Source organism: Brachyhypopomus gauderio, chromosome 4 (genome assembly GCF_052324685.1).
Source record: "Brachyhypopomus gauderio isolate BG-103 chromosome 4, BGAUD_0.2, whole genome shotgun sequence".
NCBI lineage: Eukaryota > Metazoa > Chordata > Actinopteri > Gymnotiformes > Hypopomidae > Brachyhypopomus > Brachyhypopomus gauderio.
In genome coordinates, this window is record NC_135214.1 from 6674359 (window position 1) to 6735306 (window position 60948).

The window sequence follows — 60948 nt, forward strand, 5'->3', positions numbered from 1 at the left end:
ATAAAACAGCACACAAAGTGAGAGACATGTGGCACTGGGATTGCTGTAGACTTTATTGACTGATGTTGTGCTTGTCCTGTTGAGAATAACATTAAAAGTGATAATAAATAAAATGCATTAAATGTAAATTAGCACATAGCATTGACATCACAATGACATTACAACACAATGACATTACATTACATCACAATGGCAACATAAGAGCTTAATGCTTATCTTCTCTATAGAAAGAACATATTACTGATAAAACACAACTGTATGAATTGTAACATTAACCAAAGATTTAGCTTGCTCAAAAATATGCTTCTGAAGGCCAAGCCTACACCATCATTTTGAATCAGTGAACTCTCCGCCCCTGTATTCATCCAGGTGACACAGAGCCTCCAGGGGTGGACTCTCATTAAAGCGCGTCCCTCTAAGCCCCTTTTAAAAGCGGAGCGGGACAAGCTCACGTGGAGTAAATGGTGTAAAGTGGTGTGAGCTGCCGTGTTGATAGCTGGCGTTCCGCATGGCTCTCAGGACCTGCCATAGCCTCCAGGCCAGAGCTGAACTCAGAAGCCTCATTAGGGAACACAAGCCGCTGCCCGGGGCTTTGGTCAAATCAGACTCCTGCTACGAGGCTGCACTCCACCACCTTGACATGACACGGAGCCGGACACGCCGGAGGGGCCGCTAATCGCTCGGCTTAATTGAGCGCTATGCTGAGATGCAAATTGCCTCGTGCAATCAAGGCTCATTTAAGCGTCACACCATGTGCTCACGGGCCCATGATGTGACATTCGCTTTTTAATCCATTGTTTTCTGAATATTAACGTTGCTTTGAACACGGCCCCCCTGCACAGGGGGCTATTTTACGCGCTGCAGTTCAACTTGCTGTTCTTGCAGGCATCGCTTTTCTCTATTTTTGCACAAGTCTATGAATTTCAAGGTGGGTGGGTAGGTGGTATGGGGTGGGAGTGGTCCGGGATTGTTAATCCCTTCTCTCATTTCCTGTTCCTCCATAATTTCTCATCCTAATCCTAGTCCTAGACGTCAGAGAGGGTGCAGAGAGGGTTGAAGGAGATAATGAGTAGTAAGCCAGTTGCTCATTGAATCTCTAGCCTGGGGAAAAGCATTAATAATGAGACTTGTTTTTAATTACAATATGCCCACACAAACCACAGACACACTCACACACACACACACACTCACATACTAGCCTGGTTGCTTGATCAGTGGACAGGTAGAGATCAAGATAAAGTTAGTTTCATAAAATCTAGCTGTAGACACAAGGTAGCTTGAGTGTGAATGACTGACAGAGGTGATTAGAGGTGTTCCACCTCTCCATTCTATCAAAATTCTGCCGAGGCTTTTTCACAAAACACTAGGATACATATTTGTTTTTTTGATCCATGCTTTCATTTGAACATTGTAGTGCCCCCATTAGGCCAATTGGTATAATTTTCAGTTTATAAAACATTTTGTATGTTTGCATGTATTTTAAATTCCGCATATGTCTATGAATAAAACTATAGGACCATTTTGTCATAAATTACTGTATTGAAAATGTGTGGTAATGAAAGGGGGCTCAGAGCAGTGCAGAAACTGCAGGGGGAGAGAGAGGGAGGAAGAAAGAGAGAGGGAAGGAGAGGGAGGATGGAGATGGGAGAGAGGGAGGGAGAGGGGGAGGAGAGGGGGAGGAGGGAGAGGGATAAGGGCCTTGTTTTGTAAGAGGACTCCTGTGTGTGTGTGTTAGCCTGGCTATCACAGTGTCACTCAGTTAATCTGTTCAGCATACTGTGTCACACATAACACACAGCTTCCCAAGACAAACAGACAGACAAACCGATGCATACACACACACACACATACATACACACACACACACACACACACACACACACACACACACACACACGGACATACACATAGTGACATGTATACACAGTATCAGGTGTGTTAAGTCCTCATTCAGTGAAACTGGCTAGGCTACAATTATCCAAAGCCACATGGAGTGAATCTCCTTCTCATGTTAGCTCTTCATGGTCTGACCACTTGTTTGTGTAATAATATTTAACCAGACCACTCAGACTCTTTACCTGGATGAGCTCAACTAAATTTAAACATTATTCTTTCCTTATTATGAAACATCTGTTTATTTCTCCATCCCTCTCTCTACCCGACTCTCTTTGTCCCTCACTCTCCCCATCTCTCTCTCTCCATCCCTCACTCTCTCTGTCTCTCTCTCTGACTAACTCCAGGACCCTGATAACTTCATGTACCCACACTGCCCTCGTAACTGAAGAACTGAAGTTATCCATCTTGTTCAGGGGAAGAATGAACAGCACTGCTTAATCTAACAGATCCTTATAACACTCTCTGTGATTGGCCATTTCACCCAACAAGAAACACTCTAATTAGACCTGTCAGATGATTATGTTTTAATCATGATTATATGTGGTCAATTGCATATTTAATTACATGTTGAAATTCCAAGAAAATCATGGCTGATAGTGTTAAACTCAAGAATAGACTCAATACCTAATAATATTCACCACACATAAATGATCAATTACATTTACTTAAAATTAAGGTAGTGGAGTAATTTAATACTCTGTTACAAATCTGTACTCTTAATAGAAAATTTGAATTGGCACTATGCAGTTGTTCGAGTTCTTTTATTCATAGCAAGACTGGACTATGAAAATATACCTGAACACGGCAAACCAACACATGGAAAATGGGATTTAAATAGCGCGGATAGCGCACAGTGAACATTGAACATACGGATGTGCAGACTCAGACAAAGACGTGCACGGGACACTAAACACACATAGGTAAACTGAACAAGACCCAGGTGATGACGAGATGAGCCATAGGTGAGACAGATGAACACACACATAGAACCACACTCAGGGAAATACACATATGGACATAACCAGACGTAGACTACACCAACCCACGGCCAAGAGGGGCGGGGCTGTAACGTGACATTAAGAGATAAAAAGCATTATCCTTTCACCTTAATATTGTGTGTTAACATGATTTAGGCTGTTTTTTAAATAATAATTTGAAGAGCTCTGTAAAACAGGCATGTTCTGAAAAACAGATCACTAGAGTTCACAGGTGACTGAAAAGCTGCTCTGGTTTCTTGCTTCCCCTGACCCTGATCAAGTTCAGATGCTCAGATATTATTAAGCATTAAAAAGACAGGTCACACGAGGTCAAGAGTCATCTAGGTAAGGGCTGATCTGAGCTATTGTATGTTGTGATGGTCGGGTGGGTGGGGGGTCTGAGGGGGAAACTGAACTCCAGAGTTCTAATTTGATCTGTGTTGGTTTTGATCCTGGTGCAGCTTACAGAAGGCTTGTGAGGGCACTACTACAAGAGTGCTGAACACTGACCTTAATTGCAAGACGGACAGCTCAGATAAACTCATATCAAACATGGCTGCCGTAACCGTAGACGCAGTGTAATTAGCGAACTCCAGGGAGAGCGATAAGGCATCCAACACTGCAAATCAACGAGGAAAGGAACCTGTCCACAGTAGTTATTCATTTATAAGGGCATTGAAATGAATTCCTCAAAATCAGACACACACACACACACACACACACACACACACACACACACACACACACACACACACACATCCTTCAACTGGCTCGACTCCTCGTCTATTGTCTGACTCCACCAGGCATCAGTGAGTGGGTTTTCACATTTTTTCCCTCTTCACGCCCGCGCACACGTTCAGTGTAACACACTCACTCTGCCGCTGGCCTCACATGTCTGAGTATTCCTGTGGCGTGGCTACCTGGACCCACTTCCTGGCCTGTCTGTTGGCCAGTAAGCCTAGCCTGCAGTGCAGACACTGGGCCTCTGGGGGGTGGGGGTGGAGGAAGGAGGTGGGGGTGGAGGGCAGTGGGTTGGAGCCCTATCCCATAACTGGGCTCATTGAGGGGGGGTTGGAAAGTGGAGCTCACAGCTGGGACAGGCCGGGCAGGGATCACTTACAGACCGCAGGGCGGGGAGCAGGATCATGACCATGGCCCCCAGTACCTACAGCCCCCAACACACAACTTCAACACTCTCAGGTTCAGTCTGCCGCGATAGAGCAGATAATCTGCCTGTCGTGGAACCATCTGGAAAAGCAAGATGCTAGTCTCTTTAATGTAAATCCACCTGCCTGCACAGCAGACGCGTCTGACGCAGAGCACAGGTACACGAACGAACACAAACACGTTTATATAAGACGGCGATCATTCAGAAACAGTGGGCATTACTCTGCAGCTCTGTGGACAGGAAGGTGACTTCCTGCCATCCAGCCCAGACATCTCGTCACCTCTTCTCTTTCAGGAACCTACGCCGCTGCTGTGCTGACAGTTTTATGGGCTCTCCTCTGTGCGACACAATCATGATCATGTGATCACACTGGAAGTGACACCTTCAGTAACATCACTGAGTCACCAGAATCAGGTGGAGCAAAGAAACAGGCTTACAGGCTGCTATGCAATGTGCACTCCAGTACCAGGTCAATAGAGACAATGCTATATAATAATAATAATAATAATAATAATAATAATAATAATTTCATTTCTGCTAAATTAAACAACGTAACACCCTATAGACGGGCCTTCTATTTGTTTGAGAGGCATGCAGAAGATCTTTGTAGAGATGAGAAGGTTGTAAGACCTTGTAATGGAGCCATGTGTGTGTGAGTGTGTTCTTCCCCAGGTTCTCCCGGTGCCTGTGAGTGCGGGCTGTTTGTAACTGAGCCTTGAACTGCTCCTAACTTGCAGCTGTCCATCCTGCTCGCTCTGGAAGGCTTTCCTTTCTTCCCACTTGTCAGGGGCAAGCAGCAAACTTTCATCCCAGATCTGGTGACTGTGGAAAGGACAGAGGGGAGGAAACCAGTAAGGTGTGGTCAGCCAGGAACATGTGCCCAGAGCATCAGGTCTCCCCAGAGACACCTGCTAAAGCACTCCTCCCTCCCTCCCTCCCTCCCTCCCTCCTTCCCTCTCTCCATGGTTCCCCCTGAGGGCTGAGCACACTCCTACCTGACCACATCCCTTTCCTCATTTGAACCCACCTCTTCTCTGTGAATGCCAGGGGCCTCTGCGTCTGTCTCAGAGGTCTGCGTGGCGGCACGCTCTGCCTTGGGGAAAGCCATGGTACTTTGATGGTGGTGTTTGACTGGCTAGGAGAAAGTCATCGGACATCGGTGACATGGTGCCTCTCGTCTGCTCCTGTCTGGCTGTCACGTCATGCTCTAAAGCCGTGCACACCTCGCACGGCTGGTGTTACGAAAAGCTCGGCATCCCCTTGTGTGAAATGGAGAAGTGTGACTTCTGGACCACAGCCGGTCAGATGGGAAAAATACGTTTAACGTTGTTAACATTGTTAGAGAAATCTCACTTGGGTCCCTTATAGGGGTTCATTACCTTTTCACGGGGTGAACAGAAATCGATGGAAGAGGCAATCTTTGTGTTTCTCATTAGCAGTTGATTAGTAGGAAACTTAATCAGCACTAGTCAACACCCTTCCTCATTGATCCTGATAACAATCTGGCCAGATGCCTAACGAGCCACTTCATTAACCGTCACCCTGCTTTGATCGCCATGTCCGTTAACGATTTGACGGAGTGATTGATGTATTGATTGACTGGGTATAGTGGCATGGGAAAGGAGTCTTGGCAGGGTTCTCAGTGTCCAACGGGCCAAAGCAGTGAGAGGGTCTGTGTCTCCGCTACCGGACCTGTTCTCCGGAGACAAGACGCTGGGGCTGTCAGCTCACATGAGGGAGGTCTGCTCCAGATCCGATTCTTAATAAAGCTCTCTCATTCAGAAAGTGGTGCCGTGCTCCGAGGAATTCTCCGTCCTCTTTTCTTACAGGCAGCTTGGGCTTCTCTTTTCTAAGGCAGGCAAAAAAAAAGCAAAAATCAAAAAAAAAAAAGAAAGAAACTGTAACGGAGAAGCAGCAGGGGGAACAGCAGGGGGCGATCTTCCCAATGGATGTCACAGACTTTAACGAGCAGATTCAGCCCATCTCAAAAGACACAGAGCACAGCAGGGTGAACAAAGATGGCCTTTGTGTGTGTGTGTGTGTGTGTGTGTGTGGTTGGGTGGGTGGGTAAGTGAATTTTGTGTGCATGTGTGGGTGTGTATGCATGTGTGGGCACGTGTGTGTGTGTGTGTGTGTGTGTGTGCGTGTGTACGTACCCTTTACAAGTCTGGAGGAGTGAGAATTTCACCTGGCTTTTCTCCAGGGGTCCCAGCAGGTGGCTGTCTGGAGTGTTTGAGCAGAGAGATGCTTGCACCAACTCACAAGACTGGTCTCTTACTCTACTAAAATGATCTTATATGGAAAAACTAAGAAACAAATAAAGGACCTGTCTGTCAGTGCTGACACTAAACTGGCACTGAGATATGTGTCTTTCATCCCAACATCTTGTCACAGGCACAGAATATGCAGGGAATAAAGTAGGAAGCATACGTGAGTCTCCAGATGAAGAATTTAATTAATCGAAAATCATATTGAACATAAATGTGCTCCCACAGGAACTAAAGAAAGGCAACGTAACATCATCAGAGACCAACAATCATTATAGCGGCAGACAAGGTTTAATACAGAGATAATACAGCGTAACTGTGGCGTATGAGAAACCATACATGCCACCTGAGTGGAGCATGGCGTGTAACCATAGCAGCAGAAAACTAAACATAAACAAAAGGCCATGTGGAGCATCGTTGATGTCTGATAGAGGCTGCTGGGGGGACACCATCACAGTACCCCTGACCCGAGCGGAGACAGGCGTGCCCACCCCAAACCTACAACTACAGCGCCTGATGAACGTGATAGAAAAACTAGAAAAGGGCGGCATGTGGTGGCACGTCTGGGTCACGGCACCACGGCGACCCTGTCTCCTCCTCCTCCTCCTTGGTGGTCTGCATCCATGTGACAGTTGTGTTGGCATAGTAACCATGGTAGCTAACCTCACGCAGATGGAACTCAAATCCAACACTATAACCTTTTTTGGGGAGAGCGCAGAAAACCTGGTGAACATCGTGGATGTGCTGGTCCAGGAACAGTGAGTAGACCAGGAAGTCATCGAGGTAAAAAATGGCGGATCTACACGAGTACCCCTGGGGAACCTTGTTAATGACGACACTGTGGCTCGGCCCATATAGGAGCACCAGGGACTCACAGTGGCCGGACGTGGTGATGAACGTTCTCGTCACCTTCTCTGATCCTCATCAGATTGCTGGGAGTCAGTATTGGGGCTTTAAATAGAGGGAGATCTGAGAGGCGGGTCCACAGGACAGACACACTGAGCCTGACAGAAGGATGATCACATGATTATCATGTGCCAATCCTGACAGATCATACAGCCTTGTGCCACAGTCCTCAACCAGTTTCCCTGCTGCTCCAGAGTCCACCAAGGCTGAGAGAGAGAGAGAGAGACACAGACAGACAGACAGAGAGAGAGAGACAGACAGACAGAGAGAGACACAGACAGACAGAGAGAGACACAGGCAGACAGAGAGCGCTTCTTATATGCCAGACCACAGATGAGCGAAAAAATGAAAAGATAGCAGAAGGAACATTGCTCACTTTATGGCATTTATTGTTCTCCACAGCAGGAGGACAAAACAGGTGGTTATGGAGCTTGTGTTTGGTGCTGCCAGGAGTGTGGTCTCCTTTCTTTGGGTGACAGACACCCACCTGCATGGGATCAGCCTGAGACAGGATCTCCCATGCTGGTAGGGTGGATGTGGAGGTGACATACGCTGAAGGGAAAGGTGTGTCTCTTCCAGGAGGCGGTCGAATGGATGGCGTGGTCAAAGATCTCGTTCAGCAGTGGCCGCTCCCCCTGCAGGTGAACTCTGCCTGTGTGGCAGCCGCCGCGGTGTGGAAGTCGAAGGCCTGCTCAGCTGCTGAGCCGGGATCCCTGCTGGAGACACAGCGGGGCGCGAACGCGGTGGGGCGCGAGCTCAGCAGGGCGCGAGCGCGGCCTCCACCCCGCCTCGGATGCTGAAAGACAGCTTTCATCGGCCCAACAAAGGCAGGGTAGTCACGCCTCTGTGCCGAGTGGGTGGTCACCAGCGTGTTGCTCCAGGCCTTAGCTCTCCCCGCACACTGGCTGATGATCAATCCCTCCACGGCATGATCCAGCATGAGAGGCTGATAAGCAAAATACACACAATGTTCTAAAAAACCCTGAAACCCTCCAGATCTGTGCCATATACCTCAGGAGTGGTGATGTGGGAAGGCACGGATCCAATAGTGGAGGGGTAGGCAGGCCTACCAGCCCCTCCGGAGGGTCCCACAGAGAGCGCAGCTATCCAGCCTGTCCACGTTGGTATGGAAGTGGTGTGTTTCCAGTCACTGGTGGACCAGTGTTTGCTGCTGCCCCAGAGCTGCTGCTGAGGGCACCTCACTAACTGCACTATATACTCTGGGCTTCACATTCGGTGACATGGTGTACATACACAGCAAAGCGTGAATGAATGTAACAGAACTGCTTTTTAAAAAACACAGAACAAAAGCAGAAACGGAGCAGCGTGATAAAAGGCCGACGAGCAGCTCGGCAGACGGCTGTGGAGGCCCAGACGCAGAGCGCTGGAGACACACACCTGTGGGACTGGAATAAGGGGAATGGGCAGGGGCAGGTGATTACTAATAAACAGATTACTGGGAACAGGGGAGTGGTTTAGGAACAGGGGAGTGGTTTAGGAACAGGGGAGTGGTTTAGGAACAGGGGAGTGGTTTAGGAGTAGGGGAGTGGTTTAGGAACAGGGGAGTGGTTTGGGAACAGGGGAGTGGTTTAGGAACAGGGGAGTGGTTTAGGAACAGGGGAGTGGTTTAGGAGTAGGGGAGTGGTTTAGGAACAGGGGAGTGGTTTAGGAACAGGGGAGTGGTTTAGGAGTAGGGGAGTGGTTTGGGAACAGGGGAGTGGTTTGGGAGTAGGGGAGTGAGTGGTGAATGAATAGAGGAGTGGTTTGGGAACAGATGAGTGGTGAATGAATAGAGGAGTGGTTTGGGAACAGATGAGTGGTGAATGAATAGAGGAGTGGTTTGGGAACAGATGAGTGGTGTATGAACAGAGGAGTGGTTTGGGAAAGGGGAGTGGTTTATGAATAGGGGAGTGGATTGGGAATAGGGAAATGGTTTGGGAATAAGGGGGTAATTTATGAATAGGGGAGTGGTTTGGTAACAGGAGTGGTTTGGGAATAGGGGAATGGATTAGGAATAGTGGAGTGGTTTTTAATAATAAGGAAGTGGTTTGGGAATAGGGGAGTGGTTTAGGAATAGGGGAGTGGTTTAGGAACAGAGGAGTGGTTTGGGAATAAGGGAGTGGTTTAGGAACAGGGGAGTAGATTTGAAGTGTGACTGTTGGTTCTTTGACTGATGCCATAACACCCTAGCCACACCCCCTGATGTGGGCTTTCACAGAGCTCTTAATGACTGAATGGGCCAGACTTACACCCTTAAATCTTAATGTAAGCTTTCACCAGAAGACTGAAGGCTGTGTCAGGGAGCAGCCACTGTATAGTAAAGCCTGTGGTTTAGGAATGGAATGGAACTTCTAACAAATGTATACTACTGTGCTAAGTCAAATGTCCACATGCGTTTGGCCACCTCATGTATAATATATTACAGAGTGAGACATTATCTTACTGACTGCATTCAACACTGGAATAGCATAGAGGAAATAACTAGATGATGGGGTTAACCTTAATTTTAATACCTTAAGAATTGGATTATAGGGTTTACCTTAATCTTAATACCTTAAGAACTGGATGATACGGTTTACCTTAATCTTAATACCTTAAGAACTGGATGATAGTGTTTAGCTTAATCTTAATATTTTAAGTGTTTATTGCAGCCTTAATCTGGGTGCTTGTCCTTGTCCATTGTTACTACAGCATGTACATGATTTTAAGTCTTTGGGAAGTGGGTTTGGAGTTTTATTTGCCATGATTCATTGCTACTTTTAAGTACAGACTTTGACAGCTTTAAAAGGAGTAGGATGAATTTCTGTAGAATTACTGTGTGATAACGCTTGTGCTAAAAACAGTGCTATGGGATTTTCATTTGTTCAAGAGCCCTGTCAGACCAAAGAGCTGAACCTCACCACCCATGAGTGGCTACAGAATACACTGTCCAAGGTTTAGCAGATCAATGGCTGTTGGTTTATTATATGCTTGTAAGAGACGGTGAGAGCGAGGAAAGAGGAAGAAAAAGTGGTGTGTGTGTGTGTGTGTGTGTGTGTAAATATGTGTGTGCTTGTGTCTTACAGACTAACGGAAAAAGAAATGTTCTACTCTGTCGAGTGCCGTGATCAGACCTTGAGCAGCCGAAGTGGAGAGTCTGCCGTCTTTTGTTTTGGGCGAAAGCGGAGACGGATTCAGTGCTGCCTTTTGTCTGCAGGCCCAGGCCAGGAGAAACGGCCTTCATCGTGAACAAAGACAGGAGTAATCAAAGCAAGACAATACAAAGAGATGAACAAGGTTGAGAAACAGAGCACTGGAAAACTGAGTATTAGGATTTAGCTGTGGAATATAGTTTGTTTCGTTGATGCTTATTCTTCGATGCTGAGGCAAGGGTATAAATAATGAAATAAAGACCAATGCTGAGAAGAGGTTACGGCCAGGCCAGCCCGTTCTTACCTACCGCTGTTATTAGGCACGGTCTCATTTAGTACCCCCTAATGGTGGAGATGTTTGCAAACTTTACTGTGTTTTTTGCATTAGTGTAAGTTGCATCGCCTTCCACGAGAGCGATCGTGGAAAATGTCGCGTCCTGCAAGATGAGCTGATATTCACCACATATTCACGTGTTAAATGGCAGGGCGTGCAAGCGTCAGGGCACGTGAACATAATTTCTTAAGAAATATTTAGAGGACCTTTGAGGGCCCTCTCAATATACTGATCACATGACAGTGTTTCCTTTTTTGGAAATGGATTATTCATACTGATCTGAGGTCTGCTTGCTTACTCTCTCTCTCTCTCTCTCCCTCCCCGCACGCACGCGTGGAGTGTCGAGTGTATTCATATTATCAGTGTTTATCTACTAAACCCTGTCAGTCATGTAGAGTTCTTATCTAACATATTATTTCAAGTTCGCACTGAATTCTCCTTCTTTATACGAGTACGTGATTTACAGCGCAGATGTTTGTTTCACGGTGGCGCTGGCGCTGTATGCCAAGGCAGCGCAACTGCTGCAGATAAGCAGAAATTCCAGATGTAAATGAATCCTCGCACCTGTACTGTCCAATTACCACTCAAGTTTCAGGATCCGTGGCTCTCTGGAATAACAGAATCACAGATGAAATGGCAAAATTACCCGCGTGCTCGGCAGGAAATTGTAAAATGGGAAATCTGTCTGGTGAAAGTATTCAATTACAGCGCTCCCTTTCTGTTCTCGGCCACATTTCTGAAACATGGTAATTTCCGCTTTCTCACCGCCTCTCACGCGGAGAACGGAGGCCACACCAATCATGGATTATTATTACACAGAAATGAATGAAATGCACTCCAGTTCATGGCTGTACTCGGAAAGATTTCCCCTCGACTCTTCCCCCGATGCTATGCTGAACGGCTTCAGCTCATGATGACGTTAAGAAGCACCAGAGGATTCCTCGCAGAAGAGACCAGCACCGGTTCTCCACGCCCGCCCAGCAAAGTACGGAACAAAATCTCGGATTTAAGAAAGGCGGAACACGGAACCGTCCAGCAGCGACAGAACCGCCCTCTGTTGCTCTTTATGAGCGAGTTCTCCCCTCTCCGCCTCTCCGCTCGCCATCTCTGCTGGCGGGACACGCCGGGCCTCTGGTACCACGTCCTTATTGACGCTGCCTGCTCGCCTCGATAAGAGCAGGCGGGAAAATCAATCACCTCCATTAGACGCTGAGAGAGGGACAAGAGGGTAGCCCTTGGCATGGACCCCTTCTCACGCGGCCTTTCTGTCTGGAACTGTCCTCTCTTCTTTCTTCTACTGAAGCTCTTTTTACTGTTTTTTCTCCCCGTGTTTTGGTTTGTTCTCTTATATGTTTGTATTCTGAGTTTGTCTTAATATCGCTGAACACCCCCCTCCCTCCAAATGTTTTACCCCACGCACAGGAATCAACACTGAGGCGTGCGCGAGCGTCTGAATGTGTGCGGGTGCGCGCGAACGCGCGCGAGTGTGTGCCCGTGAACACGTGCGAGTGCGATTGTGCATTGTGCGCGTCTTTCTGAGCTGCTGAATGTGTCTGTAAATTTCTTGAATTTGATTCCGTGTCAGGGTTCATGTAGTCAATATATCTTCACCTCGAGAAACACAGATGTCATTGTATTTTACAACACGGCATGAATAGGACACAGACTCACCTGATGGAATTTCTGGGCAATTTGCTCAATCAAGCCTGAGGTTAATGACGGTGAAGTTGTCCATTCACCCAGAGTGCTGTCACCTATTAATAAGAGGGAATGGAATCTGTGCTACACGGGTAGTGATCACCAATGCAACTCTTAAGTTTAATAGCGCTCTGCTAGCTATGCATAACCTGCTAAATACCGATTCAAGGCCTACCGACATCACCCCAACCCGAGTCGTTTATTGCTTGTTCTGCTCTGCTTCTTCAGAGGGACTGTACTTGACTCGGGCTCTAGTAAAATATTTTAAAATAAGATTGTACACAGAATCTTGATGGAATACTATTACTTGATCCATAAGGGTTTTTACATCCAAACCAATGAGTGAGAAAACACACACACACACACACACACAAATAATAATAGTCAAATATATTAAAAAATGATTAAATTCAGCAATAAGAGGCAATCTAAGAGTGGGCTTTCACAGTTGAACTGGAACCCACCCACACTCCATTTAACAAGTTCATCACCAAGATCATTATCTGATAGTCTTACAGACTACAATGTCACATTCATGCAGTGCTCATGAATATAATATATAATAGTAAATAATAGCACAGTGGTTTTTGGAGCTGTCTCATATTTATTCTGATCAACAAAAGTCAAGTTGTCTTTAAATGTCCTTACAAATTTTGTCAAGTACATGTTTAAGAACCTGGTACTGGTAGAAGAAAGAAAACTAATGTTTCTAGAGTAATGTGTGAGAGTTTGTGCATACCTGTCTAGGAAGAGAGAGAGATAAAGAGAGAGAGAGAGTTACAATAGTCACAATATAACAACACAGATCAAACACCAACCTCTGTTTACCTGGGCAAACCTGCCTGGATTGCTGTTGTTGTAAACTTGAAGTCTTGCTGGAAACACATGTTGTGAGTCAACGGCTTTCAGCTCAGTGCAGCCAAGATCAGCTTCTCTGCATGAAGTTGTAGCTCTCTCTCTCTCTCTCTCTCTCTCTCTCTCTCTCTCTCTCTCTCTCTAGTGGTACAGAATCACAATAGTAAGGGTTTGAGTTCTTGGCACTCATGTCCCTTGTGTTTCCTTCACTTTCTGTTTTTCCACTCTGTTTCCCACACTTCCTTCAGCTCGGGTGGAATAGCACTGTGGTCTGCCAGACGCTGGTTCCCCACCATCTCCTCAGGGTTCCTCTGCCAGACGCTGGTTCCCCACCATCTCCTCAGGGCTCCTCTGCCAGACGCTGGTTCCTCAACATCTCCTCAGGGTTCCTCTGCCAGATGCTGGTTCCTCAATATCTCCTCAGGGCTCCTCTGCCAGACGCTGGTTCCTCAACATCTCATCAGGGTTCCTCTGCCAGATGCTGGTTCCTCAATATCTCCTCAAGGCTCCTCTCACTCATTAATAATCTTTTCTATTACGTTATTATAACTGCCTTCATGTTTAATCCATATACTGGCTATACTAAGCTCAAGTTCAACAAACAAACTTGACAAACAAAAAAACTGGAACTACAGGTTTTGTTATAGAAATTAAAAATACATTATTATATATTATAAGCTTTAGATTTGAATTTGTATAATTTAGATAAAATATAAAAAATTCCAAACTTTATATGGCATAAAGTTTACCAGATGCTAAATATATACATTACTATACTATACTATATACATTTATTGCACATAATCTATAAATCACATTGTGATTTTCTACTACCAACTTGATATAATCTAAATTCTCTAAATGATTTATTTTAAATTCTATAGTGGAAATGTCTGTTGTCATCTTCTTCATCTATCAACCAGCACCATGAAGAGTGTGATCAGTTCACAGGACAATTGTGCCATCTACTGGTTGAAACGTTGGAGTCCTAATCATACAAGAATAAAGTATTTAAACATTTTGCATTCTATTTTGTTATTATTGTTTGGTACTGTTTTTGTTTGTTTGCTTCTTCTCCGACGTCTTCGTCAGTGAGCTCTGCCTTGCTAGTGGGTCAAATTTGTTCAGCTTCGGAGGTCACGAGCAGGAAATCCTTCAGTTTAGTGACAAATTTCATTAATTCAATATGTTGATGAAGATAACGGTTTAAGTGTGTACCAGTTACAACTAAAAGTGCAGTATTTGCTATAGGATATTCCTGTGAAGTATGAAAGTATTTTTAAAGACATAATTAAAAGACATTTCATTTACATTCGTGATTTAAGGTCAAGACTGGGGATTTTTTATAACAATCTTTGACACTCATTATTATGCTTTGTCGATGTAAACCGTAAAGCACACTGGTATTGTTTGACATTTTTAACCTACAGAAGTGAAAACTGAATCTCTTAGTAATCTCATGTAGATGAAACAAACTGTGCATGTAAAGTGATAACACTAGAGGGCAGCAAAGTGCTATTTCGGCTCTTATTGCGACCCAGGCAATTAAAATAAACACAAGCTTACATTTTAATACACAGTATGTACTGTAACCACGAGGGTTTACTAAGTAAAGGGGCATTAAGAGTGTTTTTATGTGTTTTGATCATAAATATCCCATCGTTTGCACTAAACTGCTATGTCATGAATAAATTACGATAACACCACGCAGATTTAAATAGTACTGAGTTGAATACTTATTTAAATTCCGTGATCTAGTAGTCAAACAAAATGATACGTGACTATGACTTGCATTAACTTTTCCATCTAAGACATTTCAAATAATCTTTATAGTTTTAAGAACCTCATTAAAAGTAACATTTGCTGTAACAACAGCTATATCAATTAGGCTGCAGTCTAAATTGTCTATTGGTTGTACATTATTAATTGTACATTAGTTTGGCAGTTAAACAGATGATATAGATATGATGTATTCATATATAATTCATGACATATTCATTTTGACGATGTCGACCAAACTTGCTTTTCAGTCAGAGTCCCTTTCTCTATCTATCCGCATCGTCAACAGCGCTGCTTAATGTTAATTACTATGCAGCATGGCAAAAGCGTCCACAGAAACCGAATTATATTATCGCGTATACTCGACACTGCGACAAGTGTAACGCGAGTAATGCGCCGCCAGATGGCGCTGTGAGAGTAGTGGCAGGCAGGGAGAAGTGACCTGGCGCGGAGGAGGCGCTGGAGGAGGAGTCTGAGGAGAGGTTACAGTGGAAGCCGAGCAGGCGACCAGCAATGGAGAGCGCGGACGGTATGGTGGACGGGATCGTTCAGGGGCCACGGGAGCGTGTTGTTGATGTCCAGAGACGCAGTTTGCACGACAGTTCCAATAGTGATTTTTGAAGCGCGCGTGGAAGATTAGGCGGACGACGCGCCCGACCTTCGGAACCGACGGCACGTTGGTTCGGACGGATTTGCAAATAGAAAAAGGGAGAATAGGTGAGCACTAATTTTCGTTTTCAGTGTAGTATTCAAATCAGCTGACTACAATTGCTAGCTTGCACGTAATGGAACTCCGTTAAGAATGGTCACACTTGAACGTTTTGCTGGTCAGTGTTGTTATTGTGTGAATAATCTAAAGGGTTAACTGACATTTGCTGTAATTCTTATTGTATCCATGTAAATCCCGTTCGCTGCAATGCTTCATTATGGCTTACTTTGTTATTAAGAACACTCTTACTCGCCCGATTCATTTGACAAGTTAACCCCATTGGCCTTTGTGCTGTCTGGCAGTTAGATTAAGGTTGGCTACTGTCCTCAACTTTTGCTGTAGTTGCCTTTACTGTCGCTAATGTAAGTTTTTCCCTCTGAAAATTTGTTGCAATGTGTCGTTGGCCGACACGAGTTCTGCGACGCGCGCGCTCGTCCCGCGAGCTCCGCGCGAGCCTTGGACGTCAGAGTCGTGTCCTCGCGCCAGTTCATCGCCTAGTGGGCGTCAAAACAATGTGGCAGAGTAGCTGATCTTTTGGAATGTGTTTTGGTCCAGCAAGGAAGGGGGACCGTGATTTATGGGGTCTAGGTGACTGGTTGTTTATGGAGGGGAGGTAAGATTCGGTGTCCTGGGGTACACCTGTGAACCCAGTGAACCCACCTATGAACCTTAGCCTGTGAGGGGGGAGGGGGGGGGGGTCTTTTCGAGGCTTTCCGGTTACTTGTTTTTGGCTTTACAGCTTTGGAGATGTATCCTTACACATGTGTTTCGATGTCTTTTGAACTTGTAATAGTTTTCCCACACCCAGGTCATGGGACTGTGACGGACAGGGTCACCTAAAACACCCTGATCAATCACACGGGACTGGGTTTCCTCAAAAGCATCATAACTCAAAGGTCGGCATGAAGTGCAAGAGTGAGGACAACACTGAACACTCTCTCACACATTTACAAGTACCTTAACACTATGATGTTTTTGGAAAACTGAACCCTGATCACCTGTTTGAAAAACAAATGGCAGTCTCTGTTCTGTGGGAGGGGGGGTGTAGGAAGTCCTGTTATGAAGTGGGTTTGTTGGACACCTTCAACTCTGCAGTGCAGTGACCTTTTCCTGATCGATCCTGATCCATTTAGTGACATCCACTTGTGTTGATGTCTGAGTTCACCAGGGAGTTGTTCATGTTTACACCATAACAACACACGACCTGTGTGCATAAGATCACAGAGGCCCAGAGGCCGGATGACGTTTGCTAAGCCTCATTGAGCCAGAGACGTTGTTTAACGTAGCTGCATGGGACTGTGTGGGGTGGGTTGTTGTGTGGGGTGGGGGTTATGTAGCCGAATAGGACAGGGGGTGGTTTTGACGTAGCTGCGTGGGACCAGGTGCAGTTTGACACATTTTCAAGTTATGGTTCTAATTATGCAACACAGAACCTCTTTACATTGTAGCCTCGTACCCAAACAGCAATTGCTCTTAATAACATCACCGAGTTGCAAGTTTAGGCACAGAGGAGATCATTTATTTTGTCTTCCACTCTGTTTTCAACTCTCAGCTCTGTTGTTATTGTGAAGCCCACTTGCTTCTTGGGCACTGTGCACCCTGTGGATGTGGTAGTGGAGGAAGACTTGAGTGTGTGTGTGTGTGTGTGTGTGTGTGTGTGGAGGAACGGGACATTACAGGGCCATGGCGGGGAGCTGAGAGTATGACCTTCCCACCTCCGTCCAGACCATCCACGGCACACACCTGATGCCCACCAATACACAACACACCTGATGCCCACCAATACACAACACACCTGATGCCCACCAATACACAACACACCTGATGCCCACCAATACACAACACACCTGATGCCCACCAATACACAACACACCTGATGCCCACCAATACACAACACACCTGATGCCCACCAATACACAACACACCTGATGCCCACCAATACACAACACACCTGATGCCCACCAATACACAACACACCTGATGCCCACCACAGCCTTCACAAATTCCACCTTTGCTCACCAGGCACAGAATGGGATTCCAGTGTGTTTGTGTGTCTGTGTCACTACTGTCAGAACCAGGAGCTCGTTCCCTCTCTCCTGGAGGGCACACACACACACACACACACACACACACACACACACACACACACACTCTTCTCTCCTGTAGGGGTGCGCGTCAGGAGCAGCTTCCCGGCGTGCACCTGCCTGCTCAGGTGCTGTGAGTGTGTGTTGGTGGAGGAGGAGAGAGAGCAGGAAGAGTGGGAGAACATAGGGTGGAGTGAGGGCAGTGCGTGTGTGTGTGTGTGTGTGTGTGTGTGTGTGTGCGTGTGTGTGTGCGTGAGCGAGATGGAGAGCGAGAGAAAACCTCAGACAGTGGCATCAAGATTTGGTCAATATCATTCCTTGTGGAGGGAGAGAGACTGTGTGTGTTTGAGAGTGAGCGCATGTTTGTGTGGGTGTTTGTGTGTCTGTTTCATTCTGTGTTTGTGTGACGTGTGGAAGTGAGGATGCTTACAGCATAGCAGAGCAGGTTGACTAGTGGTGTGCAGGAGAAAGGTGTGTGGGGGGTTTCCCTTCTGACAGCCCTCATTTGGCACCAGTGTGCTGTTAATGAGCTGCAGGGATCAGTATTAACCCCCCCTCCTCCTGCACGTACAGATGGACCAGTCCATAGCACACAGACAACAATAAGAGACTGGAAAGGAGAATGAGACTTCTTCCGTCTCTGTGCGCCTGTCTCTACCCTTGCAACACACACAGCCTTAAACCCGCTTACATAGTAAGACTTTCGGGTATGTGCAAATTGCTGAAGATTAAATGTTGCAGCTGAACAAAACAAACACAAACAACCTGATATCTTTATTATATTGGTGGGTGTTTACACTTTATTAGACTGGTGGGAGTCTGTTTACACTTTAAAACAGTATAATGGTTGATTGACAGAAGTGTGGCATTCATTGTTCTACTCAGTGAAAAGGTCCATATAGGAAAGACTCTCTTAATGCCCAGTAAGAATATGGAAAAGTGTAATTGGGCATGTCTCACTGTGTTGGTGCTGGTGGTAACGAGCTTTGTAATGAGATTAATTTGCTAATTGCTGAGGTTGCTAATTAAATAAATGCTTGCTGATAAAATGGAAATTAATTACAGTGGGCTTAATTCTGTCTCAGACATCACCTGTTCCTGAGCCTGGTAACACACACTGTAGTTTGAGGAAGAGGTGCGTGCGCGCGTGCGTTAGTGCGTGTGTGTACTCTGGTTCATGGTTCACTCTCCTAACAGTGAGCAGTAATGATTGAGCCTTGTCTAACTGTCTCTTCTTTCCATCTCTGTCAGGTTCTCAGTATGAGTCGAGATGGATGGAGAAAGAAAGCTAGTGAAGACGATGGTTGGGGAGGAAGGGTGAGAACACACCACTTTACAGCTTTACCCAAGCTGTTTTTCCTTTATGCTTTAAGGGCACCTGACAAGAAGTGTGCTGGTGTGTGCTGGTGTGTGCTGGTGTGTGCTGGTGTGTGCTGGTGTGTGCTGGTGTGTGCTGGTGTGTGCTGGAGTGTGCTGGTGTGTGCTGGTGTGTCTCTGTTTTCACTAAAGAGCAGCAGTAGTGCTGACTGCAAACATAATGGACCAACATTTCCCAGAATCTGCACCGCTCCCTTTAATGCTTAAGCAGCCGTGAATCTGGTACTGTGATAATTGCGTGTAAGAATGCTACATTGAGCCTAAATTGCCTTTAGATGTACTGTATCCATGAAGTAATGGCGGCCCTAATTAGGTCCATGGGAATTTTGGGAATTTGGGGTTAGCTGGCATGGCCGAGGCCCGCTACCTTACTGCACGGGCTTCTCCCTCCTTTGTCTGTTTTATTGGTTGAGGCTCGATTCCTAAGTCCCAGCGTTCAGTCCGTTGCCACGGAGACAGAGTCGCCGTGCCAGCAGGCTCGCGCATCCAGTCTCACGGAGCGACCGGGTCACAATCGGACTTGCCGTTGGCCGTCGGCTGTATTGCGGCCCCACGACACGCTGCCGGTCCTCTTCCGCCGGCCCGGTCCAGCAGCTACGCTCTGTGCTGCTGTCCCCGTCCTGCGGCGTGTGCCTGCGCTAGCGGAGAGGCGGTCGGCTTTGGTTTCTCTGGATGACGGTGTGTGTTGTGTGGCCACAGGGAGGCTACATGGCTGCTAAGGTCTCCAAGCTGGAGCAGCAGTTTGAGAAGGAAGCTCCCGTAGAGCAGGAGAAGCGCGGCGCCTTCTCCGGAATCTTCCACGGAGTGGCCATCTACGTGAATGGATACACAGGTCAGAGAGACCTTCACTTAATGACTTTAGTTATGAAGCATGTTCTTGTTTGAGAAGTCTTTAGTGATATGTGTGTGTGATCAGTGCAGTGATGAATGGTCTGTTTGAAAATCACATATTTTTGTGTGTGTGTGTATTTGTGCGTTGTGTGTGTGTGTGTGTGTGTGTGTGTGTGTGTGTGTGTGTGTGTGTGTGTGTGTGTAGAACCCAGTGCAGATGAACTACGGAAGCTGATGATGCTGCATGGGGGACACTTTCACTTGTATTACTCGCGCTCCAGAACCACACACGTCATCGCCACCAACCTGCCCAACTGCAAAATACAGGAGCTAAAAGGGGTGAAAGTAATTCGGCCAGACTGGATCACTGACAGGTGAGTGGTGGGGGATGTGGGGTTTGATCAGACTGGGTGAGTGGTGGGGGATGTGGGGTTTGATCAGACTGGGTAAGTGGTGGGGGATGTGGGGTTTGATCAGACTGGATCACTGACGGGTGAATGGTGGGGGATGTGGGGTTTGATCAGACTGGATCACTGACGGGTGAGTGGTGGGGAATGTGGAGTTTGATCAGACTGGATCACTGATGAGTGAGTGGTTAGGGAATGTGGGGTTTGATCACACCGGATCACTGACCGGTGAAAGGTTAGGGAATGTGGAGTTTGATCAGACTGGATCACTGACGAGTGAGTGGTTGAAGAATGTGGGGTTTGATCAGGCTGGATCACTGACAGGTGAATGGTTAGGGAATGTGGAGTTTGATCAGACTGGATCACTGACGGGTGAGTGGTGGGGGATGTGGGGTTTGATCAGACTGGATCACTGACGGGTGAGTGGTGGGGAATGTCTGATTTGATCAGACTGGATCACTGATGTGTGAGTGGTTAGGGAATGTGGGGTTTGATCACACCGGATCACTGACCGGTGAAAGGTTAGGGAATGTGGAGTTTGATCAGACTGGATCACTGACGAGTGATTGGTTGAAGAATGTGGGGTTTGATCAGAATGGATCACTGACAGGTGAATGGTTAGGGAATGTGGAGTTTGATCAGACTGGATCACTGATGGGTGAGTGGTGGGGGATGTGGGGTTTGATCAGACTGGGTAAGTGGTGGGGGATGTGGGGTTTGATCAGACTGGGTTAGTGGTGGGGGATGTGGGGTTTGATAAGACTGGATCACTGACGGGTGAGTGGTGGGGGATGTGGGGTTTGATTAGACTGGATCACTGATGGGTGAGTGGTTAGAGAATGTGGGGTTTGATCAGACTGGATCACTGACAGGTGAATTGTGGGGAATGTGGGGTTTGATCAGACCAGATCACTGACGGGTGAATGGTTAGGGAATGTGGAATTTTATCAGACTGGATCACTGACGAGTGAGTGGTTAGAGAATGTGGGGTTTGATCATACTGGATCACTGACGGGTGAATGGTGGGGGATGTCTTGTTTGATCAGACTGGATCACTGACGGGTGAGTGGTGGGGGATGTGGGTTTTGATCAGACTGGATCACTGATGGGTGAGTGGTGGGGGATGTGGGGTTTGATCAGACTGGATCACTGACGGGTGAGGTTCGGGGGATGTCTGGTTTGATCAGACTGGATCACTGACAGGTGAGGTTCGGGGGATGTCTGGTTTGATCAGACTGGATCACTGACAGGTGAGTGGTGGGGGATGTGGGGTTTGATCAGACTGGATCACTGATGGGTGATTGGAGGGGGATGTCTGGTTTGATCAGACTGGATCACTGACGGGTGAGTGGTTAGAGAATGTGGGGTTTGATCATACTGGATCACTGACGGGTGAGTGGTGGGGGATGTCTGGTTGGATCAGACTGGATCACTGACGGGTGAGTGGTGGGGGATGTGGGGTTTGATCAGACTGGATCACTGACGGGTGAGGTTTGGGGGATGTCTGGTTTGATCAGACTGGATCACTGACGGGTGAGTGGTGGGGGATGTAGGGTTTGATCAGACTGGATCACTGACGGGTGAGTGGTGGGGGATATGGGGTTTGATCAGACTGGATCACTGACGGGTGATTGGAGGGGGATGTCTGGTTTGATCAGACTGGATCACTGACGGGTGAGTGGTGGGGGATGTGGGGTTTGATCAGACTGGATCACTGACGGGTGAGTGGTGGGGGATGTGGGGTTTGATCAGACTGGATCACTGATGGGTGAGTGGTGGGGGATGTCTGATTTGATCAGACTGGATCACTGATGGGTGAGTGGTGGGGGATGTGGGGTTTGATCATACTGGATCACTGACGGGTGAGTGGTGGGGGATGTCTGGTTTGATCAGACTGGATCACTGACGGGTGAGTGGTGGGGGATGTCTGGTTTGATCAGACTGGATCACTGACGGGTGAGTGGTGGGGGATGTGGGGTTTGATCAGACTGGATCACTGACGGGTGAGTGGTGGGGGATGTCTGGTTTGATCAGACTGGATCACTGACGGGTGAGGTTTGGGGGATGTCTGGTTTGATCAGACTGGATTACTGACGGGTGAGTGGTGGGGGATGTAGGGTTTGATCAGACTGGATCACTGACTGGTGAGTGGTGGGGGATGTGGGGTTTGATCAGAGTGGATCACTGACGGGTTATTGGAGGGGGATGTCTGGTTTGATCAGACTGGATCACTGACGGGTGAGTGGTGGGGGATGTGGGGTTTGATCAGACTGGATCACTGACGGGTGATTGGTGGGGGATGTGGAGTTTGATCAGACTGGATCGCTGACTGGTGAGTGGTGGGGGATGTCTGGTTTGATCAGACTGGATCACTGACAGGTGAATGGTTAGGGAATGTGGAGTTTGATCAGACTGGATCACTGATGGGTGAGTGGTGGGGGATGTGGGGTTTGATCAGACTGGGTAAGTGGTGGGGGATGTGGGGTTTGATCAGACTGGGTTAGTGGTGGGGGATGTGGGGTTTGATAAGACTGGATCACTGACGGGTGAGTGGTGGGGGATGTGGGGTTTGATTAGACTGGATCACTGATGGGTGAGTGGTTAGAGAATGGATCACTGATGGGTGAGTGGTGGGGGATGTGGGGTTTGATCAGACTGGATCACTGACGGGTGAGTGGTGGGGGATATGGGGTTTGATCAGACTGGATCACTGACGGGTGATTGGAGGGGGATGTCTGGTTTGATCAGACTGGATCACTGACGGGTGAGTGGTGGGGGATGTGGGGTTTGATCAGACTGGATCACTGACGGGTGAGTGGTGGGGGATGTGGGGTTTGATCAGACTGGATCACTGATGGGTGAGTGGTGGGGGATGTCTGATTTGATCAGACTGGATCACTGACGGGTGAGTGGTGGGGGATGTGGGGTTTGATCATACTGGATCACTGACGGGTGAGTGGTGGGGGATGTCTGGTTTGATCAGACTTGATCACTGACGGGTGAGTGGTGGGGGATGTGGGGTTTGATCAGACTGGATCACTGACGGGTGAGTGGTGGGGGATGTGGGGTTTGATCAGACTGGATCACTGACGGGTGATTGGAGGGGGATGTCTGGTTTGATCAGACTGGATCACTGACTGGTGAGTGGTGGGGGATGTGGAGTTTGATCAGACTGGATCACTGACGGGTGAGTGGTGGGGGATGTCTGGTTTGATCAGACTGGATCACTGATGGGTGAGTGGTGGGGGATGTGGGGTTTGATCAGACTGGATCACTGACGGGTGAGTGGTGGGGGATGTGGGGTTTGATCAGACTGGATCACTGACGGGTGATTGGAGGGGGATGTCTGGTTTGATCAGACTGGATCATTGACGGGTGAGTGGTGGGGGATGTCTGGTTTGATAAGACTGGATCATTGACGGGTGAGTGGAGGGGGATGTCTGGTTTGATAAGACTGGATCACTGACGGGTGAGTGGAGGGGGATGTGGGGTTTGATGAGGCGGTGATAAGTCTGAGTCTACAGCTATGTCTACACCTGTGTCTTGTTCAGCATCAAGGCCGGGAAGCGGCTCTCGTATGTTCAGTATCAGCTCTACACTAAGCAGAAGGGCCTGAACTTCACCGCTGTGCGGCCTGACCGAGATACGTCTGCATGTGGAGCACCCGACCCCCAGCCGGATTCGCCCCCTCTGGCCGGCGTCCAATTGGCACACGGCACCAAGCTGTCACCCGGCCCCTCCCACTCTCACCCGGCCCTTGCTGACTCTGGGGGAGGCCCCTCCAGCCAATGCCGGCTGAATACCCGACTGTGAGTCTGCCGCCCGCGTTCTCCTCAGACCCCTGCCTCGTTGTCTTTGCTGCATATCTTCATTTCTGACATTTCCTTCCTGGCTTGCTTTTCTCTGCACTAGGAACGGCTCCTACGCAGGTTGCTCTGAGCGTGAAGGCCCCAGTGTTAATGGCGACGGCGACGCTGGTCACGGTTTGCCCGTCTTTACACTGAGAGGGTCGAAGGACTTCCGGGAGACTAATGGTTACACTCGCCCTCCAAATGGTACCTTAACACCTTTAGACTGTGTTCCTCATTTGGAACGTGCGCTCCTAAGGTCCGAGTCCAGATGTCCCCGGGTGGAGGTGGGGGAGGTGGAGACATCCTGCAGCCTTCCTACTCCCCCATGCACAGCTGGAGCCCCTGAGCCTCCCAGCCCCCGAGATGTCACTCACCACGGAGAAGTCTCCTCCATCCACCCAGAGACTGCTTCAGCAACCATCACAGCCAAGCAGGAAAACGTGGCCAGTTCAGATGAGCCCCTCCCCATGACTCCAATTGGCCGGCCCAGACTGAATGGAAGTCACCATAGCACATGTAGCTCCACCTTAAACGAGTCCAGTTATCAAACAAGCAAGTCATCAGCACAGACCCCTGAGACTGGGGTCATTTCTGAATTTTTTGCTCATTCACGGCTCCATCATATCTCCACATGGAGGAACGAGTTCTCGGAGTATGTGAACTCTCTGCAGAGCCGGTGTCGGGCAGCTGGGGGCGCTGTGTTTTCTGGAAAAGAGAAGCTGAAGAAGCTAAGAGCCAATCACTGTGCAGGTAAGGTCACAACAACTGTTAACCCTGCATTTATTTTCTTGTTTAACCAGTTCTAATGTGGCTTATCTTTTGTAAAAAGGTTTAATGTGCGTTTGAGCATGGTACTGTGCTATAGTCCTGTGATCAGCAGGTTGAATATTTAGTGAGGAAATGATTTTGGTCGTTTCTCAGGTGTTTCAACCCTGCTTCCTCCTCACACACACAAGCCCTGCATTCTGCACGTGGACATGGACTGCTTCTTTGTGTCAGTCGGGATTAGACACCGGCCTGATCTAAAAGGTGATCTTCTATCGCCCGAGTGCTCACGAGAGCTGGAGGTTGACACAGTGAACACATGCTGTGTTTATAGTGGGAAAGCTCAGGCTGTCATTGGTAAAATGTTCATGGTATCCTTTTCTCTTTGTAACTTCCAGGGAAGCCAGTTGCCGTGACGAGCAACCGTGGGCGTGGTGTTGTGGCTCAGCGACCTGGTGCCAACCCCCAGCTAGAATTTCAGTACTACCAGATGAAAAGGAACCAGCACAGAGCAGGTGACTGCAGTGTTCAGTATAGCATTAGATCACATGACTGCAGGGTTCAGTACAGCTGCACATCACATGACTGCAGGGTTCAGTACAGCTGCACATCACATGACTGCAGTGTTCAGTATAGCATTAGATCACATGACTGCAGGGTTCAGTATAGCTGCACATCACATGACTGCAGGGTTCAGTACAGCTGCACATCACATGACTGCACCGTTCAGTACAGCATTAGATCTTGTGCCACAGAATAAGTGGCTTCTTTTGCATTTCTTAAAGTTGTTTCAGGTAGAGACAGACAGGGTCTTTGCATGTCATCATACAGTATATCACAGGAGTCGACAACCTTTGAGACATGGAGTACCAACTTCAACATTTCTAGTCAATGAGTGTGCCACTATCAACAAATAAAATTGGACGGGGGGAATTTTAAATGATTATTATTTTTTGCTGATGCTGGTCCAGCGTGGTGCGTGCCAGTGATTATGCCTCGGAGTGCCAGCAGTGGCCCGTGTGCCATAGGTTGCCGACCCCTGGTATATCATCATATACTTTTCAAGTGGCACCTTTTGCTTTGTTAGACTTTAAGATGATTTAAGAAATGTAAATATTTCTGATTTAACAGAGAAAGTTCAAACTGATTGATGTGACTTCTATGATATACACTATATTGCCAAAAGTATTCACTCACCTTCCTTGACTCACGTATGAGTTTAAGTGACATCCCCTTACTAATTCATAGGGTTCTATATGATGATGTTCAACCAGCTCGAACAGCTTCAACTCCTTTGGGAAGGTTGTCCACAACGTTTAGGTGTGTTTATGGGGATTTTTTACCATTCTTCCAGCAGAAGTGCATATGTGAGGTCATATACTGATGTTGGATATGAAGGCCTGGATCTCAGTCTCCGCTCTAATTCATCCCAAAGGTGTTCTATCAGTGCACTGGTGCACAGTCATGTTGGAAGAGGAAGTGGCCAACTCCAAACTGTTCCCACAAAGTTGGGAGAATGGAATTGTACAAAATGTCTTGGTATGCTGAAGCATTCAGAGTTCCTTTTACTGGAACTAAGGGGCCAAGCCCAGCTCCTGAAAACCAACCCCACACCATAATTAATCACTCCAGAGAACGTACCTCCACTGCTCTAGAGTCCAGTGGTAACGTGTTTTACACCACTGCATCCGATGCATTGCATTGCACTTGGTGATGTATGGTTTGGATGCAGCTGCTCAACCATGGAAACCCATTTCATGAAGCTTTCTGCACACTGTTCCTGAGCTAATCTGAAGGCCACATGAAGTTTGCGTGTCTGTAGTGATTGACGCTGCAGAAAGTTGGCGACCTCTTCGCACTATACGCTTCAGCATCCACTGACCCGCTCCGTCAGTTTATGTGGCCCTACCACTTTGTGGCTGAGTTACTGTCGTTCCAAAACAATTCAATTTTCTTATAATAAAGTTGACTGGAATATTTAAGTGAGGAAATTTCATGACTGTGTTTGCACAGGAGGCTTCCTCTCACAGCTCCATGCTGGAATTCACTGAGCTCCTGAGAGTGACCTATTCTTTCATCTGTTTGTACAAATGTGCATTCTTATGTGCTTAATTTTATACACTTGTGGCCATGGAAGTGATTGGAACGCCTGATTCCCATAATTTGGATGGGTGAGCGAATACTTTTGGCAATAAAGTGTATGTGTAGCCATGTAAAGTGTCTGTAAACTGTTTGCCTCTCAGGTAGGGGCAGTGAGGATGTTGAGATGAACCCTTCTCCAGAGGTGGAGGAGGGCGGCAGGGTGGAGGAGGGCGGCCGGGTGGAGCAGGACCAGGTGGCTCTCTCCATGGCTGAGATTGCCTCCTGCAGCTACGAGGCCAGGTACTCGGACCCCCGCCTGCATTTCAAACAGCTCTGAGCAAATGCTGGTGTGTGTACTACACGCGGCCTGTACTAAAGCACGTGCTGTGTGTCTCCAACGCGTGCGTCTCCGTTTGCAGGCAGGCAGGCGTGAGGAACGGGATGTTCTTTGGCCAGGCCAAGCAGCTGTGTCCTGACCTGCAGTCGGTGCCCTATGACTTCCACGCGTACAAGGAGGTCGCGATGTCCATGTACCAGACCCTGGCCAGGTAGTCTCCGTGGACACGGCTCGTGCTGACCTCTGACCTGTTCGTAACATCTGTGCGCAGCACGGTGTAACGGATCTCCTCGCTTTGCAGTTATACGTACGGCATCGAGGCTCTGAGCTGCGACGAGGCGTTGGTGGACGCCACTGCTCTCCTGGCGGACCTGGGCGTCTCCCCTGGCGAGCTGGCCACCGCCATCCGCGCCGACGTGAAGGAGAGGACCGGCTGCTCAGCATCCATTGGCATTGGTTAGACTTGTCTCTTTATGCTAATGAATATTCAAATGCTGTGTCCATTTCACTTTGGTTTACTGCCCAAACTTCAACAAACTATTGTTTGTTGTGTTCGATGCAGATAACGTTGTTTAACAGACTTTCTCTGTGCTCTCTCTGTGGGTCGTGGTCTTGGGTCCTCCACCGAGTTCCCTTAGTTCTGTTCCGTGTCTCCCTTGTCAGGCTCCAACATCCTCCTGGCTAGGATGGCGACCCGCAAGGCCAAACCCAACGGGCAGCATTTCCTCAGGCCGGAGGAGGTGGACGACTTCATCAGGGAGCAGCCGGTCACCAGCCTGCCAGGTAGACCCCGAGCAGTCGAAAGATGCACAGCTACCTTCTCCCCTTGTGTGTGTGTGTGTGTAGCGTTTCGAGGCTCAGTGTAACGTCTGTGCACGTGGGTGTGTGCGTGCGTGCAGGTGTGGGGCGGTCTATGAGCGGGAAGCTGTCCTCTCTGGGCGTGAGCACGTGTGGAGACCTGCAGCAGGTGTCCATGGTGTGTCTGCAGAAGGAGTTTGGGCCACGCACAGGACAGACTCTCTTCCGCTTCTGCAGGGGGCTGGACGACCGGCCTGTTCGCAGTGAAAAGGAGAGGAAGTCTGTGTCTGCAGAGATGAACTACAACATCCGCTTCACACAGGTTGGAGACTGTGCGCGTTGGGCCTTCCACTTGTTTTCAGAATTTGAGACTCCGCTGTAGTTGACCAATTTATTATGTTCACAGTGCACTTTAATGAAATGAACACAAGTAAACTTTAATGAGGACTCTGTTCTCTCTGTGATCATCTTCAGCACTGAGATCTCAGACCACTTGCTGTTCACAGCTTTGTTAGCTTGGACCCAATCTGTGTATCATTCAGTTATGGGTACTGCTTCGAATGCCTGAAGAATGTTTCATTAGCAATTTAATTGCACATGTTCTTGTATGCTTTAGGTGGAGGAGGCAGAGACCTTCCTGACTAACCTGTCCATGGAGGTGCAGAAAAGACTGCAGGGGGCGGGGCTTAGAGGTCGTCGGGTTACACTGAAAGTGATGATGCGTAAAGCTGGTGCTCCAATGGAACCTGCCAAATATGGAGGGCATGGCATCTGTGACAACCTGGCCAGGTGACCTTGATGCAAACCCCTTGCACACTGGACCCTGCCGTTTGCTTTTAGCGTGACCTTGTGTATTTGTTTGTGACCTCCGAGCAGGTCTGTACTGCTGGCTCAGCCCACAGACAGCGGTCAGCTGATCTCTGCGGAGGTCATCAAGGTGTTCCGTGCCATGAAGCTGGCTGTGGCAGACATGAGAGGGGTGGGGCTTCAGGTGCAGCAGCTGGAGCGCTCGCACTCAGACACGGGTGCACCCCACTCCCGCTCCATCAGAGACCTGCTCACGGCACGCCGCACCACCCACAGCAGGGAACCGGGACGGACAGGTCAGGATGCTGTGTGTGGGAACGAGATGCATGTCTGGACTCTAAATGTTTCTAAATAAGACCTTAAACATGCTACATTCTGGTTTTTTTTTTTTGTCTTTTTTTACAGATGAACGTCCTAGAATGTCTTCCCATCAGGACGGGATTTCTTCTTCTGTAACTCCACTCACTTTTTCAAATTCAAAGCCTGGGACGAGTAAAGGGGAGCCTCCTCCAAGCCACACCCCTAGCCACACCCACTCGCCCAGCCATTCCTGTACCCGCCTCAACTTCAGCATAGAGGTCCCATCCCCTTCTCAGGTTAGAAAACACTGTAGTCCATCACGCTGACAGAGACGGGGACGTGTGCCGTCTCGGTGGCTCAGTGCTGTGGGGAGAGCTCACGTTAGCCCTGTTCCCTCCAGGTGGAGAGAGCTCACGTTAGCCCTGTTCCCTCCAGGTGGAGAGAGCTCACGTTAGCCCTGTTCCCTCCAGGTGGAGAGAGCTCACGTTAGCCCTGTTCCCTCCAGGTGGAGAGAGCTCACGTTAGCCCTGTTCTCTCCAGGTGGAGAGAGAGCTCACGTTAGCCCTGTTCCCTCCAGGTGGAGAGAGAGCTCACGTTAGCCCTGTTCCCTCCAGGTGGAGAGAGAGCTCACGTTAGCCCTGTTCCCTCCAGGTGGAGAGAGAGCTCACGTTAGCCCTGTTCCCTCCAGGTGGAGAGAGAGCTCACGTTAGCCCTGTTCCCTCCAGGTGGAGAGAGAGCTCACGTTAGCCCTGTTCCCTCCAGGTGGAGAGAGAGCTCACGTTAGCCCTGTTCCCTCCAGGTGGAGAGAGAGCTCACGTTAGCCCTGTTCCCTCCAGGTGGAGAGAGAGCTCACGTTAGCCCTGTTCCCTCCAGGTGGAGAGAGAGCTCACGTTAGCCCTGTTCCCTCCAGGTGGAGAGAGAGCTCACGTTAGCCCTGTTCCCTCCAGGTGGAGAGAGAGCTCACGTTAGCCCTGTTCCCTCCAGGTGGAGAGAGAGCTCACGTTAGCCCTGTTCCCTCCAGGTGGAGAGAGAGCTCACGTTAGCCCTGTTCCCTCCAGGTGGAGAGAGAGCTCACGTTAGCCCTGTTCCCTCCAGGTGGAGAGAGAGCTCACGTTAGCCCTGTTCCCTCCAGGTGGAGAGAGAGCTCACGTTAGCCCTGTTCCCTCCAGGTGGAGAGAGAGCTCACGTTAGCCCTGTTCCCTCCAGGTGGACCGCTCCGTGTTGGAAGCTTTGCCTGCAGAGCTGAGAGAACAGGTGGAGCGGTCATGGAGCCACAGAGAGGAGAAACCCAGTACGTCCACGCCCCACCCAACGTTTCCCAGCGCCCCGTCACTGCCTCCACCCCCCACCCTCCTCCTCCAACTCCCTGATCAGCCTGGGCAGCCGGGCAGCATGGGCATTGTTCTGGAGCTTCCTGACTTCTCCCAGGTACAGTGCAACTGACTCCCAGCAAGCAAAGCGCAAACATGTTGCAATAATATTGTATGCATAGTTTTGCAAGTAGCAATATGCAGGTTTATACAATTCAGAGTTTTTGCTTTGTTTTTTGGTGTGTTCTGTTCGTCCAGGTCGACCCGGAAGTGTTTGCGGCATTGCCCAGGGAGCTGCAGGAGGAACTGTGCTCTGCTTACAGACGCAGGGAGACGGCTCCGGCTCAGCGCACCGTGGGTAAGCCAAGCAGAGAAGCAGAAGGAGCTGACTGCATCACACGCCGGGAGAATCCCACTCACTCTCCGCCCCCTCCTGTGCCGCTAGCCGAGCAGAGGAACCCACTGCTTCTGCTCAAGCAGCCTGCAGCAGGAAAGGTGAAGCGCAGCTACAAGCGGAAGAACGGCAGTCCTGCCAAGAGAGGCACCAGCCCTTTAAAGCCCCTCCGCCCAGGGAACAGCCCTGCCAAAGCTGAGCCTCCCCCCCTCAAAGACACCGACAAGCCTCCCGGCTGCAAGGTAGCCCTCTGCTTAGGACTGCAAGGTTTTTGTTGCTGTGTTCTCTGTGTAACTGGAATCAAAAAATTCCACGTTTTATCTGCCAGTCCTGTGGTTGTAACGGTGTAAATTATTCCTGTGCTCATCTAAATATAATGAGCACATTAATACACAATATTAGCTTTAAAATTTTCTACTTTCGTGTAATCTATTCATAATCCTGTTAGCAGATTGAAAACGGGCCGTCTTCGTCATCCTCCCTGAGCAGCCAGGTGCCGGAGGTGCTGTCCAAGTTCACGCCGCGCCCCGTCCCGGCGCTGGCCGGAGCGTGTGAGCTCGGGGACGTTCGAGCGCTGCTGCGCGAGTGGGTCACCACCATCTCCGGTAACTCAAGGGCTTGTGCTTCAGTGCAGCACTTCCTTCTTCCTGTCCTGCTGGACCCCCCAACTACTTAGCGGTGTCCTGTTGAGTGGACTGTGGTGTTGCAGCAGGACGGGTCCAGAAAGATGCCGTGTTGCGGCTGGAGTTAGGAATGAGGGGTGCTAGTTTGAAATGGTCTGCTGTTTAATTAAAAGGCTGGGATGACTGCCGAGACTGTTCTTAATGTGGTGGGCGTGTGTCCTTCTAGAACCCATGGAAGAGGACATTCTTCAGGTTGTGAAGTACTGCACAGAACTAATCGAAGATAAAGACCTGGAGAAACTTGATCTGGTCATTAAATACATGAAGAGGTAGATCTATTTTCTGCTTTCTGAAATTGCTTGAAAAGCTCTTTTTCTTCACTTCACTCGGCCTAATTTAACTAATACTCCCAGAATATTGGAGGTTTGCGATTACATAATTAAAGGTCCGACTCATCTAAAGTTGTCGTATGTAATAATTGGCTAGCAGAACCACAACAAAATGTTTATTGTTTATTGCTGCTACCTTGCCCGTCATCAGCCCTGTGTAAAAGCTTCAGTTCAGGTGTTTCAGTTACTTTAACTTCAATTTGAATATAGCCTGTTAGCCATTGTGCACTTACGAAGAAGATTTCTGTAAATCTGGCCTTCTGCGCCTTAAGAAAATTTACCCTTTAAAAATTTCCACCACAATGAACTTTTGGGTCAGTGTGTAGATCAAAATTTTCTTCCTCCTTTCTATCCTGTTGTCCTAGGTTGATGCAGCAGTCAGTGGAGTCGGTGTGGAGCATGGCCTTTGACTTCATCCTGGACAACGTCCAGGTGGTGGTGCAACAGACTTATGGCAGCACCTTAAAAATCACGTAGGAGCATTTGTGTGGTGTGTTCTTGCCTCCATCACTGTGACATCAGCTGGATCCTGCCTTTTCACCCCGTCACACCTGACTTGCACACGCAGGAGGTCTGCAACCACGTTGTCTAGTCAGACAGTCCGGATTAATTTACCTGCTTCTAAAAGGCACTTATTCAACAGCGACTTCAGTCTCTGTCCTCCGCAGTAGTAGCATGACCACACATTTGTATCGGAAACGTGATCCAGTATAGCTTTAGTTTCAATCATATTAGAACCACACCTTTTCGTTTGAGCATTTACAGCCAATATGCAGGCAGATTTGCAAAGCTCTGGGAACCATTTGAACCAAAATTGCTCATAAATTAAAGTGTAAACACAACGATCATGATGTCAACATCCTGGTGACGTGCAGCTGTCCTTGCATCTGGAAAACGGAATTCCTCCCAGTCCGCCGTGATCCGAAGACGGCCCGGCTTTACGTTTCATCTCTGTTCTGTCTGGGATGTCCTAGCTCCTTACATACATCTCCCCAGGAAATCAAGGTTCTAGGCAGTTTGAGAACTTGAAATAAAACACATGTAGAGATTGTGTGGGCCATTGAAGAGCAGGTGCTGTCCTTATGGGGCCCGTTGTCACTCCTCATTTCACTATTACTCTGTACTAGGAGTGCCACTTTTGACCCACAATAATGGGGTGGGAAGGACAGACCTAGTAGCAAATAGGGGTGATCCAGAATTTTTTTTTACTTTGGGTCAGTCGTAAGGCTTTATGGTAAATCTGGGAGCCTAGCAGTTCATTTATAACTCAAGTGCCACATTTTGTAAGTACAGCACGTAGATTAGTAGAGTTATGATCTACATAGATGGCAATGTTTCTAAAGATTTGTGTGTGCAAAATGTTTACAAGAGTTTTTCCTATGTGATGTTTGTGAGGGAGAGAGCGTGAGAGATTAATAATATAATTGTAATCAAACCTTAGCCAAAGTCCTCTTCAGATTGCAAACCATTTTATAATGTATATGTACAATAACACCATACTTGTCAACCAATGTAGAATTATGGCAGATTTCAGACTGCAAACCAGTTTTAAAAAACTGCTTTGGTTATATAATAAGAATGCATTTTCACAAAATAATGCTGAGAATACAATGAATTTTATTAAGCTGCTCATGATACACCTGTTTTATTCTGTTAGAACGACGTGTAAGGGAAGGCCTGGGAATATATTTGGTCAGCAAAGTCTGTCTCAAATGACTGACCTGTGCCTGAAGACCTGAAGCTGTGACACCCTTTGTATGTTTTCTAAACTTGCTATTAAACTGCTCTTGTTCAGACTTTACGCCTGTTCCCTTTTTCACCAAATTTTAAAAGCAGTATATTAGCTATTAGAAATAAGAACGGACTGGGTGGGAAATATCTATGTGTGACGCGTTAAAAATACACGTTTGTATTGATTGCAGGGGAGTATATTTTATGTAGTTTGAGATAACAGGACAACATCCATAACAAAACTAAAGGACGCCCCGTCCACTCCTTCACTGGGCAGCAACGCTGTGTTCACTGAACCGCGCCGTCTGCGTCAGAGACCCGCCCTCAACACAGCCGCGCCGGTGAGTTCGATATATAAGTCTCTAGTCACCCGTTTAGCTCAGTTACACTTAAATATACATGTTACAAATACATTATATGTATTTAAATATATATTTAGTTCTGACTACGGGGCAGTTTGGTCTTTTTTTTTATCCAACGTATATGCGCGAGCTAGCAAACTAGCTAATACTGTAGTTTTGTTCTAGCTAACGCACGCGACGTGCCAGTTAGCTTAGCCGCGACGCTAAATAGCTAGCTAGCTGACTAACTAGCCAGGTCATTGGGTTGGGTGTAAAAAGCTTCGAGATGGACGTGTGTGTTTCTTCACTCAACAACACTCCAGTCAGGAACGATAAGCAGCGACTCTGGTGTGCGTTTAGACTGTGTGGCCACCGTCGCTCGCTAATGCTAAGCTAATGCTAGCTGGCTAACGCCGTGTTTGTGGCCCGGCTCGGTTAGCTTGGTGCTAGCTGGGCTAACACGTCAGTGTGTCCCGTCTCGTCACAGCTCGGTGTCTGCGCAGAGGCGAGGTCTTTTATTAGTAGTGCGTGTCTGGGTTTATGTGGGACCTTCCGAGCGGCAACATTTTGCATTTTGATAAATTCGCAGTTTCTCAGTAGTCTCGCTAGAAGTATAACACGACTACGTTGCGAGATTTCTGGTTTCCATGGACACGCCTAAAGCCTGCTTTATACCTCCGGACACGGACGAATTTCGTCCGTCCGTACCAAACGTACCCTCCGTAGGGGGCCACTATACCTCTTTCCGTTTCCAACGTTGTTATGATTTTTTTTAATACATCCTCTAGAGGGCAGTATAGTCAAATTTCCGGCACCAGCGCACCAGCAATCTCCTCCCAGCTGTTTTTGCATCGCTGTTTATCGCGATGACCTGGCACCGTAGCAGAATGTAGCCTCTAACCAACTCGCAAAGTTTCTCTTCTAACTCGAGCGTCATTTTTTAAAGTCCAGTACTCTTCTTCATTGATTTTCCCGAATTGGTGTACGCCCGATGCTTCTGACTCTCTACTGCCCCCTGATTTGCGGTTTATATTGCTCCGTTACTACGGATTCGTAAGCGCTCTGGCAACGGACCCACTGACGGATGAAACGACCTCCGGAACCGGACGAAAGGGTCCGTATCCGTAATTACCGTAGGGTGTGAATGGGCCTTAAGAGGGAGTACGGCGGGCGTGTCCGTAACTTCACTCGGCCTCATATAACTAATACTCCCAGAGTATTGGGGGTTTGCGATTAGATCATTAAGGTCCGACTCATCTAAAGTTGTGTCGTATTTAATAATAGGCTAGCAGAGACACAACAAAATGTTTATTGTTTATTGCTGCTACCTTGCCCGTCATCAGCCCTGTGTAAAAGCTTCAGTTCAGGTGTTTCAGTTACTTTAACTTACATTTGAATATAGTTACTATAACTTAAATGAATACAGCCTGTTTGCATACGAAGAAGGTTTCTGTAAATCTGGCATTCTGCGCCTTAAGAAAAGTTGTGTTGTTCTCTGCAACGTAACGATGTGTCTTCTTACGCTGCTCAGAAAGACAGACAGGATGGCCAGTCAGTCGATGGAGATGGTGGCGAAGGCGCTGGAGCAGCAGGTGCTGCACTCCGCACGCCTGGTGGAGGAGCAGCTGGACGCGGAGCTGGACAAGCTGGAGCGCCTGGACGAGGACGAGCTGGAGCGTCTCAAGGAGAGGAGGCTCGAGGCGCTCAAGAAAGCGCAGAAACAGAAGCAGGTGGGCGCGATGCGATCTTGAGAGGACATGCCGGTGGAGATGTGTGTGTCGTTGACTGTGTTGGGCCGGCCGTCTAGCAGTCGTGATCTGCTGAGGATGGTAGATTTACTGGCATGTGCCTGTTCTTAGGAATGGATCTCTAAAGGCCACGGTGAATACAGGGAGATCCCAAGTGAGAAAGACTTCTTTGCCGAGGTCAAAGAAAGCAAGAATGTCGTTTGCCATTTCTACAGGGATTCTACTTTCAGGTATGTAGGTTTTCCTTTGTGTGCTCCACAATTATATCTGTGATGTCATCTCAATGGCAGCAAAGTCAATCACTTCTGTCTTTTGACTTAGATGTAAAATTTTAGATAAACACTTGGCTGTCGTGGCAAAGAAGCATCTGGAGACAAAGTTCATCAAGCTGAATGTGGAGAAGGCTCCCTTCCTAACAGAGAGGCTTAGGATCAAAGTGATCCCCACCCTGGCACTGGTCAAAGACGGCAAAACGAAGGACTACATAGTGGGCTTCGCTGACCTAGGCAACACAGATGAGTTCACAACTGAAATGCTGCTGTGGCGGCTGGGCTGCTGTGGCATCATTAACTACAGGTCTGTACAGTTTCTGAAGAACACATCCGTGACACGAGTAGATACCTTGGCAAAAGTCTCAATACTTTCTGTTGTGTTCTTATAGTGGGAATCTTTTGGAGCCACCTACAATCGGGCAGAAATCGGGGACAAAGTTCACCAAGGTGGAGAAAAAGACGATCAGAGGGAAAGGTTATGACTCGGACTCTGAATCTGATGACGACTAGAGAACGCAAATCTTTCCCATTCTCTCAGGGCTTCCTACAAAAAGTACTAAGTCTTGTAGAACTAACTTGGTTTGTTTGCCTTTTTGTATGTTTTATTCAATTTTCATTCTTCATATTTAACACATTTGTGATCATTTTGCTTTGATAAAATGTCAATACCTGGGATTGCATAGTCCTATACATCAATTTTGTGGAAGCCTCTGTGGTCACAAAGACACTTGGATACATGAATTTCACTGTGATGTGGAGCAAGACTACTTCTGATGAGCATAATAGTGCAATAAATTCACCAATGCTTTACTGACAGGACTGAAATCCAGTCTTCTGTGTGCTAGTTCCTCTAGTGCTCTCCTCTGTCAGTATGGCTGTATGACTCAACCAGGCAAAACTGGCTAAATTCTGGCAAAGGCCTTCTGTCCTGCAGGAGCTTCTAATTGTACAAATATTTTCATTTCCCATGGGGCAATAATAGTGCCATCCTTAATGCAGTAGATGTAAATGGTACTGTATTGCCTCAAAATCAAAAGTATTTGCTAGGAAACCTGAGATCTTACATGTGCTTCCCAGGTTTGAATTAAGGGGAATATATGTTTTCCTATCAGGCCACTGAGAGGAGAAACATGGATTTGGCTTTGCTCTACATTAGTGTTGCGATCAAGAATTTTTTGAGCCTAAATCAAGTGCCAAGAAAACTAGCATTCTGCTAATCACATTGTGATCTGTGTAGCTGGAAAATCACATTTTCTTTTTCTATTAGTCAGCATTTGTCTATTTTATTCCTGTCCATATAAATTTGGATAACGTAGCAGGGAAAAGTTCACTCATTTTCTAAAATGTTTTGATGCTGTTCAATAAATTGTCAATCACAGCATTGTTGGTCTGCTATAAAGTGTACTTTTCAGTTGAGAGTGTTTTATGGTGTTTAGCCATTTAAAAACAAAGCATTTCTTCATTAACGATCCATTAACATGGCAAGTTGTAACTAAGTTAACTTGATATTTTTCAAGGAAATCACACAAACAGGATTCAAAATATTTATTAAACAGTAAATAGCATGAGCTATGACTCAACAGTTTTCTGTTCCACAGGCTTTTCCAGACGCCTCACCACAAGCTCTCCTTTACTATTTAAATATGAATCTGCCATTTCTCCTTCTGACGGTAGGCCATAAGGAAGCTTCAGGGGTTCAATCCTACACATAGGAAAATAGACTCAGCAGATTCACAAATAACATGTGATGATTCTGTGATCAGAAGCAAAGCACTTTGTAAGTCGCTCTGGATAAGAGCGTCTGCTAAATGCCGTAAATATAAATGTAAATAACACACATTATCCTTTTGAAAATGTTCCATTAAAACAGGTATAAGACACCACTGTCCTGCAACCTGTTTCAAGCTGAAAAAAGTAATTCAACTTAATTCAGCTCTGAAACATCTGAATATTTGACTAAAATGTTATTTGCTTTCATTCTCGGAGGGCCAGAAATGTCCTTGCTAGCAAGAATCAGACCATCTCTGAGCTGAGTCATGTGTGACAGCAGAGGGGGTAAGAGCAAACGTGCAGTGTTGTGGTCCTCCATCAACGGAAATAAAGATGCACACCTGGGATAACAGCTTGAGAAGGAAAAACTGAAATGAAACAGCTCACCTGACCAGATGTTTAATGATCTTTAGTTGGTTGTTCACGGACGGAGTGTTCTTGTGTACCCTGGGCTCATGTGCCTGTCAGACAGGAAAATAAACTTCACTGGATTGTCATCTAGCGATAATCAGAATCAGAAAAAGTTTTATTGCCATTGTCAATGAACAGGGTTCGCAGACTAGGAATTTGTTTCGGCATTAAGGTGCAACAAAAAACAATAATAAGGGAATATAAATAGAATGAATAAAGTGAATAAAAGATGAATAAAAATATAAAGGGCATAAAAATACAGGGGCAGAATGTGCAACAACAGTACTATGTACAGCAGTGCATGTGGATATGTGCATGTGTAATGCTACAGTCCTGAAGGGACTCGAGTAAAGGCACAAATGTACAATAATATAAACAGAAAGTTGCTGGAAATCAACTGGACTCCAGTGTTTGTACTTAAATATCATTACACACAGGTGCACTCAACCTTGAGTTCTGTTTACATCTCTGACTGGTGCGTTTTGGTTATGCTTACTGGAGTTTGTCTGCAGGTCCACCAAAAAAGGTACACTATTGTACAGTTACAGTATGCAAAATGGTACACTACTGTACAAAGGTACAATATGTAAAAGGTAAACTGAAATAAGTTGACAGCTTCAATTACATAAGAGATTGATTTTCTTCTTCCTGAAGACATGGTTCAGCTCACCTTCATTAATCCTAAACTCTTTATCACCTTCTTCTCCCAGTAAGGTCGCCTCATTGAGGTCTTCACCCGGGTCACTACGTGTAGTTTATGCGGCTGCTGTGGATCACCACCATACTTTTCGTGCTCCTTTGATCGCTCTTCGAATACCTGCATTGTAAACAGAGGTGCAATAGATGAGCATAATATGATCAGAATGCTAATGCTTTTGTTGACGAGACTTTTATTTGTCAGCTTTGTGTTCAGGTACAATGCCATCTAAACCTACTTTAATTAATGGGTCATGTGCATATGCGTGCTTTAATTACAGGCAGCACGTGTGTGTGTGTGTGTGTGTATACCCACGTTGTTCTTTATGTGTATGAGTAATTATTTTTAAACATACCTCTGGAGGAATGCGAGACTTTGTAAACTTGCTGCGACAAACTATGTACATTGGCCACGATGAAGCTTCAAACAGATTCTGCAAAAACAATTCATTAAAATCATTGCTGCTCTCTTCACCCGTCTCAACCAAATCCAACGTGATGTTACTGCGACCATGTAGTCAATAATAATCCAGGTTACAGTAACATACACATGCACCGATACCTTATGCAGAGCTGGAGCAGCCAACTGCAGAGCTCGACACAACCCAGTCATTTCAGCTGTTTGGATGTACAAATAAATGCCAAGGTTATTTGGCCAAAATGAAGTTAACGCGAGTTCTGCTCACAGGAAAACTTAAATTATATATATATCAGCACACTCCTATTCATAACCGTCACACAGATTTCTTCAACATTACTTAGTTATTTAAACTAAACAAAATGAAACGTTAAAGTTACAAGTTCGCTAACAAGCTAGCCACACGGACACATTTTGGCCCACGACAAGGAAGCGGAAGTTAGTCCTTCAAAAAAAAAACATCCGGAGTAGCTGACGAGTGACTTACTTTAGTTCCTGCATTTGTAACTTTTGTAAAATTTAAAATATATTTATCTTATTCAGATCTGTAATTGCCACTATGAAATATTATTAAATGATAATGTGCGTGCCAGTAATTTCTATATTGTAGTTAATTTACAAGGAAACGCGTTTTCTTTCTCCAGATATACTTATTTCGGTAAAGATGTAAGATTGCATGAGAAGTGGCTGTGGTTTCTATACCCTTTGCTATAACTAACGAACTAGGTGGACTGCGTAGACTCATTTCACATTATTTGTTATAGATAACGTACTTTAAAATGGTTTAATGTGATAAAACCACAGAATTAGCTAGTTATTGCCCTCACGAAGACCAATGTGTTTGTGTCCAGTGGAACTAGAGCAGTTTTTCTGGTTAGACGATTTAGCCCAGTTAGCTAGCTGGCTTACGTTAGTTACCCACGACAGCCATGGCTCAAAACTGCCTGCCTGGCATGGAATCATCTGCCATCTCCATCCTCAAGAGAGCCGTAGAGCTTGATCAGACTTCGCGGTTCCAGGAGTCTCTCGTGTGCTACCAGGAAGGCATTCAGTTACTGCTAGACGTGCTGAAAGGTAACACAAGAAGCTCTATTTAAACATAGTCATGTGCAAAAATCTTAGGCCAGCCAAGAAAATTAGATTAAAAACCTTTTATTAAAAGAAAGAAAGAAAACAAAACCTTCTGTTCCCCAGTCTAAGTGGTCTCTGAGTCTAAGACGTTTACACATTGCTGTATTAGGCTGATGGAATCCTGATATGAGTCGGTTCTGTATAATATTGTACTTCTAACTATTTGTCATGACCTTTCTCCAGCGGTAAAAGATGACTCAAAAAAGGTCCACTACAGAGAGAAGATTAAGGGTTATATGGATCGAGCAGAGCAGATTAAAGTGCATATGAACAAAATGAAAGAAGGTAAAAGAAATCTCAGCCATTGAGGTGTTTGACACAGAAAATGTCAGGGAAGCTATTCTTGCTATTCTGTAGTGTGTCCCATGCACCACATTGAACTGCTCATGCAACACTGAATAGACAACATTACCTTCACTGCTCATCTCACTGCTAGACACTCATACAATTTCCCCATGTTATTCTCTTCAATCAGAGGGCAAATACCACGAGCAAATAAAAATTGCTGGTAGTGCCACTGGTTTTAGCTATGACAGTCTGTTCAAGCCGTACATCAGAGAAGCGCTGACTGAGGTCTGGGTTGAGGACCCTTACATTCGCCATGTGCACCAGGTAAGGACCCACGGCTGAGCGTTCAACAGCAGGGTGGCTTCCCGATCTTTTAGCGCCTTGGATGTCAGCGGGCCTGTGTTGTTGTCTAGCGGCTGTACAACTTCCTGTGTGGTTGCTCTCCAGCTGTACAACTTCCTGCGTTTCTGTGAGATGCTGCTGAAGGCTAAATGTGGTGTTAAGAAGATTCACCTATTGACGTCCCAAGATGAAGTAAGTGCTTTACTTGCCTTTTCTTTCTTTTGCTTTGTTTTTGTTTTGTTTATGCTGTGTTGTTTGTTTGTTTGTTTTCTAGGAGGGCTCCTCCCAACAACAAAGTGCCTTAGCAGAAATACAGCAATCTTTGCAGAGTCAGAACGTTTTCCTGGACATTAAGTACTCATCTACCATTCATGATCGGGAAATCAGGTAATACTCACAACATGTAATGATGGTGTGGCTTTTCTTCTTTTTTTTTCAACTACTAACTACTAAGATCAAATAGATGTCCAAAGACACCAGAGACTAAATTGTAGACCTCCACAAGGCTGGAAAGGGCTACAGGGAAATCAACAAGCAGCTTGGTGAAAAAAGATCAACTGTTGGACCAATTATTAGAAAATCTCCCTGGGACTGGGGCTCCATGCGAGCTCTCACCTCATGGCGTAGCAATGATCCTAAGAAAGGCGAAGAATCAGTCCAGAACTACAAAGGAGGAGCTGAACTACATATGAGGAGCTGGCCAATGACCTGAAGAGAGTTGGCACCACTGCTTCTAAAGTTACTGTGGGTAATACACTAAGACGTCATAGTTTAAAGTCATTAAGTTTTAAGTTTGCCCATGACCATTTGGATGATCCAGAGAAGTCATAGGAGAATGTTTTGTGGTCAAGTGAGACCAAAATAGAACTTTTTGGTCTTAATTCACTTGCCGTGTTTGGAGGACAAAGAATGATGAGTACCATCCCAAAAACACCATCCCTACTGTGAAGCAAGCGGGTGGAAGCATCACTCTTTGGGAGGGTTTTTCTGCACATGGGACAGGACGACTGCACTGTATTAAGGAGAGGATGACCGGGGTCATGTACTGAGAGATTTTGGGGAACAACCTCCTTCCCTCAGTTGGAGCATTAAAGATGGGTCGTGGCTGGAGTTTTCAACATGACAATGACCCAAAGCACACAGCCATGATAACCAAGGAGTGGCTCCGTAAGAAGCATATCAAGGTTCTGGAGTGGCCTAGCCAGTCTCCAGACCTAAACCCTGTAGAAAGTCTTTGGAGGGAGCTCTGTGTGGAGGAATGGGCCAATGTCCCTGCTGCAGTGTGTGTGTGGTGAAAAACTACAGGAAATGTTTGACCTCTGTAATTGCAAACAAAGGCTACTGTACCAAATATTAACATTGATTTTCACAGGTGTTCAAATACTTAGTTTGCAGCAGTAACACACAAATTAATTATTTAAAAATCATTGTGATTTCCCAATTTCTTTTAGATTGTCTCTCACAGTGGACATGCACCTAAGATGAAAATTTCAGACCCCTCTATAATTTCCAAGTGGAAGAACTAGCAAAGTCGCAGGGTGTTCAAATAATTATTGTGTGTGTGTGTAAGTGTGTGTGTGTGTGTATAAACCAATCTAAAAACAGGCTTGTTCACTTTTCAGATTTGATAACGGCTGGATCATCAAGATTGGCAGAGGGCTTGATTATTTCATCAAACCTAGGGTAAAACAATCTCTCATTTCGGGGTTAGTGTGTAGATCGAGATATTCGTCAATCTAAACCCTACATCTTTATTGCTCTGTATGGTAACATAGAATAGTAGCTTAGTATATAGAACATAGATAATAGTATACTTATAATAAGATACTTGATCATTAAAGATCAACGAATGGTGTTCTCTGTCCCCAAAGGGCCGCTTCTCTATTGGCTACTGTGATTATGACCTCAGAGAGTGTCACGAGACCACTGTGGATGTTTTTCACACAAAGCATACGAAGGTGACGTGACATGAAGATGACATGAAGAAGGATCTCCACAGCTCTTTCATGACATCCTCTTATGCACAAGCTGCTCTTCACAAACTTAAAAGCTTTTCCTTGCAAGCACTTTAAACTACAGGAATTTCTGTTGTTTTGTAGTGCCTGTTGCTGGTCAACATATTGTAGTTTCAGCTTTATTTTTTTTATGTTATCATCCAAAGCTCTCTAGAGTCAAATATTTACTCTTCTGTAGGTCATTGTTTCAATGATCTATCCACATATATCAGTATCTTATGACTTTTTATGAAGCCTGTATGATTGGGCAAAATCTCATTGGATGGATATGGGGTAGTTTTCTGTCGAATAAAATGTTTGTTTTAGTTTGCTTTTATTAAAATAACTAAGCGAATGTCTGGGTCTTGTCTAGCAGTTGCAAATAACGTTTACATTTGCTCTGCACCTCTGCGCCATCTTGTGGACTTGGACGTTATCTGTTTATTACCGTGCCTGCCAGATTGGTTAAATGGTGATGCAAAACGTCACGCTGCCTTTTACGAGGAAACCAGCGGTTTGGTTTTATTGGCTGCATTTTATGTACTCGAGGCTCACACCGATCGAAAGATAAAGTGTCGCCAAAGGACTAACACGTAGATTTGGTATAGCAGTCCTCTTGTGTCGCCAAATGTGAGTAGTCTATAAATTTTGATCCACTTTTCCGGTGGTCTATATTTAGTATGTTTTTGTAATTTAATCTAGAGCAGGTTTATTTTTTCCCGATATTCTATTCTCTATAATTGTCTTTAAAATTACATGTCTAATCTGGAGGCGGCAAATTAATGGGTAACTTATTTGTACTGATTTTTGCGATAAGAAGTTTGATCTAAAAGTAATAATGACGTTGAGACTGACCACCAAATGATCGCACTCGGCGTTATCTCTTTATTTAGGCGCACAACGTGGAGAGTACACGTTACAGATCCATCTATTAAAGAGGGTTTCATATAGCTACAGCATCACTTCTGTACAAGTCTGTCTCGCACGGAAAACGTCTGTTTATGTAGAATAACCACAATAACGCTCTGCGGGAGATGATTAATCAATCTATAATCGGCCTTAATCTCAACATGTGCTCCTCATCTCTGTTCCTCATCACTAGCTCTTACTTAATCGTGTTTTAAGGGACAGAAGCAGAGGAGAATATCTCATGTAAAACCTGTCACAGTGTCACCAGTTACAATGAAATATACACGGGCAGGGAACACAAGGTTCTTTATTTTCTTTCTTACGATAAATGTGGTTATACAATTAACGCCATTTGTATTCGGTTACAAATGTAGGCCATTCAATTTTTAGTAGACTAACAACATTTCTAGCTTCAGATGTGCCGTCAGAGTAGCCTACTTAAAGTGTGTCACTATAATGAGAAGTACTGCTCCTTGTTAACTAAGCAGACTAAAATAGATCAGTGCCATCCGTGAGATTTCAATACTGTGGTGTGGAGTAAATGGCAGCTTGGATTAGTCTTGAAGACCAGACACATTATGTAGGGTAGCTGAAAGTCACCCAGATGTCATATTGACTTTTTGTCCAGTAGGAGGTGGAGAGGAGAGGGATTTGTGGACGACTCCTGATCCTGGCACAGATTTGGGCGCCGTATCTGGGGCAAAGCTGCTCTGAGCTTTTGTGCTGTGCTGGATCTGAAATGTTCCATTCAGAGCCAAATACCGGCAGACGAGGCTGGACACAGTGTGTGACTGACGGCTCGATGGGACTGTGAGGGCCGCTGGAATAACTCGGCCTGCTTTGCGTGTTCTGTATTTTATCATGATAAACTTGATCCCTTAGAAGAGCCTTTAGGGTGGTGTGACAAGGGTGGGTGGAGGGTAAGAGTGGGGTCTTCAGGATCCTTGGGTTTACATTTGTAGAAAGAATATTTGGGGAAGGCTTAGCTCAGAGAGCGGAAGACCAAAAATCTCACCCCAACAGAGCTGTCCACTGTACATGTAAAACAGGCTCCACTTACACCACCTAACCACTTAAAGTCCAGGCTTGTTATTCTGTTATCAATCATATTAATTATAATTATTTCATAATATAATATTTATAATAAAGTATATTAAGGTATATAGTAACTACATTAAAACACTACAAATTGAATATAGTGAGGAATGAGAGTCTGGAGACTTTGGCAGGTCTTTGTACTCTACGAGGTTAACTGTCCCTTGATTTGAGTACAAAATAATACTGCCTTATCACTCCTGTCAGAGCTATCACTTCCTGATTTATATTCACAGCTAGACAAAAAGACATTATAAATGTTGGACAAATGAACTAAGGTGTTTTACATAGACCTAGCTGTTACTTCTGTAAAAGCCCTGGTGAGTGGTATCGTACAGATTCTTTGCATAAAAACAGAGATTGGCTTGAATAGCGCAATGATATCATTCAGCTACCATAGCAGAAATATTTTTATCAGGCTCTCATCAGTAGATACAGGAGTTGCACTTTATCTGGGATTGGGACAGACCGTTGATGGTCCCGCCTTGCATCTTGTGCTGCTGGGATAAGCCCCTCCCTCCACCTGACCCTGAATTGGACTAAGCAGATTAGAAGATGGGTGAATGTATGCATGAATGCTTTTGTTATTTAAACAAAATCAGAACAATGACAAACACAAGCCAGATAACAGAATGTAGGCTAAATCAAAGTCAAAGCTAAACGTGGCCGAAGTTACTCTTGGCGTTTCAGCAAAAAGAATGCTGGAAGTAGCAATAAGTTGTTGTCTCTCAACACGGCTGCAGGTGCTAACCTTCATATCCTACATTCTTGGACGTTTCTTTATGCAGCCCAGCGTGCCCTTGGAGAAGTTGAGTGGTGTGTGTGTGTGTGTGTGTGTGTGTGTGTGTGTGTGTGTGTGTGTGTGTGGTGATGTTTAAGTGACGACATTTGCTACCCAGCCACCTACCTTCCGTTCTGCTTCCCGCAGACAACATCCGTTTAGCATTTGATAAGATGTTTAGGCACACTGGCCAGTGTCAGTCAGTAATGTAATAGTGTGAGTTATGTAATGTACTGTGGATCTGACACCCAGGCCTGTTTCAGACATTACCCATAGTGTTGAAACCATGACTCCATAACCACAACTCTCATCATCTTATTTTCCACCGTCTCTCATCTCAATAGTGATCTGGGATTGAAACTGTGTTTTAGTGTTTGGGCTGCGTCAAGGGCACAAAACCCACCTGAAGGTGAGAGGTCAACAGCCCAAGTCCAAGGCAGGTGGTGCAGATGAGAGAAGGTGGTTTAAGTGAGAGAAGTAGAGAAGTTTCCTCTCTGTTTTAGCCCATGTAATCAGTCGTACTTTAGTCTGGTACTTGGGGCAGTATTCTGTTTAAGTATGCAGAAATGCAGTAATTATGTATCATAATCCCTCATACCCCCTAATTCTGTTTGCTCTGTCTGGAATTATGAACTATGAACCTAATGTATAATATGAACTTGGTCCCCCTACCATGCCATCTTGAGGTTAATGGCATGAAGTCCATGTTTTTCAAAAAAAATTGACGAGTTCTCTTCAAAATCCTTTCATCACTTCATTCCTTTCATTACCGTGTAAGCTGTGCTCCATCTATACGGGATTCCAGGGTCCTCAGAGCCTCCAGACAGGAGTCACAGCAGTCTCACCTGACCTGTTAGCAGGCTGCTCTCTGGGGCGTGTGTCAGTGCATCAGACGCCACTCTGAACCTCACATCAGATTGTAAACACAAACACAAGGTTCTAATAAACCTGTCTCATCTCATCATAAATACCCAAATGGCATGAACACCACCCGTTTCCCCCAAATAATGACTTGAATTTACACACAAATGTTCAGGTGCACACACACAGGGTCCCTTAGTGTGAGTTCTCATGGTTGCTATCAAATGTGTTGTTATTATTAGATGTGTTGTGTTCAAGTGCCGAGTTACTTTTTTGTGAGAGAGCTGAAATATGGTATGTGCACATCTAAATGTAAAACATTATGTGAAAGAGCAGTTGGCATCCTGTTTGGGTGTTTATGGTAGAGACAAGGCAGGTTAACCACATCGCAGCTCTTAGCCTGTGTGACAACAGAGGAGTTCAGGACCTACACAGGTGGGTTGATGGACTTTGCATATTGTTATCAGTTATAGTAACTGATAAAGAATTTCAGCGCTGACTGGAAAAGCCTTAAATTTTAGCTCATAAGGTGAAGATGAGAGAGAGCACCTTCAGCTGAGAAAACACATCTACTAATGTGACCTTTCAGGACCCGTCCTGTGGAATGCATTAGGACCAGGGAGAGGTGAGTGTGACCAGTGGACGCTCTTTAACCAGTGCACTATTTACGATAACTGGCCACATGATTTTGTCCATTATATGATAAAGTATACCTTATTTCCAACACTTACAAAGTGAGACATGATTTTAGACTGCTTGGCTTGAGTTAATTGGAATACAGCCACAACATTATGGCCTAGATAGAAGGTGGAAATAACAGGAATGAGGAGGAACCTTTGAGCCATGTTTACTGACAGGAAAGCACTGCTTCCTTATCATTCCCCAAACATTTAACAGCACTGCAGCCTGCCAGACACCCCCGTCTGTGGTTTCCTTATTCTCTTCTCCACTTGTCTCCGTCTCACATCCTGACTTAGTCAACTCGCTAATTTCGTCCTGTTTTAATTTTATTCGCAGTGAAGAGGAGAGCGATGGAGGTGTGTGGGGACCAGGAGGGAGGGAGCAGTGACGACTTCACAGGTCAGAACGTCCCCAGAATGTGTGTCCTGATCCGCTCAGTATTAGATTTAATTAGAAACATAATGTTCTCACTGAGAAGATTCTACATGGTTTGTTTTTTGGGTCATTTATAACACATTGATGTATACATGATATATGTAATGTATTTTTTAGCCTTTTAAAATACAAAAACAGCTAGTTTTTATCACCATACATTCTAATGAGAAGCAGAGAACTCATTATAAAGGCTAATATGCTTAATGTCAGTTTTATGCTTGTGTTGTTATGCCTGTATCAATCACACAGTAACCTACTGGGTTACAGTCCAATGGAAATGCCAGCACTGCTAAGCGAATGGCAGACAAAACCCAAATACCACAATCTTTTATCATTTCACAGTATTGTCAAATGGTGTCTAAATATTCCTACAATGTTCTGGATTAGTATTTTGTCTAATGAAGTATATATTGTACAAAAATATTTATCATAATATAACCACAATTTGATGAGGAAACATATACAGTATACATGAGACTGAACTAATGATTATATTACACTGGTCCAAGTTTTTCTTTTATTTATGTACATACTGTCACGTTGAGGACCCCGGCCCCTCCCTTTTGGGCGTGTGTTTACGTTGTCCACGTGTATCGTCTGCGTCTGTGGATCTTCGTGGTTGTGGCTATGTCTTGTGATAATCCGTCTCACCTGTGGCTCGTCTCGTAATCACGTGGGGCTAATGTGGTTTGTCTATTTAATGTGCGCTCGCGCAGTGTCCTGTGCTCGTCGTTGTCTAAGTCTGCACGTTGTGTGTAGTTGTCTATGTGTTGCCCGTGCGCTTACTGCGCTACATTTGTGAGAAATAAACAGTGACCGTGAGAAATACCAGCGGACTCGTGTCTCGTCCGTCAGTCGCCTCCCGCGTCACACATACTGCAATATTCAAAATAATATTTAATTGTCATGTCTTAATTGACTGGATATCACACCAAACTGTATTTTGCAATATATTGCAGGACCAATCCAAGTTTATGCTTCTTAGCTTATAAACACAGAAAACAAGTAAAGAACAGGAATGATAGCTGTTGGTGTTTCCTTGGCGACACGGTTAGGGAGGAAGAGGCCAAAGCTGCAGACTCTGAGGTCAAAGCTGCCAGGGAGGATGAAGAGGAAAGGAAACGAAGGAGCGATGAAACACGCACAATCGGCCAGTGACATAACGCAAGGCATTCTGGACCTTGATGTTGACTTTCAGTGAGAATCAGCATTAGCTCTGCTATGTTTTATCTGAATGTGTACATCAATCGTTGAAGTTGAAATGAATTTATGACTATTTATTACATTTAAGTGCCATGATTTATAACCAAATCCATCTATTTCCTCATCGCAGTTCTCCCCAGGACATGCTGGGATCCAGGTCATGGTCACATGACAGTATATTCCTGGCTGACCAAACAGATCCTGATCCACTAAGGGATTTCTCCCATGAGAACATACATGGCAAAATTCGAACACTACAGGTGAGTGCACCTCAAATACTAAGAAAAAGCATTTTCCCCTCATGGAGACTACAGTGCAAAACATTACAAAGGTGTTTACTTTTTCATACATGGACAGATGAAACTGCAGCAGCAGAACCTTCATCTGGGCCCACCACCACTGGCGAGGCCCATTAAACGCACAGAAGAACCTGCACGAGAACCAGTAGCTGATGGATGTCTTCAAAGCCCACCTGAAATCTTAGGACTTACCAAGAACCCCTCATGCAAGGTGACTGTTTCACACACAGCCCTCCCAACTGCCCAAGCAGAAGCCACTTTCTAAAACCTCTACCACGACACGTCATGTGGGCACTGCGTTCTTCAGACAGCTCTCCTCTGTCTCCACTCCCATGCCTCCACAACATGTTGGATGAATGTCAACAGTCATGTGACTGAAACCTCCCAATTACCCTTGTAGTTTTTAATTCCTCCCAGGTAAAACATCTCACCAATATCGCCTGTTTTGCATCAGCTCTCCTATTTTTTTGAATCAATTGTAAGCCTACTTTTTCTTCTGCTTCTATTCCATTTATGGGCATTTAATTACAACTGCACACAAAAAAATCCATGCATAACCACTTCTTCCCTTGCCTCTGTAGTATCTTGCAACCAAAGCTAATATATTTCTCAGGTTTCATTTCTTCCATGCATATTAATTTGGTAACTCAATCCCCTGTGCAGCCTTTGGCCCAGTCGGTTTCACCTCGACCCCCAAGCCCCAGACGGGCTCCTCTCCCTCCCTCTGTTCCGTGTCCTGGGGTGGACTTCAGCACCCCCCCAAAATTCACCCCCTGCTTGGACAGCTCTGCTGCCCGCCATCGGATGTCAGTCAAGCCTCGGAATCAGAGAGCCAGTACTAAGGGCAGGAGGTTGCTCACCTCAGTGAGTCCTTTTTGTTTTTTGTGGAACTATTTGGCTTCATTACTTGACTTGGCAAGCATACTTGAAAGTACATGAATAATTTAATTCACTGGTTCAAAGTCCCATTTATTTGCACATAAGACTACAATCATTGTGCAATAATGTTTGAACTAACAGTTGTGATAGGAATCTGAAAGGCTTACTAACGCGGTTTTACTTGGGCAGGCTGGAAACAGACCTCACTCGGAGAGTATGAACAACGTGGAACAACTCCTCACAGAAGACAAGGGAGAGACTGCTGTTACCAAAGAAACAACATGGGATCACTCTTACTCCCCACAGATCATTCTTCCGGGGGAGGGGTTTACTGCTCCTCCAGTCAGAAACACTTGTCCAGCTTCATCTCGAAAACCACTGACAGGAAGTGGAGATGAGACGTTCGCCCATGCTAAGAGCCAACCTGAAGGAACCACCTCCCCCTCTACTCCCTTCCTCCCACAACCTATCACGAAGCAACAGACATCAGTCTGGGAAGCAGCAGCCACCCAGCAGCCTGAGTTCGCAGAGTCATCCAGTTCAGTTGTGGAGTCTAAACAGGCTCCGAAACAAGAGGAGGCAGTGACTGGTAAGCTTCGAGGTTCTTCTGTGGCATCCAGTGTAAAGGGATGTGAAGACCATAGAGAGGTTCAGTTTGGCTACAGACTGAAGAGTTTTCAAGATAGTGTTTCATCTACTGCACGCCTCATTACAATGGAGTCAGAGCACAGTCAGCTTCAAAGTGAAAACCCCTTTTACACAATAGCAAAGGGCAAAGATGTGCTACAGAAGGATGTAATACAGAAGGATGGGGTCCAGGACCTCTCGCATGAAAATCATGCTGGAGACCAGCATCAGGGTTTTACTGTTGGACTTGCATTAAGGCCGTCATCCCAGAGGGGAAATACAGCTCCCTTAGATGACAAAGCTGATGGCAGAAATCTACAGACAGTGCCACCCACTGGTCAGGTGGACAAACTGCCAAAGGAGTCCACAAACCAGCCAAGAACTGGGTCAGGTTCTCTGCGCTTAGCTGCCTCCCCATCGGAGAGGCACGAGAGGCAGAGAACTGCAAGCTTCACTGGAGTATTGGAGCAAACAGGCTCAAAAAGAGAATTCCCACCTCCACCCATTTATACGAAAACCTTCAAAACAAAGGATCATCTCACGAGCCAAAGGCCAAAAGGGAAAGAACCATGCACTAACCTTTCAGAGTCTTTGGGAAATGAGAAACCTGACAGTATACCAGTGATACCAATCAAGCCACGGGATCTCACACTAACCCTCTATGCTGGGCGAGAAAGAGGGGATGGTGAAGCATACGACGCCCAAGAAAAGAGTGTGGAGGTTACGGAGAGTGTGGAGAAGATGGATGGGGCAAAGAAGCACCCAAAAAGAAATGACGTTAATGAAGAAGGGAAAGAGGAAAAGGAAAAGAATGCATTTGGAGTGAAGCTACGCACTACTTCTCCTTCTCTAAAATGTCCCACAGTAAAGGCACAGTCAGAGCACACTGTGAAGCAGCAGAGGACTGATGTCAGCACAACGACCCCAGCTGGAGTGCCAGAGTGTCCTGCAGTCAGGGGTCACAAGGACAGCAGCGCTGGCACTGTAAGAGGAACCCTGGCTACCACAGTGTTTAAAAGGTCTCTCAGTCCCAATACTGAAGCCCTCATCTCCCCCGAGGCTTTGAGCCCTGTACCTCCGAGTGACAACAGAGACCACGACAGAACCATTAGAATGTCTGGTGAGCTCCACGGTCTGTTCTTTGATCCCCTTTCAAATGCATTGGACATTTTCACCGGACTGCACTATCCATCTGAAAACACTTACTAGAGAATAAGACATTAAGTTAAAGTTAAAGGTTATGAAATGGGAAGATACACCCTTCCTTAGTTACTCAAGGAAGCAATATGTGCAGTTCCTTTTGTACAAGTCAGAGCTTTTATAATCCTATTGGTCTCGCCACATCTACGTCCTTCAGATCACACAATAAACTATGACCCACACACACTGTTTACTATCTCACTGTTAGCTTAACAAATCAAACAGCAAATAGCATTGAATTATTGTTCAGTGAGGGAAGAAGTAAATGACCCCAATCTTGATAAAGACTTAATGTTTTATGTAAAGACTACATTTTCAGATCAAATTGGGTCATTTAAATTTAATATTTGCTGGAGATGTTTTGTTACCGAAAATAATTAAGTGATGAATGTTTCCAAACTATTTATTCTATTTCTAGTGCACTAATTTTATGTCTGCCGTTCTTTATAGATTTGGGGGCATCATCTTGTCTCACCTCTTCACCCACTAAGGAAATAAAGCTTGTACACTCTTGGGCCACTAAAGAGAACACACCAGTGCCCTTGACCCCTAAAGAGGGCACATCAGTGCCCTTCACCCCTAAAGATGGCACACCAGTGCCCTTAACCCCTAAAGAGGGCACACCAGTGCCTTTGACCCCTAAAGAGAGCACACCAGTGCCCATCACCCCTAAAGAGGGCACACCAGTGCCTTTGACCCCTAAAGAGAGCACACCAGTGCCCATCACCCCTAAAGAGGGCACACCAGTGCCCTGGTTCCCTAAAGCGGGCACACAAGTGTCCTCGTCCTCAAAGGAAGGCACATCATTTTGCATGCTAGAGAATACTCCTCTACCCACAGCTACTAAAGAGCCACGAGAGCCTTCCTCAGAGTTGTCCTGGATCAGTATGGCTCGAGAAAAGACCAGGAGCCTCCAGCAGCTCTTCACAAGCAGACTACCTGACTTTCCTGCCTTTCAGTCAACCATGCGACCAACAGGCATGGCATCTGCACCCCCACAAGCACAGACATCAACATCACAGTCCAGTGGAGGGTCTGGAAGGCCTACACATCAAGCATCACTTGCACCGCACTTTGTCAGGCCATCACAGGATATTTCTGCTCCACCATCAGCAATGCAAGTCCCTGGCAAAGCAACACATCCATCCATAACTCTGCCATCACCCATGGAACATTCCATCAGACCACCTCAGCCAACCACAGATGCAGTAGATCTATTGTTAAAGCAAACCGTTTCAACCACTGGTCAAACACAGCTCAGTATCAGGCCTGTCCAATCAGGCCAGCCCTCATCTGTTTCATCAACCACATATTCTACTACAAAACCAGTGCAGTCACTTCCCAGTCCGCCCCAAGCCTCCAGTCAGCTCAACCTTTGCTTAACTCAACCCACTAGCCTTCATCTTTCCCCGAACCCAAGTCTAGCACCCCGTCAGACCTCCGCAGCCCGTGCGTCCTCACAGACGAGGTGTCCGGTTGGTGGGGAAGGATCCTCCATGCTCCTAGAGAAAGCAGACCCGGCACTTTTGTCACAAGAAAAAGGTCCAGTGGAAGGGTTAGTGCAGCGGGGGGGGAGTGTGGGAAGCAGAACGTCCTTCAGCAAACAGACAGTGGGACCAACATCTGAGCTGTCCAAGGTGAAACTTGTTGCAGTTGTGTTCAATAGGAAATATACGTTGTTTTTGTTATTGGTGAAACCAATCTGAGCTCATTGTGGATTCATGTGCTTTTCAATGTTAATAGGTAGAGGAGCAGAAAGTGTCACAAGAGTATCGATTCTCTCCTCAGCCTCTGACTGCAATCAGAACCATGGCCAGTCATAGCAAGCTCACAGGTACAGGTGTAATGCATAATGTGTTTGTGTGTGCATCTGCAATCAACAAAATGCAAACACAAATATCTATTCATATATTTTGACTATATATCAACTTTATTATACTCATGTTTCTACCCCAGAATCTTCCCCTGGTCCCATGAGGCTGGACAGAGGGGACAAATGGCAGAAGACAACAGTTCCTCCACCTTCGTCATCACCACCTTCATCTTCCTCACCTCCCCAGTCTGTCAGAGATAGTGGACAACCTTCCTGGATGGACCTGGCAAAGAGGAAATCCCTTGCGTGGAGTGATAAGACAATGGACTGAGTCAGGAAGAGACTTTGGGGAGAGGATACAGGGCAGCAGTGCTCCAAGGGTCTGGAGAATGCTTAGAGATGGCTGAGGTGCACAGCATTAGTTTCTGTGTGTGGGGAGAGTGTGAATGAAAGTGAGACTCTGTGAGAGAGGATGAGAGTGAGACAGACTGGCACTAAGAAAGAATACAAGACAAAAAGCACCTTCCTCCCCACCCACCGGCACACAAACACAGTATCTTCCTCCTGTACATTAGGTTTTGTTGTTCTCAGGTTTACTAAATTATTAAAAACGTTATTGAATATTGATTTAATAGTAATTTAATTCAACTTTAAATTACATTAAAGTTCGTATCTATTTATAATTAATTAACATGCATTTAAGTGATATGAAATGTAATTATATATTAAGCTTAGACGAAGTATTCTGTATGAGTAAAATAAAAAAATTAAACAAATGAAAAAATAATCGCACATGCGTCTTATGAAAAAAAAAACACGTCTTAATACATAAACATCGAGATAGCATTCTCAAAACTAAAACGAGGTTTAATGTTTATGGTCGGGTATTTTTTCCGAGTTGTTTTCAAGTGTTTTCATGAGTTTGTTTTCAAGTGATCCACGTGGTGTCGTTGTTTTAAACTTCCGTACGTTTGTACGACGGCAACATTTACCTTGTCGACTGCTGTTGTATTCGTGGGGGATAGAAAATATGCTAGTGTGTGCATTACACCTAATGATGCTTTCGCTGGCATTATCATACACTGAAGCCTACACACTCAGAGGACCCGTATCTTGGGCTGTAAGAGATGATGTAGACGAGGAAATGAGTACTAATTCGGATGAGGCGATTGCTCCTGCGATGCTGGTGGTTAATGTGGGATTTTGGAAGCAGGTCTATCCTTCTTCTGTATACAGAGATGCTACAGAGAAGATGTCAGATCACAAGTCAGAGACGGATGACGTAGCTTCTCGGGTTTTTTCCTACCGAATGGAAGAAGTGAAAGCACCAGCCAGGTCGCGTGCGCCACACGAAGTCTCGGCTAGAACATCGAGGTATATTACACACTACAGTGACTGGGGTTATCTTGCCACTGTCTCCACACATACGCAGGTAGCGTCTCTGTTAACCGTCATCTGTTAACTGTCATTTGCAATTAATCTGCAATTAATGAAACACTTGTGCGTCATATGACATGGCTCTCAACTTTAGTTTTGTCTCTGCCCTAGATAAGAGGAATACCTTTTGGGAGTATCTTTTCTGTCAGTGATGGTCCCCTAGACAACAGCACTGGAGTAGAGGTCTGCACTCCCGCGGTAATCCCGCGGGTCCCGCGGGACCCGACAGAATATCTTGCGGCGCGGGACAGAATTTAATTGTTATTGGCGGGAGCGGGAGTTGAATTAGTCCAGGATGCGGGAGCGGGACCACATATACATGTAGAAAAATCCCGCAAATTAATAGTCTAGAAAATTATAATAATAACAACGCAATTATTTCCATGCATAAGGAACAGGACGAAAACAACTAATCATTCAGTAAGTAAGCAATAAACTAATTCAAAATATTGGCTAAGCAACTGATCACGTGAACATGAAGTGTGCGTCATTTTGTCATTTTGATACAGAAATGGCAGAGACTGTAGACCAGGGGTCGGCAACCTTTGAGACATGGAGTGCCAACTTTAACATGTCCAGTCAATGAGTGTGCCACTATGGCGGCGAGTTTAAATTGTTGACCGAGGAGGGGGGGGAGGTGTAAATCGACACAAAAAGTATTATATCGCGATCGATCGCCAAGTTTAAACGCCTCCGTTCGCGCGAGGTGTGCGTGCGGAGTCGCGCGCTACGGTCACTCGCGAAAGTATAATCCATTAATATAATAATTTATATTAAAATATATATTTTTGCTGATGCTGGTCCTGCGTGTCGCGTGCCAGTGACTATGCCTCGGTGTGCCAATGGTGGCACGCGTGCGGTTGCCGACCCCTGCTGTAGACGGTCAACCAGTTTCAGCTGTGGAAAATTCTATTAAAACAGGCGATTACACCACAATTAAGCCAACTACAGGAAAGTCTGATGTATGGAAGTCATATTCCATTGTAATGAATGGAGATGGAAATCGGCTTGTTGTGATACATGTCAGAAAGTGTTGGTGTACGTCACCTAACGGGATGTGTTTGGACTGTGATAAGAAATGGGACAGCGCGATCCATCGCTATATTGCTGTTTTAATAAATACATAAGAAAATTTCAAGTACTAAATCTAATTAATTCAATTCATATTAGGATTGCGGGCGGGGGCGACAGAAATGTGTATGTGGTGGGCGGGTGCGGGATTAAAACAAGCGATTTTTTGGCCGGTGCGGGCGGGAGCGGGATTAAAACAAGCGACTTTTTGGCGGGAGCGGGCGGGAGCGGGTCTAAAACAAGCGGGAGCGGGCGGGAGCGGGATTAAAAAAGCAGTCCCGCGCAGACCTCTACACTGGAGTCCCATATTTTTATGTTTCTCCTACTGTCCCTGCTGTATCGGATCTACAAAACTTCCCATTCGCCTCTCTTACGTTATCCGAAACGGGGAGAGTTCGGCAGGTGTGTTAACACTTCTTGTCATACTCTCACAAATGTATGTGTGTGATAGACATGGCAAAAGTGTCCACGTAACAGATGAATGTATTTTAACCCTCCCACCTTCCTATGGATTTAACAGAAACTAGGAACTTCCAATCTAACCTGCAAAGGGTGTAACCAATGCTGGGTACCAGCTGACACCATTGGTCAGTTACTTGAAGACTGAGGCCAACTGATCAAACGAGTTTAGTCAAAGATGCTCTTGCTGGTTTGGAACAAAAACCTTCATCCAAACTGGCCTCTGGGGGCTTAGAACAATGTAAACACATGTACAAGTGAAGTGAAGGTGGAGACACACGTTCAGAAAGTCAAATTCTTCCCCAGGATTTTGTTTCAACTGCCGCGCTTTGCTAATTAGTTAAGGACAGAAGGATGAATAATTGGTGTAACCAGCTGAGTGGTTAAAAATCTTTGAATCACTTATGTGTTGAGCTGTTTACATCTCTGAAAAAGGTGACCTCATTAGTTATATTACATTGCTTCTCTGTACTAAATTCTACAATGCACATAACCTTCCTGTTGTCTAGGAAACATGTCATTGACCCTGCTGACCCCAGGTGTGTCAGACTCACCTTAACAGGCATTATGGTAGAAGTAGGGCCAGAGGAACTGGCATTTGCGAAGGAGGCCATGTTTTCCAGGTAATTGTGAATGGCTGTGTTTTTCCTGCTTGCTTCCAACCTCTTTTTCTTGAATCAACATGTTGGGCTTGTGTGTTTGCTTGTGTGGCCACATGGTCTCTCTCTTCAAGGAACCCGGTCATGAAGAAGTGGCCTCTTGGCCAGAAGTGGGTCTTTATGAAGCTGGTTGTGGATCAGGTCTGGCTCCAGGACTGGGTTGGAGAGGTCTCTCTTATATCTTTGGATGACTATTTCAAAACTGCCCCCTACTGATAGCAACCTTTCAGGCTCCCATTTGGCGAAATATCATCTATAATGCAAGCTATGATTCTTCAAAAAGAATGCAAGCCCACTTAAATCGAAACACATTTATTAATTTAACATGTATATTAAAACAAAATAGTGTTTAAAAATTCCAGTTTTCATACAGCAAAAGTTTGTACTTAATTGATTGCTGAAAATTTATATCTCAGTGAGGTATTAACCCAAGATTGAATGTGCAAAAATGCCTACTGGTTTATACACCAAATCTACAGTTTGTTGAGCATGCCATTACTAATCATCCTCTACAAGGGTAGCTAATGTTTTCTTGTCAAGAGCCCTGAAGCAGGTGCTCCCTTTTAAACTATTCAGGAAAGCAAATGAAAAAATAGGAAAAATCTGTCCTATTTCATCATAAAGAAGCTGTTTCAATGAACAGGTGGTAGTCATGGGGTGCTGCTAACGTCCTGAGGCCTAGATGTTATAACCAGCCTGTGGGAACACAAAGCCTGGTGTCTGAAAGTATGCACTGTTGAATTTTGAGCTACATAGGCAATAGGTTACCTTGTGTTCATGGTAATGTTAGAATGAACAGGAACAATGCAAATTGCTCAGTCATATGAGGGTAGTCATATAACTGTATGGAAGTTGGAGCTTGTGAAATGCAGCTTATGTATGTTGCAATCTTCACAAATGACAAAAGACTTCGGAGGGTTTTGATTTCTCTGTGCACAAGCTCAGAATCACAGTGTTCCATTTGCAGTTAAGCCTGAAGCAACAAAAGCAGTCAAACAGTAGTCATAATGGAACTAATTCTTTGTCCCAGAAAATGTTAATACACAACCTTTTAGTAAACACTTGACTCGTGTACAGATATATTATGCAGGGATTCTGTTTCTTGCTTGTCCTCTGATTTCTCCTTTATATATTGGGTTCTAGGGATAACATTGGATCAGAAAAGCAGTTTTTATGGAATTTTTGCTGTCATTCAAGGTTTTTTGTTAGAACTACCTGCATTTTTGATGGTGTCAGTATTCGGTAGTATATGATAAACCCTGAATGGTAGTGTTATGTTGGATGAGCCTAACAAGCTATGCCAGCAGTCTTATTTTTATATAAACGTACAAAAACTGAAAATTGTCTGAAAGATCACTATAAATAAACAATTTTTACTAAACAGTGATTATTCAGTCATGAAGTTATTGGAGTCAGCAGAACATCAACAAATAATGAGGTTGCACAGTTTCAGCATCTTATCATGTGTGCATGAACATTACTGTGTAAAATTACTTCAAGCTACTTATGTGGGCAGCACATGTCTACTGTACAACACTGTAATGAAGCTATAGTAGAAGTAGAAGAAGATTCTACCATTCTAACACAAATAAACACTTGCAAATTCTTGCCCTGAAAAACAGTTTTAAAGAATGGACATTGGTGCATAGGACTTTTATTTGTGTGTGTTACATTCAATATTAGTCACATAGCACAAATTGCATGTTTTGCAGGATATATGGTATGCACATATATAGTATCTATCAATCTATATAGCGACAGACAGACAAACTGTCACGGTGAGGCGGCCCCCTACCGGCCGCCTCTGTCCACAGCGGCTGTTGTTGTTGTTTGGTGACGTCATGTGCGTCCCTCAGGTGGGCGGAGCCCGTGATCCGTCTCACCTGAGGGTCGTTTGTTTGCCTATATATGTCTTGTCTTTGTACCAGTTGACCGCTGGTCATTATATCCTTAATTTGGATCTATTGCACGGGTTTTAGGTTTGCACACTTTCTATTAAACCATCCTTTTTGGTTTAATAGAAAGTGTGCAAACCTTGAGATGAGGGGCCCCGGGAGGGGTTGGCTCCCCAGGAGGCTGGGGTGACCCCTAGCAGAAGGCAGGGGTCAGCTCTGGGAGGAGGTAGGTCCAGGAGGTGAAGTAGCCACACCTTGGAGAGGTAGCCTGCACACCCACACACACACGAGGGACGAGAGAGGAGCTGTAGCCCCTCGTCCTCACACCCATGGGGCTTACCAGCTGAATGCCGGTTAGGGCGTGAGGGCCCTGTGACCGACCGGGGCGTGGTTTTGTGGTAACGGCCCGGCCGGTCCAGGGTCCCGCCCGGGGAGGTGAGCTGTGTAATGTTTTGTGTTTTATGTTTCAGCTCCCGGACGGCAGGACACCTCCTGTTCCTGCCTGTCTCTGCCTTCCTGCCCCTTCATGTTTTGTGTGCAGCCTCTGTGTGCCACACACCCAGTGGAGGGGAGTGCGGCTTGGTGGGGGGGTCTGTCACGGTGAGGCGGCCCCCTACCGGCCGCCTCTGTCCACAGCGGCTGTTGTTGTTGTTTGGTGACGTCATGTGCGTCCCTCAGGTGGGCGGAGCCCGTGATCCGTCTCACCTGAGGGTCGTTTGTTTGCCTATATATGTCTTGTCTTTGTACCAGTTGACCGCTGGTCATTATATCCTTAATTTGGATCTATTGCACGGGTTTTAGGTTTGCACACTTTCTATTAAACCATCCTTTTTCCCTGAGACTTGGCGTGATCGCTTCCTTTTGGTTCGCACACCCTGCCCGTCACACAAACAGATAAATTATTCTTTCATGTTTTAGCATGCATTTTACCCTATACCGTTAGTGCTCATGCTCTGAGGCTTTTGAAATTAAAACAATTAAGTACATTGTGTATTATTTGCCTCTAAACAATAATTGCTAAACATTAACAATTAAGAATGACGAGTTAATTATCCCTTTACAATGTAAAAAAAAAAAATCCAACCTAAAAATTTGTTGTCTGTACTTGAAATAGAAGTTGACTGAACTCTGGTCTTCCCGACCCCCTGCACCAGTTTATTGTAGAAGTCAATGCCTCCAAGGTGGGAGAGGGCGCTGTTTTCTCGCAACAGCAGGGGGACCCGCCGAAATTATATTATATATGAATTACGACGTCGGTAACCGAGAACTCCTGGCCATGAAACTCGCCCTCGAACAGTGCCATCACTGGTTGGAGGGAGCGGAACACCTTTTCGTGCTCTCCCAGCAGGAAAACTCCTTCCTCTGCCTGTCCCTCTCCGGCCATAGACTCACCTTGTTGTTGACTTTGTCACGGATCTGCCCACCTC

At 45.9% G+C, this 60948-nt stretch overlaps 6 protein-coding genes and 1 long non-coding RNA gene across 20 annotated transcripts in view; 6 read left to right on the forward strand and 1 right to left on the reverse strand.

Annotated features, from left to right (window-relative positions):
* The window catches only part of LOC143512005 (uncharacterized), a 98165-nt gene extending 94936 nt beyond the window's left edge, over window positions 1-3229 (forward strand). For 6 of the 7 annotated variants that reach the window (XR_013130335.1, XR_013130334.1, XR_013130330.1 and 3 more), the window contains one exon: window positions 1-6. This exon is cut by the window's left edge. This is a non-coding gene — a long non-coding RNA (uncharacterized LOC143512005). Of the gene's footprint in view, window positions 7-2240 lie in introns of those variants that run through there. The other variant, XR_013130331.1, reaches the window with a different exon arrangement.
* A 12266-nt stretch (window positions 3230-15495) lies between these two features.
* rev1 (REV1 DNA directed polymerase) lies at window positions 15496-33876 on the forward strand. Of its 4 annotated transcripts, none has more exons than XM_077001841.1 (22): window positions 15496-15728; window positions 19056-19121; window positions 19881-20013; window positions 20218-20386; window positions 23971-24228; window positions 24332-25020; window positions 25192-25299; window positions 25434-25550; window positions 27279-27417; window positions 27537-27665; window positions 27756-27910; window positions 28118-28237; window positions 28354-28574; window positions 28869-29041; window positions 29129-29355; window positions 29465-29655; window positions 30566-30787; window positions 30928-31027; window positions 31115-31305; window positions 31512-31668; window positions 31913-32015; window positions 32441-33876. In XM_077001841.1, exons 2-22 carry the CDS (start codon window positions 19065-19067, stop codon window positions 32550-32552), a joined length of 3771 nt encoding a protein of 1256 aa, XP_076857956.1. In that variant the 5' UTR covers window positions 15496-15728; window positions 19056-19064; the 3' UTR covers window positions 32553-33876. The 4 variants fall into 4 exon arrangements, with proteins under 4 accessions (XP_076857956.1, XP_076857959.1, XP_076857958.1 ...); XM_077001844.1 differs by having other exon boundaries at window positions 31515-31668; XM_077001843.1 differs by lacking the exon at window positions 15496-15728 and adding an exon at window positions 16521-16616.
* A 129-nt stretch (window positions 33877-34005) lies between these two features.
* On the forward strand, window positions 34006-37735 carry txndc9 (thioredoxin domain containing 9). 2 transcript variants are annotated; one of them, XM_077001850.1, is made up of 5 exons: window positions 34006-34147; window positions 35679-35877; window positions 36007-36125; window positions 36217-36471; window positions 36557-37735. In XM_077001850.1, exons 2-5 carry the CDS (start codon window positions 35692-35694, stop codon window positions 36675-36677), a joined length of 681 nt encoding a protein of 226 aa, XP_076857965.1. In that variant the 5' UTR covers window positions 34006-34147; window positions 35679-35691; the 3' UTR covers window positions 36678-37735. The 2 variants fall into 2 exon arrangements, with proteins under 2 accessions (XP_076857965.1, XP_076857966.1); XM_077001851.1 differs by lacking the exon at window positions 34006-34147 and adding an exon at window positions 34175-35261.
* On the reverse strand, window positions 37698-40511 carry mrpl30 (mitochondrial ribosomal protein L30). 2 transcript variants are annotated; one of them, XM_077001852.1, is made up of 5 exons: window positions 40372-40511; window positions 39401-39478; window positions 39019-39165; window positions 38325-38398; window positions 37698-37869 (listed from the first exon to the last, which is right to left on the reverse strand). In XM_077001852.1, the coding sequence occupies exons 1-5, from the start codon at window positions 40423-40425 to the stop codon at window positions 37737-37739; spliced, it is 486 nt and encodes a 161-aa protein (XP_076857967.1). In that variant the 5' UTR covers window positions 40426-40511; the 3' UTR covers window positions 37698-37736. The 2 variants fall into 2 exon arrangements, with proteins under 2 accessions (XP_076857967.1, XP_076857968.1); XM_077001853.1 differs by lacking the exon at window positions 40372-40511 and adding an exon at window positions 39607-39901.
* On the forward strand, window positions 40392-43543 carry mitd1 (MIT, microtubule interacting and transport, domain containing 1). The gene is made up of 7 exons (XM_077001849.1): window positions 40392-40536; window positions 40777-40878; window positions 41069-41205; window positions 41329-41415; window positions 41498-41610; window positions 42846-42906; window positions 43095-43543. Exons 1-7 carry the CDS (start codon window positions 40392-40394, stop codon window positions 43188-43190), a joined length of 741 nt encoding a protein of 246 aa, XP_076857964.1. The 3' UTR covers window positions 43191-43543.
* A 131-nt stretch (window positions 43544-43674) lies between these two features.
* Window positions 43675-54740, forward strand: cracdla (cracd like a). 3 transcript variants are annotated; one of them, XM_077001847.1, is made up of 11 exons: window positions 43675-43847; window positions 44758-47298; window positions 47385-47943; window positions 49035-49176; window positions 49313-49442; window positions 49540-49692; window positions 50145-50345; window positions 50550-52107; window positions 52638-53824; window positions 53931-54021; window positions 54144-54740. In XM_077001847.1, exons 3-11 carry the CDS (start codon window positions 47895-47897, stop codon window positions 54329-54331), a joined length of 3699 nt encoding a protein of 1232 aa, XP_076857962.1. In that variant the 5' UTR covers window positions 43675-43847; window positions 44758-47298; window positions 47385-47894; the 3' UTR covers window positions 54332-54740. The 3 variants fall into 3 exon arrangements, with proteins under 3 accessions (XP_076857962.1, XP_076857961.1, XP_076857963.1); XM_077001846.1 differs by having other exon boundaries at window positions 44758-47943; XM_077001848.1 differs by lacking the exon at window positions 44758-47298 and having other exon boundaries at window positions 43676-43847; window positions 47881-47943.
* Window positions 54741-54987: 247 nt separating this feature from the next.
* On the forward strand, window positions 54988-59595 carry creg2 (cellular repressor of E1A-stimulated genes 2). Its single transcript, XM_077001175.1, is given in 6 exon segments — window positions 54988-55432; window positions 55549-55614; window positions 56785-56891; window positions 56893-56910; window positions 57477-57590; window positions 57701-59595. Coding segments are annotated over 6 exon segments (849 nt in total). The 5' UTR covers window positions 54988-55030; the 3' UTR covers window positions 57843-59595.
* Window positions 59596-60948: the final 1353 nt, after the last annotated feature.

Coding starts and splice junctions, on each gene's coding strand:
- rev1 (XM_077001841.1), top strand. CDS start 19,065: ATGAGTCGAGATGGATGGAGAAAGAAAGCTAGTGAAGACGATGGTTGG. Junction 25,021..25,191: donor AAGAGCCAATCACTGTGCAG/GTAAGGTCACAA, acceptor GTCGTTTCTCAG/GTGTTTCAACCCTGCTTCCT. Junction 31,028..31,114: donor TCCGGCTCAGCGCACCGTGG/GTAAGCCAAGCA, acceptor CTGTGCCGCTAG/CCGAGCAGAGGAACCCACTG.
- txndc9 (XM_077001850.1), top strand. CDS start 35,692: ATGGCCAGTCAGTCGATGGAGATGGTGGCGAAGGCGCTGGAGCAGCAG. Junction 36,126..36,216: donor TACAGGGATTCTACTTTCAG/GTATGTAGGTTT, acceptor CTTTTGACTTAG/ATGTAAAATTTTAGATAAAC. Junction 36,472..36,556: donor TGTGGCATCATTAACTACAG/GTCTGTACAGTT, acceptor GTGTTCTTATAG/TGGGAATCTTTTGGAGCCAC.
- mitd1 (XM_077001849.1), top strand. CDS start 40,392: ATGGCTCAAAACTGCCTGCCTGGCATGGAATCATCTGCCATCTCCATC. Junction 40,537..40,776: donor ACTGCTAGACGTGCTGAAAG/GTAACACAAGAA, acceptor ACCTTTCTCCAG/CGGTAAAAGATGACTCAAAA. Junction 41,206..41,328: donor ACATTCGCCATGTGCACCAG/GTAAGGACCCAC, acceptor GTTGCTCTCCAG/CTGTACAACTTCCTGCGTTT.
- mrpl30 (XM_077001852.1), bottom strand. CDS start 40,425: ATGATTCCATGCCAGGCAGGCAGTTTTGAGCCATGGCTGTCGTGGGTA. Junction 39,479..40,371: donor GGCTGTCGTGGGTAACTAAC/GTAAGCCAGCTA, acceptor TTGTTTTTGCAG/AATCTGTTTGAAGCTTCATC. Junction 39,166..39,400: donor AGTCTCGCATTCCTCCAGAG/GTATGTTTAAAA, acceptor TTTACAATGCAG/GTATTCGAAGAGCGATCAAA.
- cracdla (XM_077001846.1), top strand. CDS start 47,895: ATGGAGGTGTGTGGGGACCAGGAGGGAGGGAGCAGTGACGACTTCACA. Junction 49,177..49,312: donor GACCTTGATGTTGACTTTCA/GTGAGAATCAGC, acceptor TCCTCATCGCAG/TTCTCCCCAGGACATGCTGG. Junction 52,108..52,637: donor CAGAACCATTAGAATGTCTG/GTGAGCTCCACG, acceptor CGTTCTTTATAG/ATTTGGGGGCATCATCTTGT.